Genomic DNA, 61,957 nt, shown 5'->3' with positions numbered 1-61,957 from the left:
CATTCATGAAGGTCAACTGTGTTGGCAGCTCGTTAATTCGGGCTGGGGATCGCATCAAGATACAACCCGCATAGCCACCAATCATCCAAATCAACCTTCCCGAACGAAAATTGCCGAGAACAGTGATGCCCATCCTGCTCAGGTTTGCACGCTATGGCATGCACAACAATGATCAGAAGCTACCCATCGAAAGCCTAACAGCATAGTTTGTTTTGCTTCACACCATCGCTTATGCCCATTGGCTAGTCATGCCGTTTCAGACACTGCTGTGTGCTTCACTGGCCTTTTAGTTTCATTTTGGGATGTTATTATACTGTTCTATGCTTGTTTTTCTTGCATCCATGTGCTTTCTCCGCTCTTCAAGTATGTTGAATCATTGTGGTTTGAGGATGGTTCGCAGCATGGGCTGGTGAGCTGTGCAGTGAAGCATCCTCAAACTGCGATGGAGCCGTTTGCAAAGAGGTACCACTGTGCCCGTTTTGCACTGCGAAAAAGGCCACAAAAGCAGTTACGATTCTGGAGGAAGTCTCCATCACAGTGTATGCAAAACAAAGCACTGGACGAAACCACCAAATATTGTTGCTTAGCTGTCATCTGTAATGTATGGAAAACCATATTTCGGGTGTCCCTTAGGTAAAATTAATGTGATGTTTTAAGGCCATTTCAACATTCTTCGTGGTCTTTTGAAGGTCGAATTAACAAAATTTTACTGACTTTTTTCTCCTAAAACTCTGCCCGCATGCGACCACTACGCCGCTGCTGAACAAAACGAGCCATGTCGCACACCTCTTCTTTTTCTTTTTGCGGCTAGTCAAAATTACTTTGGTTTTGGCTCGAGTTGGCCTTGGATCGGCTGCTTAGCCAGTGGTGCTAGTGCGGCTGTTGATGGTGATGCTGGCAATTACGATGCAGCCACAGGTTTCTCGGTGCTGATTTCACAAAAACCACTATTGCGCAGGCACAGGTCACCTATCGGGAGATGTAGGGCAGTGATTGTACAATCGGAAAGTTCAGTTTAAAATCAAACCACTATTGCGCGGGCACAGGTCACCTATTGGGAGATGTAGGGCAGTGATTGTACAATCGGAAAGTTCAGTTTAAAATCAGGAGTCTCCTGGGTAAATCGGGAAAGTTGGCTGATATGCATGGGGCTTCTAATAGGTCCCATGTAGTGCTATAATCAAAGATTATGTTAGTCAGCTTCATGATAGATTTTTAGCACCTTTTAAGGGCCACTTTCCAGGGAAGGCCCTTTTAAGCAAAGGAGCCCAGTGTTTCGATCAGGTACCGGAGAGAGTCTGTGCAAAATGCTACAGTGACATGTGCGCCGCAAAGCATCGAAAATACAATTCAAAGCTCTCTCATGCTCTCCTCCGGGAAGCCAGCTTCCCCGTTTCCTGCGCTGGCCTGACGGGCCACAGCAATGACGTACGTAGCGCGAACGATGTCCATTGGTCAGTCTCGCTGACGGGAGAAGGATGGGTGTCTACCGTTCGCAGCGCGCTTTTCCCTCGCCACGGCCAGACTGAATCCAGCGGCGCGCGCTCCCTCGACCGTTTTTTTTTTTTTTTCTTTTCTTTTTTTCGCGCTCGCGGAGAGCCACGCCCCACCTCCCGCCAAACGTGGAGGAGGAAGGGGAATTGTATTGCGGAGGCTAGACGACCTCGGGCAGGAGAGTGAAAAACCTTTGCGAGGGAACGGAAGGAGAGAGGCATGACAGAATCGGGTGATTGCGGTGGCTGTAACTGCGGTATTAGTTACTCTTTTCAAAAACCTTTTGCGGCCTTGCGTTCTAGGGGCGAAGTCTCACAGTCACCGGGGAAGAAAATATTTTCGACTGGAGGGTGGACAGTGGGCCTTTAAGACAGGCCTCCCCCCCCTCTCCCAATCATGCTTAATCGCTTCAGCTCCTATTTGAAAGTGATGGAAGCGAAGTTGCAGCGGGGTGCTTTTTTTTATTCGACCTATTTACATTGCTGCTGTCTGTAGGCTTTGTGCAGGCTGTGAAGCTGTGAAGCTGCACGAGAAAGACCTCTCATTTCTCTACCTTTGAAGTAGCTGTGCCTCTTGGAATCACATGTTAACTGAACATCTAAAATAGAACACTCTTTTAGGCACTCTAGTGACAGTGAGGAGCGTCCTGATAGTACGCTTTCATTAGGGTCACTGAGCTAGTATTTGCTAGAGTTTTATTTGGGAACAGCGAGAATCGCTCTCATCTGCTAGTCCTGAACAATGGTCCTGGAGCGTTTGCTATGTGTTCTTTGATCAGTAGAACTCTGCATATTGCTTTAGTTGCACGAAATTTGAGTTAATGAAAAGTCTATGCTATAACTGTGGCACATTTGTACTAGGTTATTTGCACCTACATAACTGGAACAAGGCAGCTACACATTCCTCTTTCCTGGCTTTGTCCCGTTATCTGCTAGTGGTTTTCTGTAAACTTTGCTGATAAGTACTTTATTATTAGGCAGGATTAATACTGCAGTGGACGCAGTGTCTAATGACGCTGTGTAGTTTTGCTGGCTGCCGCACAGGTGTTGAGGGAATTTGCAGTGAGTTTTTGGGAAATATTACCATGCTTTCATTTTAGGCACCCTTTACCCAGTTGCTTTGCATCCAGCCATGTTCACACAGCTGAGTTTGCAAGTTTCATTTGACAACGCTGTTTTCATTTCATGCCAGAGCCTGGATGAAACGGAGCGTGGCGAAGGTGGCTTCGGCTCCACAGGGGTGCGAGGCTGATGGCAGGGGCCGTCCGAGCGCCAGAATATGGTACTGCCCTTTTTAAGAATCCCCTCTCTTGGCACATTAGACAAACTGTCATTGGAAATAGTGCATGAAACATCCTTATTTTACCTAGTGGCTTGTTTTGTCAATTCTGTGTGCATGATGTATGGTATGCATAACTACCAGTCTCCTTTTTTTTTCACGAACAGCGTTCGTCTGCTCTCGTGTGGTTCAGAATGGTGCTCTCTCTCAACACTAGCTTAAATTAAACGTGCATCTTGGTGCTCGCAGAACTAGGAGTTGAATAGTTTCAGTAAGTTCAGAAAGGCATTTAGCTTGCTTTTTCTGAGAACTAAATACTAGAGTGCCTATTATGATGTTCACAATTATTTTCTAGATGCCCTGCCACAGGTCTCAGCCAGTCAAATGCTTTTTGCTTCTGCATACTCTTCATAGCTTTCATGTTGTACTTCCGTCATCAGCAGAATTGCTCTGTTGCATGCTGTGTTCCATCGCCAAGTGTTTCGGAATGAGTAGCCAGTAGAGCTCAAGAAGGCAGCTGCAAATGCCTTTCAAAGGAAACCCTCCAAGCAATGGTGGCAGTCTACTGTCATGACGTTGCAGACAACTGCCTTGCACCTGCATATCCACTTGCTATGCATAGTGCGAGGTGGCTGAATGACAGCAGGTTGGTGCCTTTAGCTGGAGGTAAGGTAGGGAATGAAAGAGGGGCTGTGAAATCACATCATCAGTGTTTACATATAATGCTCTGGATTAATTTTGACCTCCCCGAGGTTCTTAACATGTACCAATGTTTTGCTCTTTGAGCCTGCGTGTGCCAGGATTGAATGAATAGAATGGCCCTGGTTTGCCACTCCAGAAATGGAAATTGGCTTACATTCTGTGCCTCACAGTAGTATTTTGCTTAAAACAGTAAAAAAATGTTGAACCAAATGTAGCTCATGTAATCATGTCTCAATCTATGGCTCTTCCACATAGCAGTGCCTACTTTTGCTCACAACAGTGTTAAAACGAGTGTAGATCATGTAATCAAGCTTAGCCAGAGGTGCTTTTTTGTGCATTTGCATTAACATTTCTCTTTTGTTGCTTTTTACAGCGGCTGCCATTGGTGCCGTTACAACAAGATGGTGCAAGTAATCAAGTTGTGACTGGGTTGTTCGGTTGCATTTAATGTTGCAGAGTTCAATTCAAGGCCTCATGTCTTGAGCAGAATCTCATTTTATCCATCGCGAGCAAAATATGTTCAAGGTCAGAAAGAAAAGCTTTTTTTTTTTTTTGTCTTTTGGTTGCATTAATAAAAAAGAACATCACTGAAGTGTATCTTTATTGCAAGACATACAACTGTTGCCAATGTCCAGCTTGTGTCAGTTTAACCCTTTCGGGACTGCCCCATAGGCCATAGTGCAAAAACTCATTACGGTTTTGTACACATTGTCGAGCTAGTTTCCACATGCTCAAACACGTATTGCCATCAAGAACTGCAGTTTCACATCTTGGCTTTCCGTTTGGGCTTAGTTTGCATTTTTCTCGGCAGGCGGCAAGAGATGTTTTAAAGCAAAGTGTGGTGGAGGTGAGCTATTGAAACAGTGTGAAATACGTGTCATGTTGCGCAGAGAAATCGACGACAAACACTTCATTCAACTGCTTTGGCTCCGGACCTGATTTATCTTTTTAGTGTGTAGCACTACTAGCCGCAATCACAGATTTGGCCGGGGTCTATTCGAAGCCGCTCACTCTCTTTCTTTCTTCGTGAACTTGAAGCGCAGAAAGAGAAGGTGGCTAAGCGCGCGTCTCAGCATTGAGGAGGTGGAGCAGCCGCAGAGCTGTAGTAAAGCTTCTCTCTTTCTCTGTCCATCCATCTCTCCGTGAACTTGAGAGGAGGAAATGAAAACGGCGACTCCTACATCCCGCGATCTAACGCTGAGGGGACGGAGCGACAGCATGATGCACCCAGTTAGAGAGTAAGACAATGAGAGGGGCGTGTCAGTTGCGGACGTGGCGACTGTCCCAGGGCAGCGTTGCACAAGCGTGTGTGCGTTTGCTTCGCGTCGCAATGGATGGAGCCGGTCCATCTGGCATTGCGGCGCAGGTTCGTCGAGCTCGACGTGCTGAAGCACACCGATGTTTGGGCCTTAGGTTTGCGTGTTGTGTGTTTTGGAAGTGCAACGTCGGCACTGTTTGTCTTTGTGACTGCTGGCCACCTCTTGCGTGAGCTGAGGGAAGATTTTGGAGAGAGTGTAAATCGCTGAAGTGTATGCATGAAAGGTATAGCGGGGATAAGCGGTGCTACGCACCTACTTCGTATTTGATTAACTATTCAAATCTGCCACATTTTTTTTTTTATTTTGACACCAGTAAAGAATCGGAAGACTATGTTTAAAGTGCCAAGTTCAGCTAGAATAGTGATATAGGTGCATTATCAGGCCCGGAAACAACTGGCCACATATATAAGCAAATTTTTAGTTTCCGCTCGCTCAGCAGAAGGTGAGCACGATTAGTACATGTCCCCACTGTTTTATCTATACCTGGTAGGGCTTCCGCAAACTGCAGTAAAATATGCCAGCACAGATGCTTGTCGAGTTTTCACCGAGACAAGTGTGATCTGAACATGGGCAAAAGTGTGGGCATGACACTCAAACAGGAAAGTTTCTGACTGACCTGAACTTTTCAAAATTTTCTTCATCTGCCAAGCGATACAAGATAATTGTAAAGAGCAAAATTAAATATGGCTGGAGGAATATTTTCTCTTCTGTCTTGATGACTAGAAAGCTCACACACCTTCACTGCTATCTGTTGACACCCATTCCACGAGTTGCAAAAGATTTTTTAATGAACATCAAGTTATGCTATGAACAGAAGAAAACCTAGGTCCAAACCAGTTTCTTTCAATTAGTGAAAATAAATTGCATTTCAAAGCTTCCCAGAACTGTTTTCATGTGTGACGTAAACACCTGTCACAGAAGTGAACGGGCCGCACTAGTGCAAACAAGTAAAAATTAAACAAGCCTGCCAGTTTTTGCCTTGAAATTGAAGAGAGTAAATTACCACTTTTTGTGTATTCTGGAATTTTTATAGTTAAATACCATAGATGGGAATTTCAAACTTTACAAAAATGTTTTGTTTGTGTCAAGTTTAGGCATTCCAATTTTTTTTTCTATGAAAGCCTGTTTATCTGCATTTTGATGCAAATAAAAAGTGAAAATTAATTTATTGAAAAATTTTTTAAACAACTATATATTACAATTGCTTGTCTGTGGTCCCACAAGATTTTTGAGAGGAAATTTAGCCCATTTTGTATATTGCAGAATTGTCTTAGTGTGGATTTCTACTTCATACTCAAGCATTTCCAGCTTTTGAAGGTATTTTTCCACAAAAATTTTTTCTTTATAAAATTTTTGCACATCATTAAGGCTAATTTTTTGTATTTAAAAGCTGCTGCATATTTTATGTCAAGGTAGTGCAAAAGCTTCAATTAAAAATAGTTTCCAGTGCCTATCAGGTTTTCTCCATTTTCACGCTGTCCCAAGAGGGTCAAGTGTGTGTATGTATTATGAAAGGAATAACCTGTGATGTAGGATTTGGTAATGGTCCTTAGAGAAATGTGCTTGGCTGCACTGATGCAATAATGATAGTACAAAATTGATGGGTTGTCTACTGCTAAATTTATGGACAGTTAATTTCGATGCGAGCTGCATGCGGCTTGCAGAACCATTTGCTTAACAAGGCTTTTAGACAGTGGCATGATGCAGAGCTGTCAGCAGGCATGAGAGTCCATAAGGCGACAGGTCACATAGTAGTACACTGAAATAGAGGAATATAATGACATATTTGGCCAATAGGCACAATAGGAATCGTAGCCAATAGTTCTATTGCAGCCGGTGTCCGGAGACCAGACTTAATGATCTAAATGTTCCCTCTTTTACATCAGATAGTGAAATCGAGATCACCAAAAAACGTGGCACTTGTACACCAAATTAGCTTTTCTCGTGTCCTGGAAACTATTGTTCCCAACAGTATAAACACCATAACAACTTAATGTCACAAAGTCCACCACAAGACAGAGGTCTTCCCACTGAGCTTTAGTTATGTCACAAGCCAATCACAAACCAGCAAGCATCTTACACGACACATTTTAGCCAGTAGCTGCATTTCCCTTCTATTTGCAAGCAGGAAAAACTGATCATGTTGAGCGCATTTCTTCCCCACCATTTCAGGAACTGAGCTACTCTTCCAGACTTTCAAAACTGCCATTTTCCCCTTCACATAGCTCTGCTGCAAGTCTTCAGAGCTTGAACCTCATTCTGTTCCTTAACGCAATGTTTTCTATGTGTCCAGATTCATTTTCATTTTAGCAATGCCTTTATTGCAGTCCAAAACAGCCGTCACTAGTCGCACATACTTCCTCAAATACTTCCAGTACCGCAGACTTATTGGAAAAAGTAGAGAATAGTTTGAGTCACTTTTCATTTTAACATTTAAGCCTACCTTGGTACTTTTCTCAATGCTCCCGACTCGATTCCACAGACTGTAGCAAGAGCTTGGGTTGCGAGGTAGTTTTTGCAGGCATTATTGAAATCAGGATTTAGCGCAGTCAAGCAAGCACAGGAAGGAACGAAGTCGATAGGACAGAGCGCTCTGCCCTGTCAACTTTGTTCTTTCCTGCGCTAAAACACAATTTCAACGAGTATGGCTGCCTCAACAGATGCAAGTTTTCTGCACTAATCTACCTTTTTACAAGGTGTGGACGAAAACTGGCTGAGAATAAACGCACATGGGAGACAGACACAAACTGGTTCCATGAGGTGTCCATTGTGCTTGCACAGCGGAGAGTGCTCAGCAGCTGCTGCCGTTGGTTGTCCACAGGTGGCGCATGCTCAGGGGAACTTGGCAGTTTGTTTTCAACCAGTGGAGCTGGAGGAGGAAAGGCATGCATGCGCAGTACGGCCGTATGAAAAATGCTGATTCAGACAACAATAGCCGAAGTACCCGTATGCAAGTTAGCCAGTCCATTGGGATGACGGCAACTGCCCCACCAAATTTCTTGGAAGTGGTCAGCCAGCTAAGCATTCTAATTTTCAGGCCTCCGACGTTTCTCTATTGTTCTGCACCGAGGTGCTGTGTGTAGAGGGCGGACAACTTTCAAAGCAAGACACCCCATTTTTAAGCATGTCAACCTGCTAGCAGCCTAAGGGTGCGGAAAACAAAAAGAAAAATTAAATTGCAACCATTACATTATGCAAGCCAGTGTAGCCACTAGAGTACACAGATTTGTGTGCACTTCTGTAATTTGTGAAATCAGCACGTTACAAATTCAAAATACTGAACATAGTCCATTCTGCACAACTGCAGGAAGTTACAATGCACAGAGCTGTATAGACGAAATCCTCATAAACTGGTGGTCTCATTTTGAGCATCAGCAACAACTTGACCACTGCGGTGCAGTCATATACGCCATTAAAGACTAGCCTTCTTTACCAACCTTGCAAAAGAACGAAATCATTGAATTTCATCCTTCCTTTCTGCTATTCGCTACTAGCTTCCATAATCAATTACAGAGTGCAAGCCACCATTACACTCGCTCGGTAAGCAGTGGAGACGCATACTTGGACATCTATATCCATCGTTTTACCTCCCTAGCAGAATGGTTTCAAGGACATTCTCCCCAACAGAGGTCAAGCGAAGCAAATGCCCACTGTTAATTCACGGCAAACCCAGAATTGTCTTGAGCGTCAATTATTGATGCAAGCAGTAGCAGGCGTAGTTTCATTTCGACGTATCTCATCTACCTCTGGCAAGAATTAAGAAATGTTAGGTGAAAGTTGTGGCCGATATAATTGATGCTATGAAAGATTTAGAATTTGTTCTAAACATTTAAAAATCGAGCAGTAAAAGGTATCCATCCAAACTTGGCTCTTCAGACTTCATGGTGCCATATACTGTTTGTACTTCAATGCAGTGCCAGCTAAGAACATGCAAAATTCTATAGCCACATGTTATCTGTTACCACGAAGACTGTAAAGGGTTTCAAACTGGCTAAGCAAATAGCCAGCAAGAGCCTACTTTTCATCAGTGTTTGAAAAAAGCTGGCTATGGCAATATTATTGGTTTATAAAAATTACCGTTAAAGGTATACTGAATAAAAAAAATTGCCGCAGAGATTTCCAGCGCAGATGGTAGCTATCGCATTGGGAGTGACCAAAACAATCCACATTATGAACAGAAATGAGCGGAAAGCAAGTATTTTAATGAATATTTCTCAAATCGCCGCACCTAGCGGGCTCCTGAGAAAGCTCAGACAAAACCGGATATCACGTCACAATTACCCCCATCGCGGCCGGTCGCACCTGTTCATTTTTCCTTTCCCCCGTGGCACTAACAAAGCGCAAAGACAGGTGCTTTTTTTTTTTTTTTTTTTTTTGCTGCTCGTGTTCCTGGGCACAATTCATCGTTCCCTCCCAGCGTGCGAACAATTGTCCGTAATACGCGCCCTTCGTACGCGTCCCTCTCGACCTCCCTCGTGTGTAGCATTTCACACTTTGCAGCATTGTGCACGGCGCGATGCGGGGGAACCAACACTGCGTGAAGCCGGTCAACGAACTTCATGTGTGGGGGCGGCGGCAGCGGGATTGCGGGGCCAGACGTTGCCGAGGGCAGTTGTGACGTCACACCCGCCGACTCACAGTCGGGAGTGCGCTGCCTCTGGCCCGGCGGCCGCTCAGAAAACGTAAAAAATACAGCCATCCGCTCAAAACTAAATCGAATTATGTGTCTGTACTAGTGTAATCGTGTCTTTAGACTGCAATTTTGGTGCTTTCTCAATATTCTTAGATATTTGTTCAGTATACCTTTAACTACCACACAAACCTAGGCACAACACAAAAACTGCCACTCTATAAGCATACATGTAAACTGCTAGCCAAGTAATAGCCTCATGCACAAATGCTGAAAAATGTGTGCAGCCTGCCGAATGAGATATTATCACTGTCATTTGATTTCTGGTGCTTGCAAATAAATCCTACTAGGACACCCACTCATCAATCGGGGTTCTTGTCTATATTGCATGTGTAGAAATGTCAGCTAGCGTAAATGGCAAAATGATACTAAAATGTTCCAAAACACGGAAAGTTTGACATTCCTTATGCCAGCAATGCATATACAGCAGTTTATACTTGTATAAAAGCACGCACTGGATATACATGCAGGTACATAGAGGAAATGTGTATGCTTGTATATACAAAGTATATACACGCAATTAAAGTAGGCAAGAAAGAAATGCACAGAAAAATGACCCATTTATCTACACGTTAAAGATGCAGACAAGCATTCGTCCAAATATACAAAAGTGGTATGCAGAAACAAAACAAGCGAGACAGTGCATAAGCTCCCACTGCAGGTTTTTTTTGCATGTGTGAATAAATAAAAAAAAATTACAAAAGCCACAGGCTGATAAAGGAGCTGAAATGCCCACTTTCATTCAGTAAAATCTAAACACTAGAATGTACTATATCTTAACAGCACAGGCATACATTATGCGGGAGTCCCAACAACGTATGTGCATGTTTAGTGTTGTAAACACCGGCGGCCTTATCACTTCTGCCAGCAACTTTTTATCTCCTGTCAACACACGCATCTTACTACTCCTATATTTACTACAGTGCCTCACACAACACTTTTAAGACCCTGCCAGTTCCAAATGACAGACAACCATCTGCTTCGGAACCGAATATAGTTACGTCCTAAAGTGGCACGACCATCCATTCTTTTTGAATTCAATACATGCTTCAGCAGATACACTCCATATGTTCCATGCCAGGTTAAATGTTGCCAAGCTGGCCAACGCTGCATGACCAGAGATTTCACAAGTTAAAATTTATCCTTATAGTACCAGGAGAAAAAGACAACTGGCACGTTAGGCGCCACATGACGTATTTGGCAGTGGTGCACATATGAAGAAAGAATGCAGCTCAAGCCATTTGCAAGCCCCCTGAATTTTCGATCAATCACAACTCGCACTGCAGCATGTCGGAGTGTGGCCAGGGCCATCACCACCAACCCTCTTGTAATCATTTGAGCTGCAGCACTGGCCAGGCACTTTTCTCCGTGGTGGAGTAGCTCACTCAGAAGTAGCCACAGTGTGCATACTTTGTGTGTATGGTCGCTCACTTGTAGCAGGAAAAACAAAGAAAGAGTACCTCCCTGCCGACATGTGCAACATAAGCTGCCCATTCCAAACACCTCTGTGGGAGTGAGAGCGAGGGTCCAGGGACAGAGGAAAGAGAGGCAGATGGGAAACGTTTATTTCTGGCGCTACACGTCTAAAACTCTAATGCCACACAATAAATAGCGGGTGTGAGGGGGGTGGGCCCTCCTCTTCCTCCCGCAGGGTATGTACACGCCTATGTACACACACACTTTATTTACACGGGGCCACTGTTGGAGGTGGATGCTTCAGCTGGCTCAGACGACCCTGCTGCTCCCGCCGCGGGAGCGGCCTCCCCACCTCGCAGATGCGCTGGGATCAGCGTCGCATTCAGTTGCGGCTCCAGGGACAGCTCTGCAAACATGCAAGATCGTCTTTTTAATTCAGTGCCTCAACTCATGGACACACAGCAAAAATGTCAACACTGAGCCCAAACAGCATTCCATCCTTTTGCCTTATAAGCTCCGCATCTTAAGTGTAACACACAAGATACAGAAATAGCGTTGAACTGTCAACTTGTAGCTACTGTTTTGTGAAGAAAACATCAGTAATACTTGCCATGATACTTGCAGTGTCAGCAAGGTGAGCTGCACATGTGCAAGCAGATAAAAAAACTGTGGCACTCTATAGCACGTCATAAGGTTAAGAGATAACTGGGCAGGAAGAACCACTCATGAGCACACTGTTCTCATGGCACAGCTGAGAAAGAAACTAGCAGCTAAACCAGTGTGGTGAGTATCATAGCGCACAAATGACTCAACAAGATGTCAAAGGTTAAAAACAGATAAATTCACAATAGGTGCCGGTAACTTCAACAGTGTTACTGACTACCATAAGTTAGGGTATTCTGTTCAATTTAATAAACTAAAAGTTTCCGGCACAAATTAGAGTGTCAATTTGAAGACGGCCAAAAAATATTCCTATTAATCAAAGAAATGCCATGCGAACACGTGCACGTACACGAGTTGCAAACCTCAAATGTAAATTAGTGCACATAGCCGCATTCAGTGGTGCCGTGAATGTGATGGTACAATAAGCAATGAAATGGGCTTTGGTGGCAAAACTGAACTCACTCCTGATCCCTGGTCGTGTTCAGTGCAGAAATGTGGCACACTGGCTTCCAGTAGCAATAACTCAGCCGAAACACTAAAAAGCATTCCTAGTCAGCTGGGCATTTTGTAAGGCGAGAGAAAAACCGCCATTTTCAGAAGCAAACGTGCCACATGCGAAATGGCATGCAAAGCACTGCACTCCACTAGGAACATGACTGCATTTTGGCCAGCGTACACACGCGTACAGGAATCTGCATACCCACTGTTTCCCATACTGAATGCACCCAGGTCACAAGTGTGTTCAAATTCTACTGCCAAGCACCAACCCGTGCAGCACCGCCAAATGAAGATAAGTGTCCGAATCTTGTGTTTGAGAGCACTGCTGTCATGGTGCACAAGCTTATTAATGGTCATGTGATATTTTTAATGTGAAAGCATTGCCAGGCTATGTCGGCAAGGTCGTGTCCGCAAAACATGCTTGCAGCCAAGCCATACAACTAATGTCAACATCCAATGGATGTGACATGCCAGCCAGAAGTGGATGTGTTGCGGACTTAGTAATTGGTTGTCAGTCAAGGAAAGGGAGGAAGGTGGGAGTGAAAGCGGAGAGAAAGGGTTGCCATAGTGGAAGACTACAAGTAATTTGGCCCACCTGGGAATCTTTAACGTGCACTGACATTGCAGAGCGCATAGACACCTTTTTTTTTTAATTTCGCTTTCACCGAAATGCAGGCACCGACGGACGGGACAAAGACAAAATTTCCACTGTACGGTACTAGCCCTGGCCTTGCTAGCAAAAGTTATACAAGGGGTGCACGATGTACCGTGTACAGCAGCAATGCTCAAGCTTTGACATTTCTCCAGTGCTCTCGCAATTTTTTTTTTATGCAGGCCATGGCACATGGGTACCCTGTCTGAGTGGCATCAGAGAGATTGGCAGGCCGCCATAGGGTAGCTTAGGGGGCGACCCTATCGTAATTGGTACTGGACAACCTGGGGACAAAGATTCTACTCTGCTTCCTGCACTCACCATAGTCGTATGAAACCCTGACGTCTCGGACAATGTCGTGAACAGCAGTGTAGGAATCCTCAGGGGTCCCTGAACACTATCATGTTCGCTTTTAAAATCGAAGCTTAAGTGTACCCCAAATTTCATTTCAAGTTCAGAGAAATGTTCGCTGCAGAAAGCAGGAAACAAGACAAAGAAAAAACAAACAAACCTAACAAGCATATTCAAACTACATAGTGTTTTTCCGTTAAAAAAACGCAGCGCTAATATACTGCGGCTATAGAACCACAGAAAATTAGTGTTTAATTGCACTCTCATTTCGCTCATTTCTCCGATTTGCTGCTATCTGTCACTGCTTAATCAGCAGCTATGGGAATCATGCTATACCGTATTTACTCGCATAATGCTCGCACTTTTTTTCATGGAAAACTGATACTAAGTTCGGGGGTGCAATAATTATGCGGGGAAAACTTTCGAGCAAATGTTTCAGAGCATTAAAAGCACATTTAAATAGATGCAAATCGGGATTTTTAGGTCAGCTATTGTAAATATAACCAAAACATTACTTCCAAGCAGAACTTACCCTTGTTATAAAAGTACAGGGTCGCCAAAAGCACAAATTGCTAAAGCACTTTAATTTACCACACACAGCCTCACCATCACTCCCCGCGTTCCGTGGTATAATGCTTACAGCAGACGATACAATTCTACTCTTGATCAAAGACTTGATCAGAGTTCGTATCGGCACTTCAATCGCTGTCTCTAGTAGTGCACTATGTAGAACTCGTTGACGTCGAAGTGCCTGCTGGCAGCGCGGTTGCTATGCTGTAGCCTGTACCCAAAAACTTTCAGCTTAAAAGCAGCTGTATAACGCGATTCAGCACCAAGTGTTCGGTAGATGGTGGAACAACGCAAGTAACACGAACAGAATGAAGGAACAATGATAACGAGACGCGAAGACACCTCGCAAAATGGCAACGACTACGAGCATCACGGAAAAAAAAAAAGAGAAGAGAATAAGAGTATAATTGATGATGATGATGATCTACCCGAGCATGCTATCGCCGCCTGGTAGCGTGTGCACACGAGGCCAGCTAGGTTCAGTAGCGCTCCAAAGATGGTGCTTGTTACTACTAGCAGACGACTCTCGCGGTGGTAATATTGGTGGTGCGATGATTATGCGAGGGAAAATATTCCATTTTTGACGCCCAATGTTGGGGGTGCGAGCATTATGTGAGTAAATACGGTAATTTGTCCATAAAATTTCTCCGACTAAATGACACTGCTCAATAAAATTCCAGGGGGTACCTTGAATCACTAAACTGCGATAAAGTGAAAGCCTCTATATCACACTGTGGTCCGAAAATCTCTATGGCACCTCTTTCTGTTTTCACTCCCACCTGTGCAATGATACAATAGTGTAAGCTACCAGCCAACATATAAAGCCGCGCGTTAACCGAGCCATATGAACGGGCCTGGGTGGCCTAGGAATAACATGAATGCAAGGGTCTTGGATGGCCGATTCTGATATCACCCTTCCATATGAAAGGAGAGGCCAGGCCGCCCGAGTGGCAGCGCCTGCCAAACATAATGTCAGGGCTACGTCTAGTTAGTGCTCGGCCGTGTCAGCTGCCCAGCTACTGCCTCCCACGTAACGAAAGTTACGGATGGATGAACGCGATCCGCGGACATGAGCCATTAAAGGCTATCGCCTTAAAAGCACCGTGGGACTGTACCGTTGGCAGAACATATGCATTCTTCGTGGTCATGCTGCTGACAACAAGGATGGCAGGTTTTCTACTACGTAAAAAGTTGCGCTCAAATTTTACGCACTTTCTTTTCAGAGTACCGAAATAAAAATGACCAATTTGGACGGCTTTTTGGCACTTCATACGATTTGCCACTACAGTCTCCAGCAGAAACACAATCAGCAAGAAGTTAATTTTTATCAAGTTATCATCCAATTGTAGCGTTTTTATCGACTCAGTGAAGTCTTCTCAGATTTGCAGCTTTTACACTGTCTAAGACAGAGCTTTCTATTGTCTCTGGTCCCCAGATAAGCAGATAAATGCCAGTGGCTTCAGCTGGGGCGCTGGAAAAGAGTGCCATTAGCAGCTGCAGAACCTTATAGCCCAACCAGCAGCAAGACGAAACTCTGCGAGGAAAGCGAAGCAGACATTAGAGGGGGAAAAAAGAGCAGGTGGCTTCACTTCTGTCTTGAATGATGGGCGTGTTTGTGAAGCACATTTACAGTTTTCAGAGATAAGTTGCCGACGCCAGGCCCCTTTCGTGATAGCTAGACAAATCGAATTCGCTGGACTCGCTAGTGTGCTTTAAGCGATTGCAAGGAGTGTATTAAGAAGTTTTAGTGAATGAAAATATCGACACATTGATGCCAAAGTGATATGAATTTGACGATAGCGTAAACAGCAGGACGCGCCTAAAAGTGGCGGAAATGCGGTACGTGTGGCCTGATCTGCCGAGCATTGCTGAAAGCTGCTGGCAGCTGCAGTTCTAGTCTCTTGCAGCCATTTTAATTACAATCAGCAAGAGGTGCTAGTCGATTGCAAGTGTCACTGTATTTGTTTCCCGGAGGTGTCGCATTCAGCTGCACTGTTAGCATATTTATCTTGTTGTGAAAAACAAGTCAAGCTACTGTCGGCGTAGCAGATGGATATATATCATATAACAATAAGGATAACAATATTATATCCTTCACACATATATATAATATAAGGATGCTCAGCTTGCATTTTACGCCCCGTAAGCAGCAGCAGCAGCGGCCGAAGTACAGTCACCATCAGTGCATTCCTGGGAAAATGTTGCCCGCACTCTCGAAGTGCAGAAAGAAGTGCTCTCAAGCACGCATTTCACGATAAGATATTTACGAAACAAGTAGCAGAAAAAAGCAGAGATTGAAATCAACCCCACGGAAGACGCAGCAGTCGTGTGCTGAAGCTGTGGGTGGGCCCAGGAGAAAATGGCGGCTAGAGTGGTTGGCGCAGAAAGCGGGGCACTGTGCCAGTGTGAAAGCAGACACTCGTTTGACTACTCTAATGTCGAAAATGTGGTAGCCCCGATGACGCTGTATGCCGCTCACCACAACAGTGCAAGAGAGAGAGAGAGAGAGAGAGAGGCCAAGGAGCGCACACCTTATCGCCACCTAATAGGGCAATCTCGAGACATTTCGAATGTTTAGGTGCAAATTCAGCTCAATGCCCTTCAGTGCACACCTGAGCGCCTAGCGACCAGCGGTGACCCTATATCCACCAGCGGGAGTTTCGTGACCAGAAGGAGCATCGAAGGACCCTGGCTACACGTTATTAAACCTTGCAGTCTCACTGTAACTACAGGATACAAGACAGCATAAGAAGTACTATCTGGCATAACATTTGTCAAAAGGCAGTTCAGAGTAATAAGGCAATCTTGAGACATTCCGAATGTTTAGGTGCAAATTCAGCTCAATGCCCTTCAGTGCACACCTGAGCGCCTAGCGACCAGCGGTGACCCTATATATGAAACTCCACCAGCGGGAGTTTCGTAACCAGAAGGAGCATCGAAGGACCCTGGCTACACGTTAATAAACCTTGCAGTCTCACTGTAACTACAGAATACAAGACAGCATAAAAAGTACTATCTGGCATAACATTTGTCAAAAGGCAGTTCAGAGAAAGCACTCAAGGCTGCAGAGGAAATTTCCTGGCTCCTAGAAATATACATGCACACACTACCTGCAAAAGCACATATATATAAAATCCTTGGCTTAGTCGTCATGCAAATTATCATTTGCAAAAAATCACTATTTCCACCACAACAAAGCCAAAGCTCAATACACCCAAAGAATTCCGGCATTTTATGCCTCTAGTAGTTTCGATTGCTATTGACTTAACTCTGAAATAAAAAAAATTAAGGATACTCGAGATTCGCTTTAAGGGTAGACATGATAGTGCCTTTAACGCCACATTTTCATTCCTCATTTATTTTTGCTCTTTGGGGAAAGAAAGGCACAGTATAGTCTCATTTCTTGGTGGACACCTATATTTACAATTTAGGACATATAATCAGAGGTACATATGTTGACATTGGTTCAAATCCCAAACATAAAATAGCCTCCAACTTGACTAGAAGATGGAGGATAAATGAGAAGTGAAATGTTACGACACCATCCTGAGCACTGCACGAAGAACAGCTGCACCACAATTTTGATATGAAATCATGTGCACCTTTCCTCTTGACAGCACACACCGCAGCCAAGGTCACTTCTCGAGAGACCAAGCTGTATATCTTATATCCCTGTCACACGGCCGACTCGGAACTACCTTGAACTTCCTTGGTCTAAAGGAGCGCAAGGGAGTCGCAGGGAGTTTCGCCTTAAAGGAGTTGTCCCCGTGTCACACGGCTTGCAACGAGCTTCTCAGAGCAGCCAACAGGGGGCCATTAGGCGCTGTTTATTTTGCTCAAAGATATAAAAAATAATGTCCAAAACAAACTGAAATATTTTTTATACTACTATTTTCCTCGCAAAATGCAATTAGCTTTAGTCATATCAATATAAAAGAACACACATTTGCTGAAAACAACGACCATGCTCTAAACATAGCCATTTTTTCCGCTCTGCTGGACACCATGCGCGGCGTTGTGCAATACGTGGTGCAGTCGCGACAATTAAACGCAACTAACCGAGTTGGAATACAGTTTTATGCAATAAAAACTAATATATTTAGGAGTAAAAATTACATTATTGAAGAAATATGTTATTTAATGACTCGGAAGCAAAGCACATTGGAAACGAGAGTACTCCCTTCGCCCATCAATGGAGATCGTCGATCTCCTTTGCTTCAAAACTCCATTTAACTTCCTTCAATAATGGACTGCCGTGTGACACGGCACATATCTCCCTCGAGGTAATGGCTACCTTGGTTGAAGGGAGTTGAAAGGAGTTCAGCCGTGTCCGTGTGACAGAGGTATTAGTCCCTTTGCAGCCAGCCATGAGCACAGAAAAGGCTTAAATATGATTCAACTTGCATGGTAGCTACTGATAATTTATTCAGCAATGTGTAGAACTAGCTCTAACTAGAGCTCTAAGTGGGAAAGCAAAAGCATTTGCCCGTATAACAGGTAACTGACAAAAAAAATTACGAAAATAAAGGAACTTTCTTGGTGTTGTTATAAGAAACAAGGGTGCGATATTACTAGAAGAGAAAAAAAAAAATACTTGTGTTCAATAAACAGAAAGGTACACATGATTAAAGAGAAAACAGTTTCTTTTGTGTGTCAAAGCAACACCAATGGCTTTACTGATTATGGGTTTTGAATCCAATCCACCCACCTTTGATTCTTTAACATGCAATAAAACTGCGGTGCAAGGTCATCAGTACCCAGAACAATCATTTTTGCCAAAAGAATAACAGCTAACCCCCAACCCCCCCAAACCTAAACAAAACATATAAATAAGCTCTATCAGCACTCTGTTTCATATCGCAAGCTATGAACAAGGTCATCTTTAGCCACATGGTATAGATCTCACGAGCTTAACTTGGCTAGTTGATGCACGCACTAAAATTCAGCCTCAGGTGTTCATAACACAAATTCCAAGAACATATTTAGACCACATGTGCCCTTTATGAAAAAAAGTGCACTCCTAAAGTGTGGGTCTATCTTCTTAGGCATCTGCTATACTAAACCTTTATTACACACTCTTTTGTTCCATGAATAGTCACGTCAAATAAGAAAAGTAACTGAAAAGCATAGGGACATGTAGTAAAAGCCATGCTGCTTTCTATTGATTTAATATCACTGCTTTCTTCTGAAAATGTGCTGCATGCTGCTGCCATTCACAACTGCACAATTGTCCTAACTGGCACATATATAGTATGCGGACGCTTTAAAAATCACATTTGTTTGATCATTTGCACGCCGCTGTCATAAAAGATTTTTGTTCATTTTATTACTTGTCTCAAGCTGTGTACGAGACGATTTATATTTGCACAGCTTCTGAAATCACCTCGTTACTTCGGTGCGAAACAAATTTTCACAACTCCCTAGTTTAGCCCAGCATACCGTAGCATAAAATAAAAATAAAAATAAATAAATATAAAAGCAAGCAAAAAAGGAAACAAATGATTCTTGCAGCAGCATCAAGGGGGCTTCTGAGATGAAGCAGTTTGAAAGTTCCTCACAGCAAGTAACAGTGCTGGAGATGGAAGGGGCAGCACATTTGGATAGGGTACGTGGGTACTCTTCAAAGTTAAATCACTTACAGTCAAGTGTGAATACAAAGAACAAGTCAATGACATTCTAGCGGAAATCAAGGAGAAGAAATGGGCATGGGTAGGGTATGTAGTGCGAAAAGAGGATAAACGATGGTCACTTAGGATAACAAATTAATTGGATTCTGAGGGAAAGGAAGCGTAGCAGAGGGCGGCAGAAAGTTGGTGGGCGGATGAGATTAAGAAGTTCGCAGGGGTCAAGTGGATGTAGCTAGCACAGGACCAGGTTAACTGCAGAAATATGGAAGAGGCCTTCGCCCTGCAGCTGCAGTCCAGCTGATGATGATGACGATAACCTCGTTAAATGGAATAACTGACAAGCTTTGTTGAACACACTGGATATCTTGCTTAATATTCTGTTCAAAGGTATAGGTAAATGTACCAGCATAGCAAACTCCTATTTCCCCAATCATTCGACATACTGTTGCGTGGTTCGGAGCTAGGAGGTCCAGGGCGCAAAGCACGGCATACAAGCACACTGTGAGCGAGTCCAGACCACAGCGAGAAGTTTGTTCGCGTCACTGTCCGTATCCGTAGCTATAATGAACGGTGCACCGCACTCCAGCAGGTGCTATTCATATACACTGGTCTGCCGCACCATCCGAGTACTTGCTGACCACACTAGCAATGTGAAACTGACGAGGTGAGCATGAGGTGTGCTTTGGGGTCATTCGTGGCCTCTAGTGTTCAAGGTACGTTTTCCAGAAAATCTAGCATTGGTGGTGAGAGTGAAAAATCACGGGCATGACTCGCCGGTTACGGTAGTTGGCAGGTGACATGGCTGTGCGCCGACTGGCTGCAGGGTTGTGTGATGTCATGAGACCACAAGAAAGGCCAAGTCGGCAGGCGCTGCCAATTTGGGCTTCGCCTTTCAGATGGGAGTATGAGATCCAAACCTAGCCTTCTATACCCGCGGGCAACATTTAGTGGCTATACAGTTGAATCCCGCTATAACGAAATTCACGGTGCACGAAAAAAAATTCGTTCTCGCGGAACTTCGTTATCGCAAAAATTTGACGTGAAACGCAGAAAGAATTGCCCAAGCAGCAGCAAAGGCGTTTAATGCCAAAAATCTGTAAGCTTGGTTTGCTTACGCTTCACGGCGAGCAACGCCGTCACGCGATTTTCGCACTCGGTCAGCAAACCCATTGCAACATCGTCGTCTCGGACAGCAACGAAATTCCTGATGACATCAAAAGCGTCCATCACCTGTACGGCGGTTGCCGCAGCCGGCGCTTCCTGTACGTCGTCGTCTTCTTCATCGGAAGAGTCCTTATCATTCCGGGCAGCTTTTATGATCTGCTCATCACTCACATCTTCGTGAACAACAACACAAGCGTCAGCGCCGATGTATTCGTCGAGCTCGAGATTAGGCGGCACGGTTCCTATTTCTCCCAGCGTTTTCCAGGCGGCCGCGATCCCCGGAGCCGGTGACGCCTCTTCGTCGTCGTCTGTAACGCCTGGTGTTAGGCCAGCAGAGTGTACGGGTCGACCTTCGGCAAATCCGGCGTGCCTGAAACAGTTCACAATTACTGAGCGCCCCAGTGTGCTCCAGGCAGCAGACATAATCTGCAGTGCCACGTACAAGTCCACCTTCGTGTCTCGGCCGGTTTCAGTGTTAAAAAGCAGCCGCTGAATTAACCTCCCGCGGTAAGCGCGCTTCAGGCTAAGAATCACGCCCTGATCGAGAGGCTGTAAGACAGACGTGCAATTGGGAGGGAAAAACCTCAGCTCCGTGTTAGTGAGCTTGACTTCGTCGGAGTGATGCGCTGAACAATTGTCCAAAAGCAAGCAAACTTTACGGCCCTGCCGCTTCATGTCGCGGTCGAATGCCATCATCCACTCGGTGAAAATAGCGCGGGTCATCCATGACTTGTTGTTCGCCTTGTACTGCACAGGTAGGCTACGAGTTCCCTTAAAACAGCGCGGCTTGGCACTTTTGCCTATGACTAACGGCGGACGCTTGTCCGAGCCATCCATGTTTGTGCAAAGCAGCACTGTGATGCGTTTTTTGCTGTGTTTGCCGCCGTGACAGCGCTGCCCCTTGAAGTCGAGCGTCCTAGCCGGCAACATCTCGTAGAATAGCCCGGTCTCGTCGGCGTTGTAAATGTCTGCAGGCGCGAAGTTGCTTAAAATTCCGGCCATGTTACTCGCCTTCCAAGCAGCTGCTCCGTCCACGTCTGCTGACATTGACTCGCCGCACAACACTTTTCCAACGATGTTATGGCGGGCCTTGAAACGGTTTAGCCAGCCAATGCTGGCTTTAAAATCATCAATGCCAAGTAGGCATGCATAGTTCAAGGCTTTCTGCTGGACGATGCTTCCGGACAGGGGGACGTTGCTGGCTCGTGCTTCCACAAACCACGCATGCACTGCTTTGTCCAACTCTTCATGGAGGGGCCGCGTCACCTTTTTGTGCTTCGAGGATGTGCCTGAAGCAAGTGCCATTCTCACGCTGTCCTTATTGCCTAGAATCGTTGACAGCGAACTTGCAGGAATTCCGAAGTCTTCAGCAATTGCCGCTTTCTTCCTTCCGCTTTCTGCTTGGGCGATTATTTGAGCTTTTTGCTCAAGGGAAAGAGTTTTGCGCTTTTTCACTTGCGTTGCCATCGTGTCCTGCGGATGAAAACTCGTCGTTGTCGAAGAGAAAGGCAGCGAGTGAACAACGCGACCACGACACAAAGCCAAAATGGCGGAACTGCAATCACGTGATTTCATGCTTAATGTGGCTTTGGATTTGACTTGGACTTCTCGCCAATAAAACTAGTTTCGGTTTCGATTTTGAACGCGAAAATTTCGTTGAAGCGGAAACGCTCTGCAAAAATGGTTCGTTGTGCAGAGAAATTTAGGCCATTAATTCTTATAGGATACTCGCGGGGAATAAAAAATTATTCGTTGTCGCGGAAATTTCGTTGTGGCGGTATTCGTTGTGGCGGGATTCAACTGTACAATGAAAGCTAGGCAGGAAAGGCAAGGTGACCGGCTTTTGTTCCCATTCCATGGAGGATAGGCTACTTCGCCCAACTCCTGCCCCACCACACTCCTACTCCGCACAATACATGCCAGGGCAAGGTGACAAAGGCATGTCTTCCATTTCCTGCCGAGCTGTACAAACATGCAGTCATTGCACAAACTGCACGAATATGCAGGCATGTTGATACAATTTGGTTAAGCTAGGGCTTTCAATCTATGTCGAGTGGTGTTTCACATATTATGTGGTAGCTTACGACTGTATGCTAATGAGTATGCTTGGATTAACAGAGGTAGACATGAAATGATTAGTGATTAAGCAAGCAGCAAAGGGCATGTTTGAAAAAGATGACCTGAAAGGAGAGGCGGCTAACGAGAGACAGTAATGCTGTCCTGTGGCACCTTTAAAGGCGGAGCTTTTCCTCAATTTTTCATGCCACAAGGTGTGCTGCTACATTTCAGGGTGACATCACAGCTGGACTTTGATGTCACCCTGAAATGTAGCAGCACACCTTGCTTGGCATGCTTTGCTGTCAAAGGCATTGGGCAAACCAAACACACCTTAATTTTAATGCAAAATTATTTTTGTTTACTGCTAACAGGACTGGAAATCTCACGACAGGCTGTGGTTAATACAAAACCACTGTCCACTGCAGCTTTGATGCGAAGTAGGTTATGCCCCCTAGCACAGCCACGTGCATGATATAGCTCATAGAGAAAAAAAGCCACATTTTGCTCCTCAGTCAAGCGCAGGCCACTGATGTGTTTTTAGATATCCAGTCTTGGAATATAAAACGTGAAGCTAATAAGAAAACTCCACTGAATTAAAGCGGCACATAACAGTCCACAACTTTCCATTATAAATATTGGTAAATGACCAGGTAACGCAGTTATAAATTCTAAAACTGAAATGCCACAACAATGAGGGTGAACAAGCGTATTCATTCTGCAAAAATTCTGCAAGGAAGCAAATGCAATTTCAACTGGACCAGCCTTGTGAAAAATGCGATAACACCATGTCACTAAACCCAGTCTCATTCCAACACCTTCTGCAACAACCCAAGCCCATGAATAAGCAAAAGGTGAAAATTTGAGTCGTGCACAGCTCCATCACATATTTAATGATCTTCAGTACAGATGCGTGCACTAGCAAAAACAGCTGTTATTAACCACCCCTACACAATTATTCCATTGCCACAGCTATTTTCAGCCCAATGCCTGTCAACTCTCTTCAGTGTGGCTTAAAAAATTTTATTCAAAGCAGTTCGAATCAAAGAAAGAGAAACAACCTTAACTCATGCTGCTATTATCTTGCATCGTTGGTAACAAAGTAGCGTGCTTCTATAAGAAAACTGTCTCGACTAAAAGCCTCTAAAGATGAGAGAGGGGAAAAAAAAATCACGCACACGATCCCAGGTAAGAAAGGAATGCCTAAGGAGCGATCTGGTCACGAGACAATGGATCAGATGAAAGAAAGATTGTGCTCATACAAGGTCAGCCACTAACTGGAGTGCTTCAGTCTCGTGACTGAACTCCACTCCACTCTTGATGATATCTGAGATACCCAGTGGCTGCTTGCCATGAGATAACTGCGAGATAAGCTAAAAGCACAAACAACTACCAAAAATGTCACCTCGTGAAAAGAGACACAAACGTGGATGACGAAAACGAAATCAGGCATGCACGCTGCAGCTGACAAATTGCCCCACAAACCGATTCAGGTTTTGCAATCAGTGCTCTAAAGAAACCTCCCTCGCTGGATTGTAGATTTTCGAAAGCAGTAATAAGAGTAAGCAAAGGGTGAAGGAGTGGAAGCCACCAGCTTCACTTGCTGCAACTTGAATGCTATGCAAGCCCATGCACAATGTGAGTTTCAATGTGTATGAATGCTGGTTCAAATAGCCAATTACCACAATGTGCACAAGTCACAAGGAAATGCCCATGAGGACCCCACAGACATAACGAAAAACCACATTAGCAATGTTTCATTACAGAAAAGTTGGCAAAAATATTCTTAAGGAAGAAAAATAACAAAAATACAAATAAAGAGGCCAAGAAATATCTTAAGGAGCTAACTTCACTCTTTTTTTTTTTACCTTTGAGAAGCCTGGTTGTTAAAGGGAATGACCTCACAAAAGTAGAAACAATTTCTTAAAATCTTGACTGGGGCTTGTAGGAATTCAGAAAGATATAATGCAAGAGTTTTCAATTACTTTTAAGTCTCTGAAACGCTAATTTCAAGGACTGTTTGGCATGAAAATATAGGTGACTACACTTCTACTACTTGCAGACTCAACTGCAGGCAGCTAGAAAAGGATATTCAAAAAGCTTTAGAAAGTATTTCTGTTATAAAAGAAACTCCCCCAGAAGCCAAAGGATAGAATATTTAGAAGGGTTTTTGATGACCGCGTTTATTCCAAATGAAGCAGGGATCATACTGTCCTTGTCTCACAGCCCTTATGCATGTTCACTTGCGCGTTACAATCACTGTTGTAAAATTATCAATGTGGCGGACGCCATGCTCTTTGTGGGCGTTATTTCATTCATTCGTTTTCTTGCTACATGCGTCGCCTCGCCTTTTTGTATCCCATGTGACACAACATATGTTCGCATTCAGCTCGTACCTTTTGATCTTATAGCAGCACAAATTTCCCCCACTGTTTACAATGTCAATAAGTATGTGAAATCACTCTTGGAGCTGGTATGTGCCACAATTGGACAGGAAAGCTTTGGTGTACTGTCACATACATGGCATTTTCATATGTCGTTTGGTGGCCGGGACCCTTGTGTGAAATTGTCCCGCTAATGAATTTCGCTGACACATTTCATTCGAAATTCCGCGAAGGCAAAAGTCTTACGGGGACAAAATTTGTTCTACAAGCAGGCTTCTATGCCTTAATGCAAGAGGAACCTGTATTTCTTGTGCTAATAAGAAGTTTGCTGAAGTCATTTCCTAAAACGAACTCAAAAAGGGACTGGAAAGATAGGATTATGCACTGTTTGAATTAAGGTGAAACTTATCAATACACGATGTTGACGGCACTCAAACTGTAAATTTGAACAGCATCCCTGCAACACAGGTAATTTAATGCATTCCCGTCAAAGTATATTTAATGTCAGTTTCCCTACTTGCTGCTACATGATCAAAACTGATGCTATTTGCAGATGATGGCAACTGCAATGGATAAAAACCAAAACATACAATATCTTTCGTGTACACGTGGATGTGCTGCTAAAATTGTGTTGTGAATGAAAGTAGCTTTGAAATTTCTGTTTATGTTTTAGAAGTCTTGTAACCATATTTTAAATAACTTATCCTCTATTGCATAAATGTGCAGCACCAGCATAATGCAGCCTCGTCCCATCTATGTAGCATCATTTGTGCTGCTTAATGTTATGTGATGTGTTAAAAAATGTCCGGCCTCAACTGCATCGTGAAAGTAGACAACAAATATGCAACACTTGCTGCACTGGACACTATGAGCTCACTGCAACAGTGGAACCCACGAGAGTACCAGATGATGGTACTCTGGTTCTGTACTAACCCCTGGTAGTAGACAGGCCAGAGAAAGAACGCTATAGCAGACGACGGACCAGGAAGAGGAGACACACACAGAGGACACACACAGCGCATGTGTGTGTGTCCTCCTCTTCCTGGTCCGTCGTCGTTCTTTCTCAGACAATAAATAACCAACTCGCCCAGCAACATACCCTGTTCAAGTAGACAGGCCTAGGCTACAGACAGGCCACCGAACCCACAGTGGCCGGCATTTTGGAATCAATCAGCGCTACAGTAAATGGTCCACTTATAGAACTGCCTTACTGTCTACCCAACTGATAATAAAAATAATATATTATCAATTTTGGCGACACTACAACAGAGGAGACAGAATGCGAGACCAAATAAAGCACACTGTACCAGCAGCAGCTGCTATGTGACTGTGAGTAAAAACTTGCATTGCAATTATCAATTCTCCTTAAAACTCAATATGGGTCAGCAATCCCAAGAAGGATTCATTTTTGACATATTCCTTTGCCCTGATGCTTACTATTTAAGAGATGAGCAGATTTCAGCATGCTTTCCCAATGCCGACACAGGCGATGCACTGCACTGTTGGCACAGACAGCCTCAGGGAGGTGTGGCCAGCATAGCAGTGCTGCCTACGTATTGAATGCATTTGCTACAAGTTACGCTCGTAGCAAAAAAAAAGCAGTTTTCTTTTTTGTGATGCTATATGGCCTGTCATACATAAATGATTGACTACAAAATTATATGGGCACAGTAATATTACAATGAGTGCAGCATTTTATCCCCGAGTCTCTTGTGTCAAGATAATGTATTTGCTTGACGATCCCAGAATGAATGAGTTTCGCAAACTCATAGACCCCAGCAGTTGTTTTCAATGAATGCCATTATATTTTCTGACGTGACAGCAAACAAATGTCATTCAGTGGGAGTGACATAAAATTTGCTTAGCAACACTTATTTCAGGCACTGCTTTGTGCTTGAAGCAAAAAACTTTTCGTGAGCACACACATGTAAGATGAGCTGTAATATGATAGAACGATTATTGAAATGTATATATGTATGCGCATTCTTTCGAAATAAATAGCTGTGAGTTAGCGCTCATCTTGTCCCTCATGTGTTCTGCTAAAAAGGATTCCATCTTGAAAAAATAAAATTCACTACAGTTTAGGGTATTAATCAGCAGCACGAACGATTCTGAATATAAGAGTTTGAATTTAATTACAAGGTGTCATCTTTTTAAAAAATAATTCTTTCACTATGAAGCTAGCAATATCCTTGTGGCAAAAGGATCAGAAATCTCAGCCCATAACAAACCAACCAGAGATTACAACTTTCCAAAGTGAGTTAAATACCCTACCACGTGTTTATTATTTACGTTCAGTATGTGCAAGCATGTCTTGTAGATCAAGATAACGCTCTTTCAACCATGCTTGGCTTCACCAATTGTGAAACATATACTGCATGATTAAATGAGACCCACCGTGGGGTGTGAAGTCAAAGAGGGGAGGCAGCTCACGACCACTGGGCAGCCGGGTGCCTGGCTCACGCAGCTCGTCGAAGAAGGCATGCGCGCAGGCCTGGAGGGGGCCCACACGTGCGCTGGGTGTATATTCGAGCAGCCGGGCCACCAGGTCGATGGCCTCCGGCGGTGTCCGCGCCCGGAACACCTTGTGCCATGGGTGTGCCTTGATCTGAGGGAACTTGAACTCCGTGTAGTTTCTGTTCATCTCGCGGATCTGCTCCTTGGAGGGCGTGCCGAGGACCTTGATGATTTCTACCAGCTGGTCCACGCCACTGTCACCCGGAAAGATAGGCTGGCCCAGCAGTAGTTCGGCTAGCACGCAGCCTGCCGACCACACGTCTATCATGGTTGTGTAGTCCGTGGCACCAAAGATCAGCTCGGGGGCCCGGTAGTAGCGAGAGCAGATGTACGACACGTTGGGCTCGCCCTTGATCAACAGCTTGGCACTGCCAACAAAGTAAGCACCAACCAATGCAGCCACCACCGTGGAAGTGCTAGCTTCGCCCACTCACCTGCCAAAGTCACACAGCTTGAGAACGCCCGTCTCTGGGTCAAGCAGTAGGTTCTGAGGTTTGATGTCTCGGTGGCAAATGCCCAGAGAATGAATGTAGGCCAGGCTCCGGAACAGCTGGTACATATAGAGCTGCGTGGGAGGTGGGTTCACGCGTTCTGTTAGACGCACATCGGTCGCGTGCGCTTTGGCCACAGGGGGAGGGAACCAGCAAGCTCACCTTGATGAAGGAGATCGGGATGGTCTGCTTGGACTTGCTGTAGTGGCGCGCCACACGGTACACGGTCTCGGGGATGTACTCGAGCACCAGGTTCAGGTACACCTCGTCCTTCTTGTCGCCGCTCGAGTAGAAGAAGTACTTGAGCTTCACTATGTTACAGTGGTCCAGGCGGCGCATGATCTGCAGCTCACGGTTTTTGAAGCGCTTGTCCTGCAGCACCTTCTTGATGGCCACCAGCTGGCCCGAGTCCAGTAGTCGCGCCTGGTACACCACCCCGAAGGAGCCATTGCCGATCACCTTGGTGTCGCAGTAGGACACCTCCTGCGGCCGGTCCGGCCCCTGGCCCGGGGTGGCCAGCACCGTGGTCACCTTGGCGCCGTCCTTGCCTGCACCGGAGCCGCGACCACTGGAGATATGTACGCCCGGGGCTGACGCCGCGCCCGCACACCTTCACTTACCAGGCACCAGGTCGATCTCGTTTATGATATTGGTAGCCAGATCCAGATCCGAATCTAACGTGGCGCAACGCCCGATCCCCACGGGCATGCAAGAGAGAGACAGAGGAGACGACGCGCTGTGCCACGCTGCCCCCCGCCCTGCTTTTTTTTTTCTTTTGATCGCGAGTCACCGGCCCCGCCGCGCTGCGCCATGTTACGAGCGTTAGGCCTACGAGCCGTACTTACTGGTTATTTTCACTCCAGCGAGAAAATTCGGCTGTTGAGGCTGCTTGTTCCCTTCAGCAAAGGAAGTCGTCCTCGGCCGTCCACTCATTATAACGTACGCTCGAGAAGATCAGAGTTCCTTGTGACTTCTACATCACGGTTCTTCGGCAGACGGCAGTGCTATTAGGCTTAGCATTCAGCTGTCGATACTGCACCGTCTGCCCTACACAGCCACTCGAGGCCAACCTCGCCCGGGCTCGGGCCTCCGGGTGACCATGTTCACTGGTCTCCACTCGACTCCGTAGCACGGCGCCGGGTTTCTCTTCGTTAACAAGCGATAGTCCGGCGGTAACGTAACTCCGTACGCGCAGCGATCAGGCATTGACCTAAACGTCACCCTCGGCTCATGTTCGGGCTTCGTCGGCTGTCCTCGGAGAAGTTTCGAAACAAGTCGGATAAATTCCGTGGTGACGTCACAGCACCTAGCAACCGCGTCTCGCGGTCTAAAACCATCTTCTAAACAAAATCCTGACAACGGAGGTTGCCATTTGAGCACTCTTATTTTATAAATGATTCAAAGATTATAATTATCAGCAAAGGCGAATCATTTCTGAAATATTTCTAGCGAAATATTACCCGTTCTGCACTCGCAGCAGACGACAAAGACGGTAACCATCTGGCCCAAGCTCGCTAGCTACGCGATAAGGAAATCTTTCAACGAATCGGTCACCGTTTAAAATATACGCATTTAAAACGCGTCCATTTCGACGCCATCTCATTTCCGACGTCCGCAAGGAAACCATGTTGAGATATCCATATGTAGTACAGGACGCCGACTCTATGGACGCCGACTTTTCCCCGCGAAACAAATATATGTACTTGCACGAATTTCCTGTTGATCAGCTATCGGTCGAGTGTGTATCAAATAAATGAGGTTTATTTTGCGAACAGGCAGCATTTTTACTGTTAGCTTAGACGTAACTCCGGAGCACAGACTCGGACACCAAACAATGTAAAGTCTAGTGCACAATCTAACGTCCCGAACACTTTCAGTAGGCACCCAAACTGCAGCGCTATAGTTGAAAACATATCTGGTTAAGCAATTGTAGCGCTTGTATCAATGCTTATAGCTTAGAAACTCCTCGGCGCTGTTGGGCGTCCTAAGCGAGGAGCCGACAGGCGGTACTTCTCGCTATTGAGCCCTGCGGTCGAGAGTTGACCTCGCGCAGCAAGCGGCGCAAGCGTCGTCTGCTAGCTCCCAACATTACACTTTCGCTGCGCTGAAATTACGTGGATTTTGTTTTGCTTGGAACTGAGTTTTGTTTTGAAACTGTGCTTATGGTCTAAAGGAGGAGCCGGCCGGCTGTACTTCTAGTCATTGAGCGCTGCGGTCCAGAGGTGACCTAACGTAGAAAGCGCCACAAGCGTCGTCTGCTAGCTCCCAACGTTACACTTGGGCCACTTGGGCTGAGCTGGGATTACGAGGATTTCGTTTTGTTTGGAACTCTTCAGTTTTGTTTTCAAATTGTGCGTGTGCTATTAGTGAACGTGGTTGCCACCATGTAATTTGCCTGCACTCATGTAAAAAGTGTGATCGAATTCTTTTATTTTGTAGTTTCAGTTTTGGTTTCAGGTTTCTGAACGAAGGCTTTGGAGTTACAAGCAAATATCAGATAATGTGCCACACACGAAAGCTGCAATAGACGCATTGCATTGCAGTTTAAGATCACCAAATTTCACTGAGAATCATTGAAATGTCAGAAACTGGACGAAGAATATCTTGCAGATTGTGTAGGGCTCACGTGATGTCATACCGTCTTACTAACTTGAGACGCCGCAGCCATCATTAGGAAACTTGAAACTGAGACCGAAGCTGGAGAAGAAATTCAATTACAAAATTATTTGCTGAGCGCAGGCGAATTTCACGCGGTTATTCGTGTTTACTAATCACTTGCGCATAATTAGAAACCAGAAATATAGCATGAAAACTTTTCCCGTCTGAGCATCCCGCATCCCTCTGCGGATCCTTGTTCGCGTACATGCACTTTGCTACCCGCTTAATCAGCAATTGCTTAATTTGTGTCCATTATTTTCTCAATTGGGTGTTCAAAGCCATGAGCAAGAAATGCAACATCAGTTTTGGAATGAATAATACTTATTTTCTAAAGATCTGCAGCAAGAGGAAATCCGTCCTTTTCTCTCGCACAAAACCGAAACTGACCGCAAGTGAGGCGTAGAAACATGGTAGAAGATGGTAGAAATCTCGGTACGGAGGCGACATCCGGTGATAACGAGAGCAGTGTCAATGGCGCCCAGTTTGAAATTCAAGCTATAGTGAACTAGTGTTTTAGTTCACTATACTTCAAGTGGTGTTGCGTGATGTCATGTCCATTATTTTGCCTCGCAACTTTGTGCAAGAGAAAGACCAGTCCGTTTGCTGCGTGGTCGTTACTTTTAAAATCGACGGAACGAAATAAAGTGCCTCACACGTCATAGCAGAGCAGGTGGTTCGAATTTGGCGCCGTTGCTACTGCCTCAATATCGGACGCCTCCGATCTTTCTGTCTCTCTCAGCGTAGTTTCGGTTTCGTACTTAAAAAGCGTCGGGTTTCGTCCCTTTGCGGGAATTTAGAAACTGGGTTTTTCTTGTCAAGAAGTGATTGGTTTCAAGAACTTAGACTCAGAACACAGTTTCGAACTCTCCATCGGGGCTAGCCAGCACCGCAGTCGCTGCATAGCGTCAAAACGTACCGGACGTCGCGTCCGTACCAAGCTACCTGCGTTCGTGATGCGCCCAATTTCGGTTTGTGCGAGTAAAGCGCCGGAATTATAGAGCTTATTCACGTGACGTCGTTGCTGCTTTACTGGCAACCATGGCACGAACAACGCAACATGAGAGAGGGAGAAAGAAAGAGAGAGAGAGAGAGAGAGAGAGAGAGAGAGAGAGAGAGAGAGAGAGAGGGCCTACGGCGAATCAGGGTACGGCTTCGGTGAAATCCGAGCTCTGGTTGGACGGCGTTCCAAACGGTGTCTCAAGTATCCGACAAATGAGCGGCGCGCAGCAGGGAGGACGCTGGTAGACCGGCGCCGACGCGCCGGAAGCATTTTTTTTGCACGCTTTTAGTTTCAAACCGCCCAATGTTATGGCGTCTCCGCAAAACAGGGTTGCCACGACGGCCGCCTGATAAACCTGATAGTGAGTAGGGTCTATAGCGTTGCAGGACGTTAGAAAACTAGTTTCTCTTCGTTTTAAATACTATATTATGGCATCGTCTTGTCCGCGGCTTTCAACTTCCTTGACTGCGCAGCAACGGAAGTAGGTGGTCAATGAGACCCAGGTGGGCCCATGCTGCAGATGCTGCTCTCCTTATTTTCGGCCCGGGAGAAGCCGCGCTTTTTCCATCAGTGCTCGTCAAGGGCGCTTAATGGTTCCTTAGATATTTATTGTTGGTACGCATCGTGTCGAAATAAATTGCCTTTGGTGGTCGGTGCGTTCTATTTCGTCACGCCCCGTCAGGGTGGCGCAGTGGTTAAGGCGCTCGACCACTGTGCCCAAGGAAGCGGGATCGAATCCTGACATCGGCGGCTGCGGTTCGGTGGGGGCGAATCGGCGTGGCGTCCGTGTGCTGTGCGATGTCAGTGCACGTTAAAGAACCCCAGGTGGTCGAAATTTGCGGAGTCCTCCACTACGGCGTCTCTCATAGCCTGAGTCGTTATGGGACGTTAAACCCCATAAACCAACCATCTGTTTTGTCACGAATGGAACCAGTTTCAGAGCGCGTGCTCGCTTTGCCGCCGTGGTTCGCGCTTCGCTTCGCGGCTATTCTTCATACCGCGAACAACGAAATCGTTGCACGGAAAAATACAAGCGCCCCTGACAAACACTCGAGAAACCAGCGCAGCTGCGCCAGGACCGGATAAGCGGCAAAACTGCTAGGTGCGTCAGTGTGTCCAAGTGGATCCGCCGGCCTTCGCCGTCTACATGCGTTTTCGCCGATAGAGCGCGTTGGAAAGCAGTTTTGCCATCGCTCGCGTGGTCCAGGTTACTTTTGATGTACCAGTACATATGACATCCAGGTTGCCCGGTTACAGTAATTTAAGACTGAGGACGATCGAAATGAGAAGTTCACACGCTGGCACCGAGCTGCCTCTTTGTTCGAACTTACCTAACAAAAGCAGCACATCGAGAAGGAATTGATCGAATAGACGCGTGATTAAGGCTGTAATCAATCAGGAAAACGATACCTTTTGCTCTGGCTGCGCTGAAAGTTACGCCGTGACCTCTACCGATTTTTTCCTTCCGTCCAACATCGAGGGGACACAGATCGGTTGCTAAGATCACAGCTGTCTTGAAAGCGCTGGGCGACAAACATGCATGTGTCTAGTAGGGCCATCGTTGCGTTAGTTTCGTTGATGAACCGCGATCACGCTTATAAACAAGCTTTCAATACTGTAAGACTTGTGGTTATGACATATATTGGTGGTGGCACCGTGCATAGGTTAAAGCGGGGCTAGACCTTTTTTTCAGCTTTTCAATATAGCTGCATTATAGTCTGTTGAAACAATGGGCAGAGACACCTTCCTGTGTCCACGCGGCAGAAGCTATAGACGCGAGACTGCGGCGTCCTCACCTGTACGCCCTGATTCATGAGCGCGTGGGAACAGTATACTACTACCAGAAGGAACCTAGTGCTCGTAGTCAACATCGCCTACGCGCAGAAAGTTGTTTCTGAACATTACGTGCGCTGCTGCCTCGGCAGACCGAATATGACAGGAACTGGCGCTCACGCGTTCGGGGGCCTCGGGCCGAAGCGCTCAATGACACTTGCCCTGGCAGCCGCCCTTGGCCAACACCTTGTTCTCAGGAGTCACCTGATTCCTCCCCGTGAGGTGAAATGGTCAGCTGTGGCTGCGCTTGAGTCATGGTGCCCACCTTTGTCTTCTTCTGGCATCGGTGCGGCTTGCAATGGTGGCGTTCAACTAGGTCTAGCAAGGAGCGAACATGTTGAGATTTGGCCTCCTTCTAGCTCTTTACAATGTGATTGTTCTCCAGGCGTCTAGCAAAGCGTGTAGTCACACTTCAGAATCACATTAGGATTGGGAGGCGTAGAAATCTCACCTAACAGCTTAACCCCACGCGCCAGTCATTGTTGCCTCTTAAGGAATGTCATATACCCACGACGGGGGACTGGCCAGGGTTTGGTGCAAACCCAAGCGAATGAATAAATTCTCTGATTTAGAGTGTATACAGTACTTAAATTATGATTTAAAAATCAGGGAGAATAAGAAATGTATGTGGAAAATGTTTTACCACGATAGGGATAGAAAAAGGGCAAAGAAATCAACCACTCCAGACAGAAACCTCCGTGTACGTTGTCTTTTACGGAAGTAAATACTGGGTCTGTAAATACAAGTTTCACTCGCAAACCTATGGGCCAGTGGTCTCAAAACTCATACAGCTATGTGGGCAGCATTGGGAAAAATTCGACCATCCTGAGCCAGGCAAAAAAAGCTGCATACAAATAAATAAATATAAAAACAGTGTAATAAAAAAAAATAAAACCAGCCAAAGCATCACGTTACCACCATGCATATAAATTAAACGCTCCCACTTCGTGAAAAAGAAAAGCGACACAAGAAGGCTCGAAGAGGGCGTACAACTGGCAATACTTCCTTCACTTAACCTCAAAAACAAAACAAAAAATGTGTTTGCGATGATTGCACGGCGCCTCGCTCTTGAAAGCAGTTGACGTCCGTCCGAAGTTCACGCAGATTGAAGGATCAGCGCTTCTTTTGTTGCTGAAGCAACACTACGCTAGTCGGTGGGCCATTTCGCGGAGCCCCCGATGAGCCAAGCTGCGCATGCGTGAGGAGCGTGTGACGTCACATGAAGCACAGCTGGCGCGCTGGGTCCACCGCCGACTCCTCCGCAGCGCGGTGACTCGGAGGTGCCGCCGCCGCCGCCGCGTTACAGTGAACTAGACTGTAGCCGTGTTCTTAACCGAGCTGTAAAGAAAAGGGAAATGTGGCAGTGAAAAAAGAGAGAAAGAGGCGCTGGTAGTGGAAGGGTTTGGACGACCACAAAGCTTCCTTCATGACAGTCAAGAACTTTTAGTGGAGTGTTTCTTGAAGGAATATTTGTGAAAAATTAAAAAAAAAAAACGTTGTCTGTAATAGTACATACATGTCTTGCTCGAAATCTTTGCCTCAATCTATAGAAAAGGTAGCTGACGAGCTGCACTCAAATTTCGCATTAGGAAGTAACGTAATCGTTGTTGTTGCGACTGTAGGAAGAAGGAAAAGAAAATGCATGGGCCTGCTACTGGCTCTGTAGCTGAGCCACCTCCACTGCCTCGTGTGGACAGAAGAGAAAATTGAGAAGAAAGAAAAATAAGAGGGACAGAAAGACGCATGTCGCAACAGCCATCGTTCACCACCGAAGCGGTGGCGGGTGCAATGATGGTCTACAACAGATAAATATTCGGTGGCAGGCTAGCCCCCGCCGCACGCGGCGTTTACCTGCCAGTCCCAGCCTCGGAGGGCCAGGAACAGCCACCAACGTAATTGTAGGCAAATTTTTGATATCTTCGTACATAACGCGAGGCGTCTGGAGACGAAGCCTTTGATTTTAGTTGGAAAACAAGTCTGATGGTAAAGCTGAATCGTGAAACTCGCTCTTGCTGCCGAATAAAGGCTGCCCCTTATTTATGTTTCTAGTCGGCGGGCCGCATGCAGTCCGCGGGACACCTGCTTTAAACTCTGGTACATCTTTATGTAGAGGTAAAGTTCATCTTGATCAGAGATATTTGAGGCATGCTTTGCTCTCCCCAACGGCCACATTTTGCGCACAAATGCTTGTGCAAGCCACGAAAAAAAAAAAAAAAAAGAAGAAAGGTGTGCATTTCGCCATAAAGGTATGGAGCGACAGTGTGAATAGCGTACGTCTGCGCGGCTCCCCTGGCGGTGGCTTGTACGCGTACATGCACCTTGCTCTTCGCTTGATCACAAATTCATTAATTTGTGCCTCTGTAATTATGTCACGCATACTCATTATAATACAGCTGTAAGCTACCACACCATCTGAACGTCTACCTGAACAGACATCGAGCCCCGCCTTAATCAATCCACACGGACGTGACAAGTGGTCTGTGAGTACTGAGAAGCATGTCTGACATGAGATCTAAAGCTCCCGGAAGGTCCGATTGCCATATAGCTCTCATCTCAAAGTATAGCTGGTCGAGTTGGTAGCTCCTTCTATCTCGGCCATTTCACGTGGTGTCGCAACGTCGCTGCACACGCCGGCACGGCCATCTGCCGACTATTGCCTACCAGTTGCGTGCTCATGATTTTTCGTTCACGACAGTAAAAATGGCAAATTTTCTGGAAAACGGGGCATTTAACATTGCCGCGTTAAAATGTCAGCGTGTGTTGGCTGAAATTTTACTCTGTCTCCTCGCCGTAATACATGCTAGAGACGTTCGTAATTCGGCCAGGACATGAAGCAATCATTGGAGGTTGCTTATCTTTGCTGTGTCATGTCGACTTGTTCTAAATCGATGCGAAATTAACATTCAACATGGAATTAAATAAGGCTGGTTTTAACGTTGTGTCAACATTCCTCCTGAGTTATTTTTTTCGAGGCCACAGTTAAAGCTCTGGAAAGCTCATTACTATTATGCTTTAAATAAATGCAAATTGCGGCGCATATCATGTATTGTCTATGTACACTCCTTATATTCTCTCCAAACCAAAACGATAGTATAACTTCGGTACCAGCAGAGTCCTTGTACTAGTCAAGTAATACAGGTATTTTCTCCGCTGGCATTCTTTTTTTCTGCATCGCGGCTAGTTTTTCTTTATTTCTGTATACAGACAAACCGTGACTGGTACCCTTTCTTGATATAAGTCGCTTGGCCCCTAGGATACAAGAAAAGCGCGAATTAAATTTTGTGCGCTCGCGGCAAATACGCGCTTCGCGTGGCTGATGGGCAGACAGGCCGCTAATTCGCGCTTCATCCCATAGATGCCGCCGCATCCCTGTGTCTGCTGGAAGGGATAAGAAGACGTACGGAAGGACATGGGAAGGGATAAGAAGTACGGAAGCTGTCATGGTATGCAAAGGATTAAGACAAGGTTGTCTTCTATCACCGTTGATGTTCATGCTTTATATAATAAATATGGAACGGAGGATACAAGAAAGTAACTTAGGTTTGAACCTGTCATATAGATTAGGCGGAAAGGTGGTAGAGCAGCGCCTCCCCGGTTTAATGTATGCAGACGATATTGCACTGTTAGCAGATAGCCAGGAAGATCTGCAAGCTCTAGTTAAGTACTGCGGAAACGAAGGGGACGCACTAGGCTTCAGTTTTAGCGAAGTTAAGTCGGGTCTGATGATTTTCAACGGCTCAACTGATCAGTGTCTTAAAATACAAGGCCATGAAATACCCAGAGTGGTAGAATATAAATATCATGGGGTATGAGTAAACGAAGGATTGGCATACATTGAAAAGTATGAGCAGTCACTTGGGGCAAAAGGGCGAAGAAATGTCGGGATAATGAAGCATAGGGCATTGTAGGGATACAACAGGTATCAGGTGTTGAGGGGTATTTGGAAAGGAATTATGGTTCCCGGGCTTGCTTTCGAAAATGCGATTTTGTGCCTAAAAGCAGAGATACAGTCGGCATTAGAAATAAATCAGAGAGCCGTCGGACGATTAGCTCTGGGTGCCTACGGCAAAACCACAAATGAGGCGGTACAGGGAGATATGGGCTGGACATCTTTCGAAGTACGGGAAGCTCAGAGTAAAATATTATATCAAGAATGCCTCAGAAAATTGGACAGTAACAGGTGGGCAGCTAATGCATTTAAATACCTATACCTAAAAAACGTTGACTCACAATTGAGGAAAAGAACTAGAAAACTAAACAGCAAGTATGTTGGTCACAAGGACGAATAAATAAAGAGCGTTAAGCAAAATGTGAAAAACACAGAATGTAAAAATTGGATAAATTCTATGGAAAAGAGTGTAGAATTATACCGAAAGTGAAAAAGGCAGATCAGGAAGGAAGCTTTCTTTGATAACTCAAGAGGCAGTGCCCTACTTTTCGAAGTTAGATCGGGGTGCCTTAGCACACGCAGCTACAAAAAGGAAATTTAACCGTAAAGATGACACATGTGCAGGTTGTGGTATATCCACAGAAACAATTAACAACCTTATAGTCGAATGTGATGGTATCCATCTCGAAGTCGATGCAGGCGCAGTCACTCTTCCTGAGGACCTGGGGTTTAGATATACCAGTGGGCGGGTGAATAAACCTGCGGTGGAAGCTGACGAAAAACGATTGGAAGATTGGCGGCTTAGAAGCAGAAACGTAACATGATGTTAGCAATGTAGAAACAAAAATTCAATAAATAGAATGATAATGTAGTTAACTGAACTAAAACAATAAATAAGATATAGGAGAAAAACGAGCATGATAGCCAGACGCTCCTATATTCCGTCCATCCATCCATCCATCCATCCATCCATCCATCCATCCATCCATCCATCCATCCATCCATCCATCCATCCATCCATCCATCCATCCATCCATCCATCCATCCATCCATCCATCCATCCATCCATCCATCCATCCATCCATCCATCCATCCATCCATCCATCGATACATACATACATACATACATACATACATACATACATACATACATACATACATACATACATACATACATACATACATACATACATACATACATACATACATACATACATACATACATACATACATACATACATACACACACACACACACACATACATACATACATACATACATACATACATACATACATACATACATACATACATACATACATACATACATACATACATACATACATACATACATACATACATACATACATACATACATACATACATACATACATACACGCTCCCTAGTGTCTGCCAGCGTTCTTAAGAACGTTGGACTAGGGCGGCAGTTTCTTGACGTCTACCACGTGGGCAGTGCGGAATACTTCTAGGTTGAAGTGCGTACAGTCACGTACTCTGCTTCGACTACGACATATAACAATTGAACCTTGCCAGCGCTCGGCTCTGAAATACAAATATGGAAGTTAATGAAAAGGTTTGGAGTTATATTGGGAGTAGAGCAAGTGTGTGTGGGCATATTGTTGACCGGTATGTAGAAGGGAGAATAGCATGGATTAGAGAACTAGCCCAAGTTCATATTTTCGAGGAGATAAGGAGGAGAAAATCGACCTGGATGAAGAACCGCTTCTTGACTCCATGTGTCATGTCCACATGACTGAATATTTCTAGTAATTGCCAGACAATTAAAATCACTTTAATAGGACGTGTAAAGTGGAAAGCTGGTAGTTTATTGTGACCAATAGTGGCTGTAGTTCATAGGCAGCTTACATGAAGCGATGTATGCTGGGTAATTCGCCATGTTGTAGTTGTTGGAAGCATACATACTACGCAGAACTATAGCACGGCACTGCCACACAGCCTCGTCGACATGCTCGCGTAATGCACGCAGACGATGGCTGGAGCGATCGGACAGGCCGATCGCGAGTTCTTCACTGTCCAAGCCCCGTAGGGCCAGGAACAGGTAGGGGGTAAAGGTTGGGTGTTCCTGGCCCTACGGGGCTGGGACGGTAGGTCAACGCCGCTTGCTGCGGGGGCTAGCCAGCCACCGAATTTTATTGCGAAAGCAACACTACGCCAGGTTTCGCCTTTTCGCCATACTGGAGCCTACCCTTCGCGGTCGGTGGTCGGTCATGTGACAACTGACGTCATACCAAAGTGAGAGACAGGGTAGCAAGTCGGCTCCTCAGCGCGCCATAGCTAGTATACGCTTCACGCTCGAGCGACGGCGGCGGTCGGTCACGTGACTACCGACGTCATACCATCCACGTCCGGTCGACCACCTGCGAAAGGCGGCAAGCGATTGACGCCATACAAGTTGCAAGAGCTTGCAGGCCTTGCTGCGGTTCATTGGGCTACAAAAAGAAGAATCTGTGAATGAATAATAAAGTTTGGAGACGTCTAAAAAATATGCCTTTCATTTCGTGGGTACACAGGAGATTGGCAATGTACACCACCACAAGCGAAACACTTTGCGTAGCTAAGCGGACATTGCTTTCCCAATTTTCAAGCTGAACTAAAGTTAAGCCCCAGCTAACTTTTTAATCTGTTTTAGGCCGTCATTGCACCCGCCACTATTCGGTGGTGGACGATGGCTGTTGTTGCGGCGCGCGTCTTTCTATCCCTCTTCTTTTTTTTTTCTTCTCTATTTTCTCTTCTGTCCGCACGAAGCAGCGGAGGTGGCTCAGCTACAGTGCCAGTAGCAGGCCCATGCATTTTCTTTTCCTTCTTCCTACAGCCACAACAACAACGCACAGGCACGTGTGTGCGAGATTTCGGCAGATTCCTCAGGAGCGTATGCGTCGGCACTGTGCCTGAAAAATTGGGTGTGCTAAGCAAGGCGCCCGTGTGCTGTGCGATGTCAGTGCACGTTAAAGAACCTCAGGTGGTCAAAATTTCCGGAGTCCTCCACTACGGCGTCTCTCATAGCCTGAGTCGCTTTGGGACGTTAAACCCCACAAACCAAACCAAACCAAACCAAACCAAACCAAACCAGAAGGAATGCAAAGCATTGCGACGCGGACCTTTTCAGTCTACGTGCGGACGACTGACTGTAAGGGCAGCGCACAACAGCCACGGGGGGGGGGGGGGGGGGGGAGGTGTAAAGGGTGCCTGTTCCTGGCCCTACGGTGCTGAGACTGGTAGAGGGCTGTCCTGCCACCGACTGTTTGTCTGTTATGGGCCGTCGTTGCACCCGCCACCGCTTGGGTGGTGGACGACGGCTGTTGCGGCGTGTGTCTTTCTCTCCCTCTTCTTTTTCTTTCTTCTCAAATTTTTCTCTTCTGTCCGTACGAGGCAGCGGAGGTGGCTCAGCTGGAGAGTCAATGGTGGGCCCGTGCACTTACTTTTCCTTCTTCCTACAGCCACAGCCACAACAACAATAACGAACGTCCATTCAGCCTGGCTGCGCTGCCTACCGTCTGCTGTCAACAATAACATGGTGGATTACCTAGCATGCCTTGCTTCAAGCGAGCCCCACATAGAAGAGGTTAGGAACCCAAGCTCAAGTTTCGCCGCGCGATGGCAGCGCCGCATTCCTGGCATGGTGGCGAAATGTGAAACGATGGGACGTCGCCGGAGCAGACGCTCCGCTAGCTTCCTGTGCACTTTTGGCGATCGAGTTGCGGCTGGCGGTTATTTGGCGATACAAAAACGCTTCCGCTGATGCGAAACGGAGGTACTAAGTAGCATTGTGTCATGGGTAGCCACAACAGTAGGCGAAGCGCCAAAAGACGAGGCTCACGTGTGGGACTTTGCAGATTTCATAGCGTTTCCACAAGACCTGTTTTCCAACCGCATGACAGCATTCTGAGAAGTCTCGCGTTCTTTGTGGAAACAAAAAGGGCCAATTTTCCCCGTCTCCATAAACTCAGAAATGTTCGACAGTTAACAAAGACGTCTTAGAGAGGCATCAAAAGAGTACAATGGTTTAACACCATGTGTACGAAGTGAAGGGGGTGGAGGATTATCCTGCTTTTCGCTCCGCGCGTGTCTTGCTCTGCCGATTTTCTGTGCTCTCTCCCTGCTTTGCGAGTGCTCTGAAAGCAACCAAATCAACAGATATCCAGCGTGCGACGTCCGCGATCGACAATGATGTGTGAATGTGCCCTACGACCAAGAAAATATCTTTTTTTTTTGTTTGTGTGTGTGGGGGGTGGGGTGGAAAACATGCTTGGCTGAGCCGCTTTTACAGATTTCCGCAAATTGGCCAAGAAATGAACCAACATTATTATTATTCATAACAAAAATATGTTGGAAGTGCAATACAAAAGCGATCCTAGTCATGGCTCGATTGACACTACTCGCACGGAGCACCCTATTCGCGTCACAGGTTTCGTAAATGCAAACCAAATATAAATGAAGCACAACCATTTAGTAAGAACCGAAATAAAGCACGATTGTAGTACAAGCTTCGATTTCACCTTCCTTCCGAGCCAGCGAGCCGGTTATGTCGCGGGCAGCGCGCGGAGCACGCATGTGCTTTTGAGACTGCTAGCGTTCGTGCCTTTGAAGAAACATCTCCTTCGGACTATATCTTATTCTTGTACTGCAAGATTTGCTTTAGTAACGTCGTTATAATAAAAACAAAACCGTATATAGATCTCATGCTACAGGCCCAAAACGATGATAAACAAGCGAGCAGCTTTATTTCAGAGTACTGACAATAATTTCGTAGTTTTTAAATATATTATATTGTAGCGTGTGCAACAGCAGCCATTAGGCGGCTGCTCATCGAGAGTCTCGTGCGCGGACTCGAAGAAGTGGCCCCGTGGCGTTCGATGAGAAGCTGAAGTCGGCTGCTGTCACTCGGTGCTCTGGACCTGCTCTCCTCTGCCTGCTAGATCAACCCCCTATTAAAAACCAACCTTCTGGTTAGGGGCCTAAACGGCTACGTGACAATATACGACAATATATTTACATAGCTGACTTACCTCGAGATAAACTTCCTAGGTTTTCGCTAACGTGGGAAACGCATTCACAATCAATATTTACTCATCGCCGTCTGTCGTCTGCTCTACAGTGCAGACGTGAATAAAAATTTTCTCGGCTATAATTACGTTTCCTACATGGAAATACGCGGCAGGTTGTCCAATCATCAAGACGGAATGCAGGCGGCATGTCGCGATGCGCCTGCGGGGGCGCGTCAGGGCGCGTGCTCGTTCGAGAGAAAGCGCGCGGCGCACGTCGCGAAGGCAGCGAGCCGAGCCGGCGGCGTCCCAGTGTGTGTTTTTCTGCCACAGATGGCGTTGCCCATCAGGAACCGCAGCGCCGCCCAGCGATGCTTTGGGAGCCAGGGGGCAAGAAGCTCATGTGGGCGAATGAGTGCCAAGTTGGCCTGGAAAAGGCGGACGCAGCTGGCACATGATGAGGTTATTCGAAGGCCAATAGAAGAGGACTTTTTCCGGCAGAGGGGAGAGAGAGAGAAAGAACAAGCTTTATTTATACAAATTATTTGCGCGGGTGGTTCACCCAGGTCCGGGAAACCATTGGCGAATACGGACCTCCAGTCCTGACCGATCAGTTGGCGCTGAAGGGGGAGCTCTGTGTGAGCCAGCTTCGCCTCCCACTGCTCATGGCTAATTTTCTCTAAACCGAGCACATATCAGGCTACTCTTGGCCACCCGCGGAGAGTATCATGTCCTCCCAATTCCTGCACAGGAGGTGTAGACTGATGGTGACAATGATGGTAATGGTGATGCCTGATCGACACGGATACAGACGACACCACCGGTCCCAGTACTAACGGTTACAGGGCAACGCAAAACTACATCGGTGGAGGAACCAATGAATTTTCCCTCACCACAGGTGAACAGCGAGCTAAGACGGACCCTCAACAGGACATGAATAAAGCACGGAACTAAACGATCGATGCATCGGGGACTATATAGTTAATGATGTGGCAATGCTCACCATCTAATGACGCATTCTGTTGAACTTGTAAAAAGAGTTCAATGCTTGAGAATTGCCTTCAGTGATAACGTAACGGGAAAGTTGCTTTCTTCGTGTTCTTTATTCAACTAGTTAGGTGTGTGTGTGTGTGTGTGTGTGTGTGTGTGTGTGTGTGTGTGTGTGTGTGTGTGTGTGTGTGTGTGTGTGTGTGTGTGTGTGTGTGTGTGTGTGTGTGTGTGTGTGAAAAACGTTTTTTTTTTCTAAATCGAATCAAATGCGAATAGTCTAGTTTCTGGCCAAATTGAATATGAATAGAGTAGAAAGAGCCAATTTGAACATTACTAGTGAAATAAAATAATCGAATACTAACCAAATGTTTGTTGATTATAAATATCCGTGCGAATACTCTTCAGTTCAGTTCAGTCGTTCAGTCGTGTCCGACTCTTCGTAACCCTATGGACCGTGTCACGCCACGCTTTCCGGTCTCTCACTATCTTTCTAACATCACATAACTTCATCTGCAGTGCACAAAACAAATATTTGTGTAAAGTATTGAAAGGTTAGGGACGGCGCTGTAAATCATGCAGTACAAATGTGGCCGTCGACTGGCGTAGTGTCGAACCGGAATTTTTTTCGGGTTCTATTCGGGTTCGGTTTCGGCTCCGGAGACACATCCGTTCCGGTTCGAACCGGTTCGATTCTGCCCGAACCGGTCCAAAGGGTTCGGGGGAAAAAAAAAAAAAAACATCAACTTCGGGCTTATTATGTTTTTAGACTCATTTACACCACATTTCAATGCTGAGTTTTCTTTCTTATTCCAGTATATGATAAAAGCTAAAATTCATATTATAGTCCGTCTGTTGCTTTTGTCGTCAGATATGACGGGCCCCGCTTGGTTGTACAGACCTCAGCAAAATGTCCATAATGAGTAATCGACGATTCGAGTAGGATGGGGAAATAATGATTATTTTTATTGGCACTTCGCCAGATAGAGCTGTTAGGCGCTGCAAGAAAGGTGAAAGAAAATAATGTTTACTGCTGTGCTTTTCAGGTATACAAAATTACACATGAATTTTATTCTAGAGCGAGACCTCTACTAGTACAGCAATAATTCGTCTGGGTTCCATTAAAGGACTATGAAATTAGATCAAGGTTAAACCAAGCACATGCCTCAAAACTAAAGATGTATGTAGGTACATACAATATGTGTTACTGTATATCGCACAGCACACGGACGGCTTTGCATTTCGCGTTTCTGTGGAGGTGAAACGTAAAGGCACCCGTATGTTGTTGCCCGTAAGGCGCTGACAAAATTCCTCTCCGTCACGTATGGGGGCTGGAGTCATTATCGTGTTTGGCGCATAACCGGATTAATTAATTGCTTCGCTCCTGTGGCCGCGACGCGATGCGACCATCGTGTTGCTGCGCGTAATAGTTGCCTGCATACGCGCGCTACATATCTTCTAGATCCACTTTGAGGTTAGACTGGCATGTTTGGTCGCATAATTTACAAGTATGACATACAGAGATTGGTGTTATGCATGTAGCAATATATTTTCATTTGTTTGTGTAATCTTTTTGCAAGGGACGACTTTTCAATATGGTTGAGATGTTTGCGATGTGGAGTGGCCCTGCACACCTCTGTAATAAACAAGAAAAGCGCTTAACAAGCAGCGATAAAAGAAATAATAATTAAGGCAAGTTTCCAGAGAAAGTTGGTCGGAACCACGCCGTGAACCGGTTAGGAGCGGTTCCTCCAATTTGTTACGTAGTTCGGGCTCAGTTCCAAGATGGCGGAAAAAAATTGAGTTCGATTCGGTTCCGGTTCCGGGTGAAAAGTGGGGTTCGGTTCCGGTTTTCGGTACGGTTCCTGTTTCAGTTCGACATCCTGTCTACATGCTTAACTACAGGGGACACGTAACAACACCAATTCAATCTATTCCTTTTTTTACCCTTCTTTCCAAACGCACAAGAAAATCACCATTTGGCACGATAGCGTTAAGGTTCTTGTGTTGCAGAAACTTCGGCGTCGTCATAAGCCGTAACATAAAAATTCCGACCCAAAACAAAAACTCAGGAATAGGTCACAAATGCTCGAATTGACACCGAATCTATCAGGGAGGTTCCTGTAAACAAAGGAAAATACTAACACTCTGTTGCGCTTCTTAGATTGCTTAAAGGACTAGATCTGTTAGAAACGGAAGACTAACAGTCTATACCAACAGTATGTGAAATAAAGAGCATGGATGGATAACAGCATGGATGGCAGTGTGACAGACTAGAAAAAAGTAAAGAAAATTAAAGCTAAATCGGGTGCGGGGACTGTACGTATTAAACGTAATTACGCAAAGTTGAAGAAACAATACTTAGTATGTAAGCGGCACAGTGGTACCGTGACGTGGTGCAATATGTTTTTGGCATTTCACATGACCTCTAACGCATGACCTCTAACCGAAGTGCTGTTATGTTAATGCGCGCGGTGCATTGTTGCCATGTGGCCACTACACATTGAATTGAAAATGCGTTCGAGCGTTTTCTGGGTTTGCCTTCGCCTACTTCCTCGTGACAGCCACACCTGTTTCAGCTGGCTGCTTCGATGGATGTTCTGTAACTGGGATTCAAGAGCTTATTTTCTGAACGCAGTCTTAGCGAGTCCAAAATCTTCTCTAAGGCACATGCAGTACTCATAACACTCTGGCGCAAAATGTTTCTATCACACGCGGACTTTTTTTGTTGTTGCTGGCATGGCGGAAAGCTTTAACCTATCTGTCGCGAAGGTTCTTGCAGCTGGCTACGAAATTTGTGGCAGATCACGCCCGATCCTGCCACCGATGAATTCGTACAGCACAGCACCAGTTCTCATGGCCTATAATTTTGGAGTGTACATCGTATGAAGTTGGAAATAGGAAACTAAACCGGTGTGAGCACGCCCTGGCGCCACGAAATCACTTGCAGATCCTGTGCTCCGTGTGCCCCCGACAAACCCATATGACGTCACCGGCGCAGAGTAGCCTACATGGAAGTCGTTTGATTATGAAGTATATTGAAGAGAACTCAGTTGAGCAAAAACTGTATGAATATCACGGGGAGGCCGCAACAGCATGGAGGATACACATTTAAAATTTCTTTCGGTCAGCGGACATAAAAATCACCGGGTTTGCCCTTCAGTTAATATATTTCCACGTTAATATATTTCCACGTTAATATATTTCTAGTTTCGTCTGTCCGGCTCTGAGTTAAGCCGTTTGTAGTACTGAGGCTCGACACAGATCCATGCGTCTGGTCGCGACGATGACTACATCCGCACTTTTGACTCGTGCACTTCACGAATGGCGACTCGGATGCTTGACAGGGCAAGCGAGTTATAAGCTGTACAAAGGAGTAGTGGCGCTTTGGAGGCGGAATTGCGAAAACCCGATTTACGCTCCGTTCCTATATGGGTGAGAGACGGCAGACGCTACCTTTAATCGCGTGTAGCTGCCCAACAAATCACATTTCCAACATGGGGATGCGACTCTCCGAGAGTGAAGGAGAGTATATGCATTGACCAGAGTTAGGTTGTTATCAGTCATCGAGAAACGTTGGTTGAAGAGAGTTGAATGAAGTTAATTTTAACGCTCCTTTAATTGCGTTTGAAATTTGGAGCTTGCGGAGACTCCAGCGAACATAACGGGAGAACTATGTGCTCGAACGGTACAAACGACGACACATTGAACCTTTCTGACAAAAACGCGTTTCAGGGGCCCATTTTAAGTCAGCGCCTGGCATTTAGTGGGCGTATAGTGGTAGGAGGGTCTCCAACTGCCCCCATTATGCCGTCGATATCAATGTAGATCAGCATGCTGATAAATAGATAAGGAACTACAAAAAAGAAAAAGAAAAACACGTTGGCCTTAAGCATGTTCGCTGTTGTCCATATAGTTATTGCCACCCACTCGAAGTATGTTTGGCGATAACACGCAGGACAGGCTGAGGACTCCGGAGTGCGTACATCGAAGGGGCTTTTTGGGAGCTGTTGCGCCAGTGATGCAGGAGCAGAAACAGCTGCAGCATCAGGCGCGAAGGAGCGCGTGGTTGCGCTGGCTGTGCTGCGGTGGTGGCGCGGTGTTTGCGGTTAGCGACGGCTGGTCGCGACAGGCGAGCCATTAAGCCACGTAAGGCTAATGCAGCCCCGAAGCAGCCCGTTTGCGGCGCAAACGACTCCACCTGCGGCTGGTGGCGAACAAGGCGGCACTCCTGTCCTCGAGTATCGATCCCCGATGTGCCGGCGACGAGCGGGTCCTTCCGATGATATTTGGGGCTCCCAAAGCGGCTCGCGCGTAGCGCGCGCAACCTGGATCTGGCACTTTTCAGCGCGCCGCTCTTCTTTCCTCCGACGCCTCCGCGTGTGTATACGCGTTCGCTTTTGCTCTTAGCGAGCCGTATATATAGGAATGCGCCAGGGGATCGATCCAGCGACACCGAACGAGCCGTTGCGCCACAGCGAGCGGTGGTGACGGTACTATTTTGACGACATGGAAATCTTTGTCCAGGGCGTTTGCTTAAGGATTGCTTAGGAACGGGCTCTTCACAAGTAGGGGAAAACATTAGGCAGGTGCGGATTTTGTTGGGGGTGCCTGATTTCGGGCATGGATGAATTGTGGGACAGACGCATGGTTCTGAGATGCGCCGTTGACTGCGCTGCTGGTCTGATTTGAACGTGTTTTAAAAGACTTACAGTTGTATATAGATATCAGCTTCTGCCATCGATTTATACATTTAAGTACAGAAATTGAGTTTACCACTGACAAGTTAGTCTACACCGCTATAGTGGTCATTATCATCATCATCATGACCATTATAACTATACGTCCACCGCAGGACAAATGTTTTTACACCCACTCTACAGTAGCAAACGTCTTAATCTCGTCCGCTCGCCTGACCCTTTGTCGCCCCCTGCTGCGTTCGGCTTTTCTTGAAAATATTGTCTTTTTACCCTTTGATCATCGGTTATGATGCTTTCCCATTACGTATCCCATCTAGTTTTTAAAGCCCCGCCATGCAGTCTCCGTGGCGAGGGCGATCGACTGCAGAACCTGAGTGATCGAATCCCGGGCGCGGCGGCCGCTTTTTGATGAAAGCGAAAAGCAAAACGCCCGAGTGCTGTGCAATGTCAGTGCATGCTAAGAACCCCAGGTGGTCGCAATTTCCGGAGCCCTCCACTACGGCGTCTCTCATAGCCTGAATCATTTTAGTACGTTAAACCTCGTAATAGAAACCAAATCATTTTTCAAAGCTGGGGAAGCATTAACTCTCGTTGGTTCCCTAACTCATGCTATTTTATTTTCTCTTAACGCCACCATTATAATGTTTCTTTCAATAGTTGAATGCGCTGTCCTCAATTTAACTAGGCTTACCACCAGGCAGACATCCCCTGTTGCCATTAAAATATATATATATATATATATATATATATATATATATATATATATATATATATATATATATATATATATATATATATATATATATATATATATATATATATATATATATATCTCAATTTAACGTCAAGGCTTTTCGTTACCTGTTAGGAGCGCTAGCAAGATGTAACTCCCCTCAACAGGATTTGATCACCTTGATGCAATACTTAGCTACAACATAACCTCGTCAACCAAAACAAAAGAGGCAGTAGGTTCACCAATCCAGTCAAAGGAGGAGGAAGAGGGGCGTGAACGACTTGCAATCATATTAGGTTCTTTGTTTGTAATGACAGAGTCTCATATCCCCTGGTGATAAAACGAATCGCTGCTAATCAAGTAAAAAGTGGCCAGAGAAAAGAGCAGCGCAGACATTAAGGACTCTTCAGTCGAAGTGGTGTGCCTTTGAGTACGTTTCCGCTCATTAGAAATGTCCCAACGAACGTGGCTGGAACTGGGCGCGTTCGCTTGCTTTAATAAAGAAGAGCAAAAACCACTACCGTCTCGGATGGCGTTAACTGGTAAAAGTTCTCATCGCCTTGAAATCCATTTCATGATGGTGCTTTCGAAAGCTTCAATGTAAGTCGTACGTGTCTATACCGTAACGTCTGTGACGTTCACTTCTGAATCAATATTATTGATGCAATGTTATCTGCAGCTTCAGGAGAGGACGTAACAAGAAAGACGAATGAGCTGTCATCACTCGGCTGATATTCCATCATTGATGATCGAACTAATTGCGCTGACCGAAGTGGACATGTTTCCCCAATGGGCACATCCGAAAGGTGTTGACTGGTCTGTGATGCATGATACTAGTGTGGTATGAAGGGAAATTAAGCTACCTGAGGAGAGGTGGGGAGATATGCATTAATTTGTACTGCCTATATATATATATAGCCAGGTATGATAGCTTACGACTGCCTGGTAAAGATCATTTGTGAGCACACAATTGAAGGGATTAGTCAATAAATGAGTAGATAAGTACGCAAGGATTTGCAAGGGCATCGCAGAAAGGGGCCGTTAACGCTGTCGCTTTATACCCTAATGGCAGGGCTTAAGGACACTAGCTAGGCAATTAAATGATGTTACTTATCATTTAAAGGGTCCTTCAGGCCTCCACTGCCTTTTTCATGTGGAAGAGACCCTAAATACCAGAGTTACATCTCATTCAAGTCTCGTCTTCCCCCGGCTTGAAGGAAAATCAAGAGCATCCGCATGCAAGGAACCGTAGACGCGTAGGTTAAAGGCGGCCTGCCTGTAGTTAAGACCGCCTCCGTTTATTGGGGGTGGCCTGGTATCCGCGGATTGGTCAGCCGGCAGAGCGGACCGACGACGTAGTGCTGCCGCCTGATTTAGCTGGACTGTTCTCTTTTGCGCGAACATTCATTATGTGTCTTTAGCTCGTGGCTTCTTCTTCTTCTTCTTCTTCTTCTTCTTCTTCTTCTTCTTCTTCTTCTTCTGTGACATCGGTGACACCACTACAGAACTGCCCAAGTTGGCAGCTGCTGCCAACTCGACCATGCCATCGAAGAAAAAGAAGAAGACTTTATATATATATATATATATATATATATATATATATATATATATATATATATATATATATATATATATATATATATATATATATATATATATATAAAGTCTTCTTCTTCTTCGATGGCAATATATATATATATATATATATATATATATATATATACAGAATATGGAGAGCTCAGCGGAGAGAGAGAAGCTTTTTACCCAAGAACCGAAAAAGGCTGGGAGCGTGAAGAAGCAGGGGCTGGTCCTCATTCCCAAGAGACGAAGATAAAGAAGAAATCATTAACCCCGTCCGAGGAAGCAAGGATGATTCCCGTCTGCTACATTGACATCTAGAAAGTTCAGTTGTAATATTTGATATTCAATTTTTTTTTTCAATAACGATATAATGAAATCGCGACGCATACAGGCAACGACAGAACAAGGGTTTCTGCTGCCGTTTTGTGGGCTATCTCCGTTTACAATTTAAGTAGGAATAAATAATCTGAGATGCTACAATTAAGTTGAATAAATTGTATCTCCTACGCATGCCAAGTATATAGCTTATCGCTGATTGTCAAAGTGGGAACATAAGAAAAGGAAGGATGCTACGTTTGCACTTGTGACAGAAGCATTATGCCTGCATTCACTTCCTTGTGTTGATTAACCAATGCAGTGCCGCTGATCCTGCAGACTGAATGCTCTAATGTGCTTTCTGCCTACTTCACAAAATAATAATTGAGCAAAATTTTCACAAATAAGACTTGAATTATCCCTGTAGAAATTATGTTTCGAAACGAAACGGGATCACATCTAGAGATTCACACTGGAAAGAGTCAAATGCAAATTTCACATAATGATATCGACCAAATTGTTTGCGTATCTTTTGAATGCACAGTGATGCAGAGTTGTTTTAGATTACATGTAAAAAAAAAAAAAAAAAACATCGCATGACGACTGAATAGCGCTACTGTTCACACAGATAATAACATTCGATTGCTTCTCAGTAGCTGTTTAGTTAGATTGGGATCATAAAAAAGAAAAAAAGGTACCGCTTTCCACGAATTTCTTTTCGTCGGAGAAGTCGGATGTTTGAACCGCTCGAGTATCCAAAAAAAAAAAAAAAAGGCAATATTGTGTTTTGAAATCCGATTTGCTAATAATAAACATGGCTTTTGATGCGGAAGAGAAATCAGTACAGTTACAAATAACCAACAAATATATTTTTATGCTAAGAAGGAAAACTGGATGGAGCTGTGCTCATGAGTTCTCCATAAGTTCGATCATTAAGTGATGTTTGCCAGTTGTGGTTTGCACTGCCGTACAGTAGCATGGCTTAGAAATTAAAAAATAAACAAATGGAGCAGGCGGGGGGGGGGGGGGGGGGGGAGGTGGGGTGCAGTTCTTGCTTGAACTTGCTCTTCTTCTGAAGGCTGAAGCTTAATTTCCGTTTAAAAAAAAATGCATTATCTGTTGTCTTCATAATCCCAAGAGAACCATGAGGAACCGCGCTTAGAAGATAAGCTCGTTAACGTCGATTCTTGGACTTCCAATATTTTTGCGGTTCATTTAGAAGACGTGCAATACTACAGAGAAGAAACATTTTGGTGTGTTTTCTCACTGGCGTGACCACAGCAGCGCGGAAAGTACAGGTGAGGTGGAAAGAAGAGAGGAGAGTACAGAGACCACGCCACTCCTCCAATCCGGCCGTTTGATGGCGGATGCACGTATGCTTCCGAGCTTCGCAAAAACAGACAAGTAAAGAAGTGGGTGGAATGGTTTTCCCTCCCAACCCCTCCCCTCTTTCCTTATACAAGCATACCAGATGCAGTATAGTTTGTAGCCCACAACAGGCCCGAGCGAAGTAGCTGAGGAGTCGTGCGACGGCGCTGTGGTCGCTGCCCTGGCTGTGAGCTTGGTCTGGCAAGAAGGAATTCCGTTGTTGTCGTCGAGCTCGCCGGAACAAATTAGCGGAACGCTTTCGCCGACAGTCGCATGAGCTCCTGCGAAAGCCGTGTTGCCATGGGAACCTTTGCAACAGATGGTGCATAATCCAACGTTTCAGTACGGCGTTGTGGCTGCTCGTTTTATATTGAACGTTTGTTTCCTAATTGGAAGCGCCTTTCGATATTGCCGAAGCACGGATCGCCCCGCTGGTCTTTTTTTGAGCATAACATGTAAGTGCCTGGCAGGACGACGGCTTCATTGTGCAAAACTGGAGCTGTGAGTCAGCCGTTTCCCTGAACTCGTTTCTTCACACAGCTTTCTTTCATAAGACTAGTATAATTGTTTTGTTCTGGGTTAGTCATTACATCACATTTCTTTGCATACCATTGTGTTTTTCGTAACATGGACTGCGCGGTCATGTTAAGAAAAGTGGTTTTCAGGATAAAAATATAGCCCCAGCTTGTCAGTTTTCAATTTTGAAAATTCATAAACTGAAGGAATGTTTTTCGTGTTTCTTTCAAAACAAAGTTTTCACTTTTTTTTTTCGTTTCGGTGCATATTACTTTTCTTGGAAGAATTGCCGCCGTTCTTGTGATAAATGCGGCGCCCTTGTGGTGTCAAAAGCACATATAATTTAACTTGCCTTATTTGTTATGAACAACAGTCAATGAACCGCTAATGAATTCATGAACGGTCGTGTTTTAATAAAGTGCTGCAGCGAGGAACGTTGCCACGGTAACAGAGAGTAGCAACAGGACTTTAGTAGCACTGTAAATATAAGCTTATTTCTCAGCAAAATCAGTAGCGCGCACGCACGTACGTCGAATGGACAAGCAATTACACATACGACAGTATTGCGTAATGCACAGCTCCGCATCTGCTTGAATATACGAACACTTCAGCAGCGCAGACGAATTTCTTAACTTCTATATCACAACACTTCCACTTTTCGACTTCAACGTATTCGCCCTGCATCATACATCGCTCATCGCGCCGACCATCCCTTCAAAGTATACCTAACTCATTGCAGGACTAACTTGTTTAAGTTCTGACCTTTGCTTTTGGTGTTAAACTTTAGAACGAGCTGCCGAGTGACGCTGCGGGCACTAACAATTATGATGTATTTTTTTCGCCTCTGTTTCTTCTGTATAGGACTGCTGTTTATGTTTTTACATCCTACCTTATCTGTGAGCGTGCAATATATATAGTCCCCCCTTGTGTAATACTCATCTGCTGATCTATAAAGGTATTTCAAATAAATAAATAAATAAATAAATAAATAAATAAATAAATAAATAAATAAATAAATAAATAAATAAATAAATAAATAAATAAATAAATAAATAAATAAATAAATAAATAAATAAATAAATAAATAAATAAATAAATAAATAAATAAATAAATAGTAAAATTTGTTAGGCAGGGCATGAAGAGCAGAACGAAAAATAAAAATCCCCCAGCCAGCATAGCGGACTTAAACCGAGAACAGAGTAAGAAGGTGAGGATAAAGGACGAACAGAATTTTGCATAGCATAAAAATATAATAAAAATAAAGAATGGGTCGGGAAGGGGGAGAATCTACCATCAGCGAATTCACAGCCAATGGGGTCCCGATTCAGTGACCTTTTTTTTTTGGTTTCTACACGATTGTTAGGTTTCAGGAGAGTGGTTGACTAGTTACCCGTATCCTGCTGGAGGTATATGATTTCTAGTCTCCGCGTCGATTGCTTGCCTTCGCGAGGTTACATGTTCCTTGAGGGACTTGCTAATTGTAGTTTTCTTGATTTCATCGGCTCCTCAGCTTGATCTGAGAAGTGGAAGATTCCGAGAAAAGTATATTGCTTTACTGAGACTGCATGAACTTTGGCAGGTCGAATTGTAAGCGCTCTATCTTTTTATTATTTTTTATTTATCGAGACGGATTGACGGTACTTGAGGTTTTTGTTACTTTTATTTTTCGTCCGATAGAAATTGAGATTGTTTTGTGACAGCTCAGTGAAATTAGTGTGGTGCTACTGGGTTCAGTGTTGCGTCATGTTGCTGTCTAGTGCTATGCCGTATCGAATGATCTGAAAAAAAGGACAAGGCTCATTTCATCACACATGTAACACAGTCTGTAAGCAGCGCTTCACAAGAACGAGGCTCCGAATGTGATAAAAGCAATACGCGACAGCAGCAATAACTAAGATGGAGAAGTTAGAAGACGCGGGTTTACGTAGTCTGCACGATATGTGCGACGATGAAAGGCCGGCCGTGCCGTCTTGGAGGCTTGATTGTACAGGAAGATTTTTTCAAATTGTCCACGGTTTGCATCGATGGCGGATTGTTATGGCCACAAACGCTTTCAGTGTCCTCACAGGTAGTGAAAAAAAAAAATCTTAGCCAAGTAGAGGTTCTAGTAAGGGGATGGCAGTTTTGTAGCAGAGGGGGCTACGCTAGCAGACGGAGGTTGGTGAAGTAGATAATTTATAAGGTTCGTTTTAGCACCCTTGGTTTGTTCCGTACAACTGCATTGCTTGATTCAGCTGTACCCTCGTCTCATCACGCTTCTGTTTCCCACAATTTTCCTATATATATTTTTTTTTGTTTCTGAAACCGACTGTAACTCGAACAGAAGAGACAGCGAGCTGCGGCGTACATCTCAGTGCTGCTGACATTTTTAAAACAAACTGAACTGCGAAAAAAAAGGAAAAAAAAAAGCCTTCGGTGCCTTTTTATTGCTTTTAATAACTCTAAACTGAGAAGCCCATATAGAAGAAGCAGGGCAAACACAAAGACCGCTTCTAACTATCTTTAATCCCTGGCTGTCCGCACGTCTCTCGATATGCCAACATAGCGCGCAGTCTCTACCGCTCGCGCTCCCTCCAAAACATCTTCTTCCTCCTTCACGTTCTCTTTGCACATTCTTGCGTGAATCTGCAACAGCCCAGATCCTGTAATTACTACGCTGTCGTACTTTGAAATCACTCTGAGTCACTTAAGTCACTCTTTGCTGTCACTGGGATCAAGAAGTCAGTCCCTCGCCCTCATAAAGCTCATCTGAGAGGTCATGAATTTACAGCAGTGCTATAAACATGCTGTTTACAGTCATTTGAGTTTAACTCAGGGAACTACCACTAAAATAGTGTCTGTATTATTGAATGCATCTAATCTTAGTGGCCCAGTTTTTCAAGTAAGAGTGAATTCAATTATTTAACGGTTAATTCACTATACGTAGAATAAGTACCTCGTGACCCAAGACTCATCATTGCCACGGCTCCTTGATGTGGACGACGTTATTCTCATTTTATCAAAAAAGGAACACCTCCGGCACCGCACACGTTCTCTTGTCCCTCCGTGCGTGGAAACCCTCTCCCGCGATCTCACCCGTACAGGGGAGCGCTTAGGAGGATCCGGGTCGGGGTTGCCCTCACACCAGCTGTCACTCGGACGTGGTCTCGCGTCCGACACTTATGTCCCCGCCAAGGGTGCCCGATATGTAAAAATAAAAATGTTGAAGCCGACATTCACCACTTTCTGTGTGACTGGCCAGCACTGAAACCGACACGAATCCGGTACCTGACGTTAGCTGGACTATCAGCAAGTGGACTATCAGCTGGACTATCAGCTGCCTCGTATTGCCTGAACGCAGGGACCGCATCATCGCTCATATAATCAGCCAAGCTTTTTTCCATTCATTTAATCATTTCTTCATTCTTCATCTCATACCTCACTGATACCCTGAGGCAATAAATATCGTTAGAAAAGTATGAATACCTGACTGTTCATTTGGAGACGGGAATGAATTTTTCAAGCACAAGTCGAGGTTTTATTTAACGTCTTCGCCCTCAACAATTGATTTCATACATTTTTCTTAAATGATTGTGATATTATAGTATAAAAGCTATTGATCGCGAAGTGTACGTATTTCAGTCGTACAGGCCGGCAATTCTACAGGGTACTTTTCTGCTTCCGTATTTTTTACGTCAGCTCTTTATGCAAGATGAATGCATGTTTTGAGTCCGCTTTCCTAATTCGCTCTGGCATCATTGTTCTGAATGAAGGATTTTCGCGCTAATCTTTAAGCATTTCTTCCATCTGTAATTTCCTTTAACATTTGAAGGGGATTCGTGCAGGTGTAATTGAGAGGAAGGAATTAAGGTTTTATATCATATCTTCGGGAACTGCTCACTGCGGCTTTCTCTGTGATTGAAGTAGCGCAACACCTTCACGCACTGGCGCTCACATCTTAGCTTGTGCCCTATTGTATCTTTATAAGCCAAGCTTAACAAATATGGACGGAGATAAAAAACCGGATTTATTGTTTTTTTTTTCCTGCTACGTATTTGTGTTCTGAAACGGACAAAATCTCCGATGCTGAGAAAGGCTGGAAAGCGAAGTCATATTAAACGTCTAATGCATCAACTGATACCTGCAGAGCTAGTTAGCGATGAAACGTGGCAAAAGACACTGTGTGACTGCCCTCTTCGCCCTCGTTTTTGAGAGGAGTCGCTTTGGGACTCTAAACCATATAAACTAATCTTAACCAAACCAAACCAGTTATGGAGATGATTTTATGACGTAGTTGATATGAAGGCGTAATGAATATTTATTTCAATTATTTTTTTATGTTTATCGAGGAATGTTGGCATCGGGATCCACAAACGGCCGTTAGTCTTATTACGAAGCCCAAGGCGTTGAGGAAGGCAAAACAAAAAAAAAAACGCACATACCTAGTAACAAGGTGAGCATGGTAGTCAAGGGAAAGGAATGGCCCGCGTCAAAATAGCACCGCCGAAGACAAATGGATTTACAGACAACATAACACTAACCAGTTTATTTCACAGCCCCGACATGTTGGTGCCGTGGTTAAGATGCCCGACTACTGGGCCGGAGTACCCGGGTTCAATCCCTACCGCCGGCGGCTGCGTTTTGATGGAGGCGAAACAGAGACGCGTCCGTGTGCCGTGCGATGTCAGTGCACGTTAATGAACCCCGCGTGGTCGAAATTTCTGGAGTCCTCTACTACGATGTCTCTCATAGCCTGAGCCGCTTTGGGGCGTAAAACCATACAAGCCAAGCGAAGTTTATTCCATAGATTATACCGAAGCGTTCATACCACAGAAAACATTCATACTCTAGCTTACACAGCACAAGCCTGTGTCTCCTCTGACGATACAGCTTGAGGCAGCGAGCAATGCACATGCTGGCAAAAACAAAAAACAAACAAACAGCGAACTCTAGAGAAGGTGGACAATGAAAGACACGACGACGCAGCACTGTTCTTTCCCAACACGAACGCCTTCATATCAACTACGTCATGAAACCATCTGAAAAACTGGTTTGGTTTGGTTAGGTTTCGTTTATATGGTTTTGCATCCCAAAGAGACTCTTCTCAAACAGGAGGGCGAAGATAAGAGGGCAGACACACAGAGTGATTTTGTCCCCGTTTCATCGCTCAGTTTTAAACACTAACGATTCACACTAACTAGCTCTGCAGATAATATCAGTTGATTCATTAGTCTTATTACGAAGCCCAATGCGTTGAGGAAGGCAAAAGAAAAAACACACCTGGTAACAAAGTGAACATGGTAGTCAAGGGAAAGGAATGGCCGTTGTCAACTAGCCCGTTCCTCCACCCTCGCGAGCAATGCACGCGATCGGCAACGGCATGCCTAGAAGGCTGTGTTAACCCGTGGAAAGAGAAAAATGGTACCGAGAAGGCATGCTACAAATTACAGCTCCAGGCTTTTTGGAGATTCAGCAGAGCGCGATTCGCTTCCGTGAGGCTTAGCAGCATGGGCTTGAGCACTGGAATATACACGTGCTCCTCTGGGCTATCTGAGCATGCGCAGCAGCTGTTTTGGGGGACCAATTCGCGCTATAAGATGGTAGATTGTTCTTTGTAAAGCCTCTTAATATTATTTATCACTAATTAGATTTGTTTAAAAGAACGACGTTTCCAGAATATTCATACTATAAAGGCATGACTTGTCGAGAAATACAATATATAGCCAGGGGTCCTGCTTTTCGGTTTTATTTTTGGAAAAATTGCGAAATATGTCGGTTTTCATTGCATAGCTTAGTTTTTGGGCTTTCTTTACTTGGCGATTATTTTTCCTTCGGAAGAATTGCCGCTTTTTAAGATTGTATAATGTGATGTTGCAGTGCGGGCAGAGGACGCGTATACGTTTACATGAGCCTTCTTGGCAGCGCAAGCATTCAATATAAAAGTAATTAACGCACAGAAAATCATATTTTGATTTGTACTCGCGGTAGGAAATGCAGTCGCTACTAACAAACGTACCTGAATTTGAATGATACAATTTTCACTCAGAAACGCCAATAGTCAAGTTGATTTCTAAGGGAAGGCTGTTATGTTATCGTTGAGCTGTTGCGCCGCTTTGACCGGTAGGACGTCATCAAATAGTCTGCGTGGCGACTGCAGCCAGTCGCTGAATTGTCTCAGAAGCCTGTAAATGTCACTTTTTCGCGACTATGCATTTTTTTTTGGTGTCAGTGTCCTTAGATTAAGTGGAACATTAACGAAGTAACTTCTCTGGGCGGCGTTGACAGTGAACAGCGCTACAGTAGCAATACGGTGCTTGTTGAGGGGGTATATGAAAAGCCATTTGTATATACAAATGTATGTAAGTTCATTGAGCACTGCCTAAAATTACGACTGTGCTACGTCATTCAAATGTACCACCTTCTCACTCCGCTCTTCGCTGGCGTACTTTGCTAATTTGCTCGGCCATCTTCTGCTTAATAGCTAGATGCAGTAATTGTGGCAAATATGCTGAATTTTGGTTAAGACCACATTTTGGAATTTATAATTTTTTTTCAAGTTTAAACCGAGATGTTCAGTGCCTAAATACTACAAAAAACTTTCATTAGACGTTAGTTTAAACCGAGATGTTTGAAACCTAAATTAGAAAAAGCTTGCTGGGCCCCGATCTTGTAACCTATTCCTAATCTCTGCAAACAATTCCTACCAGAGCTTAAGTGTAATACGTGTGCTTGCTAACGGCAATTGTTGATGATAGCGAAGCCCGATATAATCAGTGCCATGCGCGGGGAGGACATTTGCACACTTATATCTTCTTTCTTTTTTTTTCTCCACTCCCCATAGTACCTGTCAGAAAACGACTGTGTATAAAAAAAAATCTGTCTTATGATAGGCTGCTCGCGATAGCCAAGAAAGAAAACTTTTTGTGAAAGAGTGCTTTGCAAATATGTGTACCTCTGAGTCCCAGGAATGACAAACATTTGCCATACTTTGTACAACTCGTCCGCAGTGTTTTCGTCATCTATACGTTGCGTCAGGGATGACGGAATACGACCGCCTACCTGCCAAGCATAGTTGAGCTCATTCACATGGATGATAATAGCACTGAACGTCAAAGACCATCCTCCGGAGACCGTGGCAAGCCCCGCCACCGGCAGAGGCAAGCGTATGGCGCTCGATCTGCTTCGGGTAGCGTCAGTGGCTTCGGCAAAACACAGACACGATGTACTACGAATCGCGCTTATCGGGCCGTCCCACGGCCGGCTCGCTTACAATTGCGCTGGTTCATTCGTCTTGGCAGGATGAAAGGCAAGAGCTCTTGTGGCTCCTCACGTCTCCAAGGGGCTATGCGAAGAGCTCCGCGGCAATCGACTTGGCATTCGATGTGCGTGGCTGCTCGTACTAGAGAGTTCTTGAGCACCGTTTCGGCCTTATCTGTTGCTGAAGGGCTCTTCTGTCCGACAATGCTCGAGCTTTTAAAGTAGCATATTGCTGAACTTATTTAATGTTTAGCGCTGTCTTTTATTATTCGTTTTTTCTCCGCTTAACGTCTGTACCAGTGTATAGAAAAGCCATTTATTATTCTTAGGTTACCGCGGTGCAGTACGTTGCAAACATTTCATTGTTCTGTTTCTCCAGGTGCATCAAACTGATCCTAATAAGGAAATGAGAATAAAATGCATTGCTTTCAAAGTAATCACTCCATTTGCGCACGTTCACAGACATACTAGTCGAAGGGTATGTGCATGTCTGCAGGCACGATGCCAATCATTGAAAATTCTACAATGACATGTGTCATTAAAGAGATTAGAGGCACCGTTGTCGAGATAAAGCATATTAGCCAGAACTGTTGCGATTCGAACCAATCTTTTTTTTTGTGTGTGTGTTTGTCTGCTATGTACATCTACAGCACATTTTGTAGCGAGAAAAAATGGACACACTGGGTTCAAATGAGGTGAGAGCTAACATTTACTGACATTTTCGGCCCCCCGAGACATTCTGTACGAGGGAAGCAACATTTTCGGAAGGCCTCCAAAGTTATGCGCTCGTCGTCATGACTAAAATGTTATTACTGGTATTACCATTACTTGTCAAATATTTTTAAAATAAGAAAGACGTGGCCCTTACATTACGCATTGCAAAGCGATTCGCATGAATGCGTCGCGCATCTGACAGTAATATGTGGGCTCAGTATATTCGTCCGCGAGACTGGCGAGACTGAATATTTCTCTTTAACTGCTTGGAATTCTTCGCGTCTGAAGACGGGGACCTTTGAGATGTGTTTACTGTGCCTGCAATGGTCTCTCGCTTTCTCGCAGGGGTGTCTCATTCGACAGAATAACATTTCGTGCCATACATGTCTGAATCGATTGTCACAATCTCTTTCGTGGAGATGTTTGCAAGCTGCCCGCATTCCTACGCGTGCTGTCACCGACAGGGAACTACGAAAAACACTCGAGTTGATTCGATCGACACCGGTGACTTCGCCAAAGACATGAGTGCGGCACAGTGCGGTTGTGGCTTTTGCTTTTACCTCAGCCTTTTCTATCTGCTTGGTTTGCGCGTGTCTGCAGGCATACTATAAAAGCAAAAGTGCTGGCGGCTCCAGACATCTGCGAGGCATGCGGTGCCGTGAATATCCCTGCAGCACTCACATCCAACCAGTCGCTGCGCCTTGACGCGTGTATATGCGGCTTCTTGCCTTCCATCGAGCTGTCTTCTTAAAACGGATCCTACTCTTCGAGAGTTTGCAGTGAGTTCAGTAAAGCCTTCAATGGAACGCTGATTGTCTGGAGTTATCGAAATCATAACTAAACCAAACTAAAAGTGGAGGCATAAATTATTAGACTATTCAAGCTGTTATGTGTAAGTGTGTGCTTGATTCACGAAGGACAAAGATTTATTCTTGGTTAGTAAGTAGCCGTGCTGTACAGATTGTCACTATAAATGCTGGCGCTACGCATTGTGCTGTATAATTCTTATATAATTATACCTGCAGCACTGATTCACCAAGAAAGCAGATCGATTTAATGGAGCTGACGCGTAGGCGCGTAATTAAATAGGATTGGAGCTCCGATGAGTCAATCGGCGTGCACTGTTCGTAGCTGCGCTTCAAATAACACGTTAGATGGCAAATGCGATTGTCGTCTTCCTTGGGCGAACAATTAGTATGAATTAAAATGACCGCTTAATTTAATAGCAGCTGTTTTGGAATGGGCGCTGTTTACGTACGTAGACTGTAAACAATGAAGTCCTGTGCAGACTTGTAGTAGGTAATGTCGTCAGGGAAGAACGGTGTAGTTCCCCAGCGACCTATATGTTTATATAGTGTATGTCATTCGTCCTTTACGCAAAATTGTTTAATAATGGGTAAGCTGAAACTAAACAAATAAAATACAAGTGAATGAACGAGAGCATTGTTGAGGGAAGAATGTTGTCGCCAACTTTGTATTATTGTTTGTTTTTTGGACCCGACAATATAGAGCCGTTTCGGCAATGAAGGAAC

The 61,957-nt window shown here is 45.1% G+C and overlaps 2 protein-coding genes across 3 annotated transcripts in view; one reads left to right on the top strand and one right to left on the bottom strand.

Moving 5' to 3' along the window:
* The window catches only part of dUTPase (Deoxyuridine triphosphatase), a 14,462-nt gene extending 10,406 nt beyond the window's left edge, over positions 1-4,056 (top strand). Inside the window, exons 5-6 of the mRNA XM_084606300.1 lie at positions 2,686-2,775; positions 3,848-4,056. Coding sequence (XP_084462426.1) covers positions 2,686-2,745 — 60 coding nt within the window. The 3' untranslated portion in view covers positions 2,746-2,775; positions 3,848-4,056. The remainder of the gene's footprint in view (positions 1-2,685; positions 2,776-3,847) is intronic.
* Positions 4,057-11,023: 6,967 nt separating this feature from the next.
* LOC146185348 (glycogen synthase kinase-3 beta-like) lies at positions 11,024-29,115 on the bottom strand. 2 transcript variants are annotated; one of them, XM_084606298.1, is made up of 6 exons: positions 28,717-29,115; positions 28,492-28,545; positions 28,034-28,419; positions 27,815-27,945; positions 27,261-27,748; positions 11,024-11,305 (listed from the first exon to the last, which is right to left on the bottom strand). In XM_084606298.1, the coding sequence occupies exons 1-6, from the start codon at positions 28,802-28,804 to the stop codon at positions 11,169-11,171; spliced, it is 1,284 nt and encodes a 427-aa protein (XP_084462424.1). In that variant the 5' UTR covers positions 28,805-29,115; the 3' UTR covers positions 11,024-11,168. The 2 variants fall into 2 exon arrangements, with proteins under 2 accessions (XP_084462424.1, XP_084462425.1); XM_084606299.1 differs by lacking the exon at positions 28,492-28,545 and having other exon boundaries at positions 28,717-29,113.
* Between the last annotated feature and the right edge of the window lie 32,842 nt (positions 29,116-61,957).

The sequence above is a fragment of the Amblyomma maculatum genome, chromosome 6 (assembly GCF_055883805.1).
Source record: "Amblyomma maculatum isolate TAMU_Amacu chromosome 6, ASM5588380v1, whole genome shotgun sequence".
NCBI lineage: Eukaryota > Metazoa > Arthropoda > Arachnida > Ixodida > Ixodidae > Amblyomma > Amblyomma maculatum.
The sequence above is the reverse complement of the archived record's forward strand: the minus strand, read 5'-3'. Positions and strand labels throughout refer to the sequence as shown.

What these genes read in the sequence shown, in the direction of transcription:
- LOC146185348 (XM_084606298.1), bottom strand. Translation starts at nt 28,804, where the DNA reads ATGAGTGGACGGCCGAGGACGACTTCCTTTGCTGAAGGGAACAAGCAG. An exon ending in TCCCGATCTCCTTCATCAAG is followed by an intron (nt 27,946 to 28,033) that starts GTGAGCTTGCTG and finishes CCTCCCACGCAG; the next exon opens with CTCTATATGTACCAGCTGTT. An exon ending in AAGCTGTGTGACTTTGGCAG is followed by an intron (nt 27,749 to 27,814) that starts GTGAGTGGGCGA and finishes CTTTGTTGGCAG; the next exon opens with TGCCAAGCTGTTGATCAAGG.